This window comes from Helianthus annuus, chromosome 9, assembly GCF_002127325.2.
Source record: "Helianthus annuus cultivar XRQ/B chromosome 9, HanXRQr2.0-SUNRISE, whole genome shotgun sequence".
NCBI classification, from domain to species: Eukaryota; Viridiplantae; Streptophyta; class Magnoliopsida; order Asterales; family Asteraceae; genus Helianthus; species Helianthus annuus.
Window position 1 is genome coordinate 95,579,241 of NC_035441.2, and position 72,089 is coordinate 95,651,329.

Genomic DNA, 72,089 nt, shown 5'->3' on the forward strand with positions numbered 1-72,089 from the left:
GTTTAGGCTTTCCGTATTAGTGCACATGTGCAGTACAACCAAAAAAAAATTTTTTTTTTTGAAAATTTTTTTCCATATATAAAAAGTAGCGATTTTTCTAAAAAAAATTGTAAAAAAAAAATTGTATGTTTTTTAGGTTTTTTTAGGCTTTTTTAGTTAGTTTTCGAGTTTTCACGATAAAAGTGGTTTTCATTTGAACCATCCCCTATATATATATATATATATATATATATATATATATATATATATATATATATATATATATATATATATATATATATATATATATATATATATATATATATATATATATATATATAGGTTTTCGAGTTTTCACAATAAAGGTGGTTTTCATTTGAACCATCCCCTATATATATATATATATATATATATATATATATATATATATATATAGGGGATGGTTCAAATGAAAACCACCTTTATTGTGAAAACTTGAAAACTAACTAAAAAAAGCCTAAAAAACACACAAATTTTTTTTTTCAGTTTTTTTTTATAAAAATCGCTAGTTTTTATATATAAAAAAAACTTTAAAAAATAAAAAAAAAATTGTGTATTGCACATGTGTAATAATACACATGTGTAGTATACATACACATGTGCAGTATTACACATGTGCATTACACAAATTTTTTTTTTTTTTTTTTGAAAATTTTTTTATATATTAAAAAAGCTGCGAAATTTGGTTTGCAAAAAAAATTAAAAAAAAAAAATTTTGTATGTTTTTTTGGCTTTTTTTAATTAGTTTTCGAGTTTTCACAATAACTAGTGGTTTTCATTTGAACCTTCCCCTATATATATATATATATATATATATATATATATATATATATATATATATATATATATATATATATATATATTAACCGCGAGAACCACACTATTCGGGTCGCCGTTTACCGTGATTTTTTTTACAACTAGATGTGTGTATTATAAACACATCCGTAAAAAAAAATTTAAACGCCGCGCCCGAGGGGGTAGTTTTTTACACCACAAGTTTGGTGTTTTTATTTATTTTTTCTTTTTTCTTTTTTTTTTACACCAAACTTGTGGTGTAAAAAACTACCCCCTCGGGCGCGGCGTGTAAATTTTTTTTTGTTACGGATGTGTTTATAATACACACATCTACTTGTAAAAAAAATCGTGGTAAACGGCGACCCGGATGGTGTGGTTCTCGTGGTTCTCATTCTAGCGGTCCCCTATATATATATATATATATATATATATATATATATATATATATATATATATATATATATATATATATATATATATATATATATATATATATATATATATATACAGGGGATGGTTCAAATGAAAACCACTTTTATTGTGAAAACTCGAAAACTGACTAAAAAAAGCCTAAAAAACACACCAAATTTTTTTTCAATTTTTTTATAAAAAATCACAGGTTTTTGTATATAAAAAAAAATTTAAAAAAAAAATTTTGTATTACACATGTGTATGTGTACTACACATGTGCACTAAAAAAACTTTTTTTTTTTTTTTGAAAATTTTTTTATATACTAAAAGTAGCGAAAATTATTATGCAAAAAAAAATAATTGGTATGTTTTTTGGGCTTTTTTAATTAGTTTTCGAGTTTTCACAATAACTAGTGGTTTTCATTTGAACATATATACATATATATATATATATATATATATATATATATATATATATATATATATATATATATAGTGGAAGGTTCAAATGAGAATAACTTTTTTTGTAAGAAGAGAAAAGAAGAAGTTTCAACCAATAAGAATGTTTTATTTTACTTCATTTAATATTTGCATTTAATTTTAATATAAGGGTATATTAGTAAAACTTACATAAATCATTAATTTGTATTCTTCCCCTTTAATAACTAACTAATTTAAATTTGTAACCCCTTTTCAAAATATATAATTTTTCCAAATAAAAAAAAACAACTTAATTTAAAGTGTAGAATAAATTACTAGTTGTGTAGGATAAATTACGAGTTGTGTAGGGTATATATTTCGAGGTGTGTAGGATAAATTTCGACTGTGTAGGATAAAATTGTATAAGGTGTAGGGTATATGTAGGAAAATTTTGATATGTGTAGGTTTTGTAGATTATATGTAGAATAATTAATGATTAGTTGACTAATTAATTAAAGAGAAAACAATTAATGATATGAGTTATAAATGAAATAGTATTTTACTAATATGCACATTCTTCTTTTTCTTCTCATATTAAATTTTTCTAAAATGAACCTTCCCCTATATATATATGTATATGTTAAATAGGGAAATCGTACAACTTTATCATATTTACTTTGGAACTTGTAGATGTTAAATATTTACTTTGGAGAAAAATATATATAACATATTTTTAAGGGAAATCGTACAACTTTATCATATTTTTGCTATCATATTTAAATACGATTTGTTGATATTTGTATTATATATTTTAGACATTCAAAACATTTTTATCATTCAAACAAAAAATTCTCCGAAGTCGTAAGAGTCTATAAGTCATCATTCCATCATATTCATTTTTATTTGTTTATTCATACTTGTTTCATATGTTATGTTAGGATAACTTTTGCAATATGTTTCCAAAATGTTACAACTTGTCTTAAGTTGATTTTTGGCTATCTTCGCAACATATGAGTATTCATAGCCCCCTTTTCATATTTTTGCTATCATATTTAAATATGATTTTTTGATATTTGTATTCATATATTTTAGACATTCAAAACATTTTTATCTTTCAAACTAAAAATCCTCTACGTCGTAAGAATCTAGAATGCATCATTCCATCGTATTCATTTTATTTATTTATTCATACTTGTTTTATATAATATGTTAGGATAACTTTTGGAATATGTTTCCAAAACGCTACAACTTGTCTTAAGTTGTATTATGGCTATCTTCACAACATGTGAGTATTGATAGCCCCTATCTCATTTTATGTTTTGGGGTGCATCATATGTTTAGTTTAAATTTCGAATTCTTTTTATTTAACAAGGCGAATTCATTCATGCCTATGTGTTAGTTATGCTATGTTTTAAACTTATTCTACCATTGTGATATTCTGCCATTTGTGATATTCTACCATTTGAAATTCTACCATTGTTTCACACTTGATTATTAATAACACCAAGCCTGAGTAAGTAGATAATGCTCCAATTGGATTGACTACCCGCCAAAGGCATTTGGATATCGACACCGATTTATTTAATTAATAGGTTAGATCAACGCAAAATTTGTTTATTCATATATACTTTAACTTATATCATGGACTTATGATTTTCTATTTTATTATTCATGTGTGTTAAAACCTATGTTTACTCACAACTTTTTAGTTGACCATTTATTTTATACATGATACAGGAAATGATACATTAGACATTATCAAGTTTGAGGATTCACATAGGAAGTATGGACTTAGAATTTAAATCAAGGAAACATTATTATTTCATGTTTTGTTGAGGCAATTTGTTATATGTATTGAATCTTTAAATTTAGTATGATTAAATAAATATCACATTTTAAATAGTATTATGAGTTATGAACAATCTATACGCCTCTACATATTCCACCGTCGGTTGGGGTGTTACAATGCTGACCCCCGAACTTCCTTCACCACCATTTTACAAATAATCGTCATCTTTTCGTCGGAATTCCCCTTCTCCATAATCCTCCTTCCCACCATTCATCGATTCCATTGACGTTTCTAGTGAACTACCATTGAATGATGTAAAGTCATAAATATCTGACAACACCCAGGCATAACTATTCTCGTTAACCCAAAGACAAACTGAGTAGTTACCATTTTTTCTAGATCACTTCTATTTCTTATTCAATACGCTTACCCAAATCTGTAAGAACATAACAAAGCTCTCCGAACATATCCGGTGAAGATCAGGAAAACTTCGGCTTCCCTTTGCTTATCTCAAATAACTCCCCTACTTTTAAGTAAACTCATCATCATGGAGATTGTAAGAAACTCTGATCACTTTCAAGCAAGCTAAACAATCAAAAGGAACCTTTTAACCTTGCCTACAGATTTATAGATGATAACAACACCTCCCAAACAGAAGCCTTATTTTCAACGTAATCCCGTGCTACATTTTGGTCTTTTAAGGTAATCATAAAACTCAAACCTCCCATGTAATAAATTGACACATCTGAGCACCCACTGTTGTTTAGAATTGACTTGATGTCATGTACAACATGCATGTTCCTTGATTCCACAAGAACCTTTTTAGTTTTATCTAATTGACGTGAAGTACCTTCTATAGCATCTTTGTACGTGTATCCAGTTGACACATTCACAGGTTTGTAGACCAAAGGAGGCATGACTGATTGCTTCCCTCTTTGTGGGGCAAAACTTCCAAATCTATCCTGGTGGTAAATGTTGTTGTGGTTCTTATCATATCAGTCTGAAGACACATTAAGTTTTGCTTCAAGTATTCTAACTGTGTTCATCTCCGACAACCCTTAGTTAACATTTTTGACTCTCTCATACCTGGCAAACATGAAAAAAATTCCCCCTTGGATCCTGTTTTATTTTTTTTTTGCTCGATGATGTTTTGAAAAATAGATTTGTTTCCATTGTATAGTTTGTATAATTTACGATTAGTTTTGTGTCATTTTATTGGTGCTTTAGTATATTACTTAATCGTTTGTGTTTTCAGTGAAACGGAAGAAAAATGTTGAAAATACACCCAGTCGCGTCGCCTGACAGGGATTTGATGGGAGTCTCACGTGACGTGAGGGTGTTAAAGGACCCCCTGCTTTTTGATGTTATAACGTTGCGCGAGAATACAAGGTTATACTTGTCGCGTTGCGCAACAGGCCCATATTCGCTGAAAAAAAGTTACGAACCAATTGTGATAAGTTATAACCTATTCGATTTTTAAACATTGTAACTATTGATGAAGATAGAGATGCTATGGGGAGATTTTGGGAGATGAAGAGGTAAAAGTTGAAGACTTGGAGCTACGGGATCGTGAATCATCGAGTTTTCGTTATTCAGTTTCTCTGTTCCTTGTTTCTCTTGTTTCCAGATATGTTTGTTGAACTTATCATGACTTGTGTTTCTATTTTCAAGATGATTTTAGGCTAAACTCTTGTTACAACCTAGGTTTATGATGTATATTCGTTTATGATTGGTTTTTGAACGGGTTTAGTAACGAATTTGATGGATTAATACCATAATAAATTTTTAAGAAAGATGCTGATTAATGTTCCACGATTACCATCTTGGGAACTCCGGCAAGTCACGTTTTTCAATGAAAGAAAATGTCTACCCAAGCCTAACCAGCCTTGGGTGATACTAACTCATCTGCAGTTGGGGTGTAAGTTGCTTTCTTTGTAGCATAAAAATCTTTTACCCCTTTGGCCTTTCCCTCGACCATCTTTCCAAAAATCTTCTTCACATTTCCATTAAACGCTTTATCAACATCAAATATGATTTGATATTTCAACTTTTCCAACCTTTGATGTTAAATTCTCAGCCCGCAATGGTGGAAAATTAACATCATCCAAAGACGGAACTGAGTTTTCACCAGTTTTACCAACTTGTGGCTCCTCTGATTTTATGGAATCAGATTCATCGCCAAGTTTTACATTTGATTTCTTAACAACCCAAGCTTGATTGTCAAGATTCCCCCTTTTCTTGTAAAACCTTTTCGAACACTCACCAACTTCATAAGTTGAATTTTATAACACTTTAAACCTTTCAGTTGGTGGTTCGGTTTTATCAACAACTATTTCTTTCAGTTTTTCTGAGACTCCCTGTTTTGTGTTGGTTGCTTTAGGACAGTTCCAGGCAATATGACCAACTTCCTGACACCTGTAACAAGTTCTTGTCTCTTTTCTCTGATGAGCTTCATTTTTCTTCTTTTCGGCAAGAAATTCTTGATTTGACTGTCTCCAAAATGAGCTCTTCTTTTCATCTTCAGCAGATGTACCTGACACAAATTTTGTATTTTTAGAGATTTTCTCATTTCTATAATTTTCTGGTGGAATAAAGCCCAATCCTTTCTTTTTGAAATTACCATTATGGTTTGGTTTCTTTCGAAAATTTAAACCATAATTGTAACCCATTTTCCTGTTTATCCTTTGTTGAACTCTTGAGGTGTAAGGTCTTGGTTTTTCTGTAAGATTTAAATCTTTTATTTCAGAAATATTAATTTCTGTTAGTTTGAAAACCTTTTTAATCATTTTAGTTTTAACACCTCTTATTGGAAACTCTTTATCAAAATATAATTTGTCAGAATCATTCAAAGTATATGCGACTTCAAATGTTTCATCATTCAAATTAGATTTTGACAATAAAAATTCTTTACTATACACCCGTTTTCCCAACGATTTTGAACTCTTTTCAGACGAACTCAAACTCCTGACTGACAAACACGAACTTTCGGACTCGGACTTTGACTCTGACTCCTCATCCTTATCCAACACCTGATCGACCACCTTTTTTTATTAATTCGGACTCATGATCTGTGTCGGACGCTGTGAATGTAATATCAATATTGTCTGGCAACTCATCGGTTATCTCGGACTCTAACTTTATATTGACTGCCTTTTTTACTTGTTCCTCATTTGATTTTCTAGGCGAATACCCTTCCCAAATCGGAAGCGGACACTTGTTATAACAGACACTCTGTTTCTTACCAGTATCCTTTTTCTTCAGCTTCTTGTCATCAAACACTTCTAAACCTGCAACAGTTGGATAAATTTTGTCAATTAAATAATCAGAACTCGAATAACTTCTCAGTAATCGTCTGATTCTTTCATTTTCAGCTTTCTCAGTTTCCAACTCTTGCTTCTGTTTCGCACATTCTTCGATGTAAAAATTTATCTCTTTCTGCTTAGACATCATTGTTGCATTCATCATTTTCAAAGCATCTTCTCTTTCCGAGTTTGTCTTCTGCAAACTATTCACAGTTCTATTCAATACATCGTACGACTCTTTCACATTCTTCACATCAAACAGCAACTTTTCTTTCAACTTTTCTGATTCACTAAACCTTTCGTCTTTTTCTTTTCATAGTTTGTAGGATTTCAAACATGTAAGACGCGGTTTTGTGATTTCAACAATCTTTTCAATCTCCACAATTTTCTCGACTTCAACTATCTTTTCCACTTCAACTATCTTCTCAACAATCTTAACTTCCTTCATTTCTCTTGCAGCTTTTCTCTTTTTCAGTTTCTTCAATTTATCTGCAAAATAAAAATCAAAACTGTCAGAAGATAAATGAGTTTTTGCAATGTTTATCTGTTCAGTTTCTTCCTCATCATCACTGCTTTCTGTTGAACTGTTTTCTGAAGAAACAGATTCTTCATCTTGACTCTTCTCTTCATCAGACAACACTGCTATCCATTTCTTTATCAATTCTGGCTTTTGAACAATTTGAGCAATGAAAGCTTTAAACTCCCTATTCTCATCCACATATTTATCCCAGCTAAAACCTGGAGCCATTTTCTCATCATCTTGATCAATGATACCATAATAAGCTTTCTTATTTGCATCTTCGATCATTTTCCCATGTGCAGTTTGTGAATCCTTTTGTTGATGTGGTTGATGAGTGATTTGCTGATATATGGCTTTTCGATAATAATCATCTTTTCCAAAAGGATTCTCTGCTCCACTAGGTTTCTGATTTTTGCACTCTCTTTTGAAATGACCTTTCTCCCTGCATCGAAAACAGATAACTTTAGATTTATCAAAACCTAAATTAGAGAGATTTGCATCTAAGAAATCATTTCTTCCTGTAATCATTTTAAACTTTTCTGCTCTCCTCAAGACACTAGCTAGACACCATTTGATATCCATGAGCTCCAATTCTTCTGCATCGATCTCATCATAATCTTCCTTTGTTAGCATTGGATTCCCAATTCTTCCAGCAATCAATCCTTCGTAAGATTCCAAAGCAGTAACCAGTAATGCCATATGATTTTTTACAACGTCTTCAGAAAAGTTCTGTCGATTTTGAAGATGTAATGCCACATTGCACTGAATCATATGTCCATTACCAACATTTTCACTTTGAACACTTGGATGTGATTTCAAAAGCATCCTTCATGTTTTCAAAAACCTTATACATAATTTCAAAATTCATCTCGTATGATTTTAAAAACATTTTATAAATATACCTATCTAATACACCTACTTTATGATTTCAAAAGTATTATGTAAGGTTTCAAAAACACTAAACACATTTCAAAAAGAACCCCATGCATAGTTTTCAAAAGCATTTTCTCATACATTGACTTAACCTTCAAATTCTGCTTCATATGTCACCTTGGCGTATTTAGCACCTCAACTTCATAAGCATTCTACCTCATATATCGACTTAAGCACGTCTAGTGCAAGGTTTTGAAACGCCTCCCGCTTTTCAAATCCCAAAATCCATATGGGATCTTCTTACCTTCACAATTAGATCCTTGTGGATAATTATCGTTCAAATCAGAGTCCTTCATTGATTCCTTGTATGCCTTAATTCGAACATTACGATTCCTTATAATCGAAATCGAATTTTCTTTTTTAGATCTTCCTATCTTTATAGTTAGATTCTTGAGAATGTTTAAAGTGCCAAACAGAATTCACGGATTGGATTCCTGGTGTGCTTTGAATACTCGTGTGCTCAATTAACAAGAAAATTAACAAAATGAAGATCAAGTTAACCAATTATGTGATTATGTGCTTATGTGTTTTCTTACATGTTTTGTGTTTTTGTGTGATCCGAATATTCATTATCCAAATCCTCGTAGAATCTTCCATATCTCCATATGAGGGATTCATAGTAGGATATCCAAAGGTACTACCTTAAATTCTGAATGGACTTCTACGTTACAGTTAAGTCCCTTGGATTATGAAGTACTATTCTATAATTGGACTCCTTGAGTGGTCTAGTTAAACAGATTGATTCAAAAATCTGGATAGGAATATCATGTGATGATATAGCTGAAAAGATCCCTTAAGCGGTCTATTTAAGGAGATCGTACGATGGTCTAGTTAAGGAGATCCTTTGGTGGTCTAGTCAAGTCACTTCATGTTTATTCAATTAATTTTTCCCCTACACATTATGAAATGAACTGCACAGACTGTGCAAGGAATTACGTAATTATGGATGCATACAGAATTATGAAATTCAGTGCACAAAAACCACAACAAGTTTTGTCATGTGTTAAGACTTATAGTGATGAGAATAACGAAACGGGAACAATGTAAAAAGGGGCATGGTGGATACGCCGCTGGTACTTCCTATATAGAAGTGTTCCTTATTACATTGCGAACGTAGCGTTATTTAAGTTACTAGAAGTCCTGGACCTTGACCAGTGTTATCTTATCTTACACTCTCCGACTCCGATTTCGAGCACACACAAGTTTCCTATGATAGTCTTCATAAGAAACGTTCCTCTGTCCGTAGTTCGAAACTCCATGTTTTGTTACTACAAGGACTTCACTTTGACAGTTGACAATTTCGCTAAGAATCCAAACATGACCCAGAGTTTACTTAGGGTTCGAGGGATTCATTCGAAAGCGAACCAATCACAGTTGTCTTCACAAGTTTCCTCTAAAATTAAATTTCGGGACGAAATTTCCTAAAGTAAGGGAGACTGTGACACCTGTGTCACTTCAACCATCAAACAGATACCAAACAAATGAAATATTGTACGTATTTCATACTTGGGATTTGTATAAATATGTGCATCGTTTGCACATATCAATTCTTGTTCGATTTCGAGCTTTAAATCGCTTTCTGGAAGATTACACGCGAACTGATGCGTAAATATAACCAGTTTAATGCAACAAACACTTCGGAACAGTGACATAGGCTTAACATACCTTAAATAACCTTTACATAATTTAGAAATAAGTTTTGGATGGTTTGGTATGTTGAAATCAAGTTTATTCGATCGCAGGGACTATTTGTGTCAAACTGCGAAAGGATGCCGATTCGTGAACGAACATTTCGGAACTTGATCATAAGTTAAAAATACCATAAATATCCATTACATAGCTTAGAAATAGGCTTTGAGGGGTTCGGTATGCTAAAACAAACTTTATTGATCAATAGGGACTAAAAGCGTCAAAAAGTGCATAAGTTTGCATTTTTGTGCATATCTTACGTTCTAAATATATCCGGACATCCAAAAATTTATGTAATCATTAGGCATGATGAAATTCCATTCGTCGCGTAATTTGGATCGTTTTTGCGTTCGTTACGATTTCCGTCGTAATTAACCGAACAACACGACGGTACGACCAAACGAACCGACATCCGAGATATTTTTTAGCACATTTCAAGTTTCCTATACTTTAACTTTATTTTAGAGCCTTGAAATGGGGTTAACGGGGCTTAAAAGTGCCAAAAAAATCAAGTTTTTCAAGTGCAGGGACCATTTTTGAAATTTCTGGCAGATACATTGAACTTGGTCCATTTTTTGAGGTTTTGATGGTTTTAACCCAAGGTTTTGCACTCTATGGGCTGGAATTTAATGGTTTTAAGTATTCCCATGGTTTTGAAAACCATGTGCCCACTTGTAAGGTCAAGATCAAAGCACGATTTGCGAGAAACGATCCTAACGGTTCTCCGAAATCTATATATACCCCTTCCATTTCATTTGCAAACTCACCTTTGATCTGATTTTGTTCTCTAAGTTGAAGTTATACACTTCATACCTGAGAATAATTAGATCAAACCTTCATTTCTTGGACCCGTTGTAAGTATTCTTTCGTTCTTTTACGCATTTTAAGCGTGAAAGTCAAACAAGTGTTTGACTTTCAGCTTTGACCAGTCAATGGTCAACACGAAGTTCATTGAACTTCGCAACGTGAGCATAATCACGATTGTTTTAGTCCCGTGTGACTAAACCTACTGATTACTACGTTGACTAGGCGTAGTGACGAGTCGTAGTTTCGGCCAAAATGCGTATTCATGCGTATTTTGTAACCAAACTACTCTTGGGTATCAAAACACTTTGTTTTGATATCAAAACCTATTTTCTAACTTAACTAAACATGTTTTAACATGTTTAGCTCATCACTTTTATTTTAGTGCTTGTGTAGAGTCGTAAGTCAAGCGGTCTAAACCACCGCTTAGACTTTCGAACCCGACCCGTTTGGTCATCGACCAAACATATTTTGTGACCATAGTTGGAATAACCTTCCGAGGTTATACCTTTTGGTCACTTCGTTTAAGTAGTTGTATGATAGGTAATTTATATGCCTTAGGTAAATGACCAAAATGCCAATTTTACGCATAAATTCATTTTAAGCATATGTAACATAAATTTTGACATCTAAACTGATTAGGCAACATTATTAGACATGATAAGGCATATATTACCTATCATAGGACTAGTTAGGCGGTCCGAATGCGTTTTACGCGAACGACACGTTAAAGTAGCATAAGCTAAACCTTCTGGGGTAGCCCAGTTGGCCAGCCTCACCCAGACCCTTCTTGAGGTCACCGGTTCGATTCCCGGCAATGCCCTTATGGGGTGTTGGGGCTCTTCACTGTGGGTAATCACCGCCAGGCAGCTATGGGGCTAAGCTAGCTTGCGGAGTTGCAATACTCCGGCGGATGGGAGGTCCGTGCAACTACCCCCCCCCCCAAGTAGCATAAGCTACGTAAACGGGTTGTAATGGGTCGTAAGCACTTAGGTTAGGTTTCGATTTAGGATGTAGGCTTTGTTAAACCATATTACATGAGTTCCTACACTCATTTGGTTTACGAAACCTCGTTCTATCCGATCTTCCAATTTAGGTCCGATTTATTTACTTAGTTACCTATATTAGGTGTCGTTTGATTCCGTGATCCCTCTAGCTTTGCTTGGTTGTTATTCAAGACTTCTAAGCATCCTCAAGTGACTACATAGTCCCCTCTTTTACTGTTTTCAATGTTTTGGGGTGATACATGTGTACCTATTTGTTATGTTCATGATTTCAAAGTATAATTGATTATACATGTTAGTACTTATCTTTTGACAAACTGAATGATTATTTATGGCTTAAACACTGATTTTTCAAAGATTATAAAATTAATTGTTGGATTGTACTTATTTTATTTGTTCACCAGACCGATTGGTAGTATGATATAGCGCTATAGGATTTGACACCCCATTCCTGTTGTTTATGGAATGTCAGAAACCGATATTTTATCCAAATAGGGATTGCCTTTATGGTATTTCTATAGTCTCAAAGGTGTATTTTGATACACTAAGGTTTGGTTGAATTCTTAAATCACATTTTTATTGTATATTTTGTTATACTCCCAAAAGTATAGTTTGATATACTCTCATGTGTGATATTGTACAAACAACATATATTTTGTTAATTACTAAAACATAGTTTGATATGTTATTTATAAAACCAAAGCATAGTTTAATATGTTATTTATAAAATCAAAGTATACTTTTGATATACTACTGAAAACGATTATTTTGACGACTAAAGTATATTTAATATACTATCTGTTTAACCATTTTGGAACTGAAATATATTTTGATATATTACTTATTCGACTTTCTTAAAACCAAAGTATATTTTCATGTATACTACAAACCTTTTTATCAAAACATATTTTATACAAACTCATTTTACTTAACTATTTATTTATGCATCTTTCTTTTATATCATCTGTTTTATTATCACTTGTTATATGATTTATAAAAGAAAACATTTTTAAAGTTCATGACTATTTTTGTTAAAACATTCTTTTAAACTTACAAGTCATGAATCCTATTTTCAATAAAACCTATGTAACTCACAGACATTTTTATGCTGATGTACCTATTCTTACACATGTTTCAGGTGCTGCTATGTGATGATTGTTGATACATGCTATACATAGGATGGACTCGTGCCTTAGCGACTTTAAACTTTGAAAGACAATATTTGTATTCATTTAATTTGTAATAAAACAATGAGTTCAATAATTCAATAAAACGAAATTATTTAATCCATGGTTGTGAAACAATGATTCTGTTATAACACTCCCCAACGTTTCCGCCACGTTTTGTTGTTTTACGTGGTCGGGGTGTGACACAAAAAGACAAAATAGAGTAATTTTACTAAACTAACCTTTTGGATTTTGGCGTTTTATATAGCAACAACGTGTTTGGCCAGTATCCGTTCTCACAGTTTTCATACTATTAGGCGTTTGGTGTTTGTAGTATTTTGGCATTTTATAAACATTTTTTTACAGATAGTGGAGAATTAGATAACAAACAACAGAAAGTGATCCCCCAAAAATTAAAAAAAATAGAAAATGAAAAAAGTTAAAAATGCTAATCTAATTTCTCATCCTAATCTTCACTGTCATCAGTCTCTTCTTCTAGAAGTTTTTGTGCCTTGAACCTTTGAATACCTTAGCTAGATGCCGATTTTCCTACATAACGTCCGTCCTAATCTTCGCTGTCATCGGTCTCTTCTTCTTGAAGTTTTTGTGCCTTGAACCTTTGAATACCTTAGCTAGATGCCGATTTTCCTACATAACGCCCGTCCTAATCTTCACTGTTTAGACGAAGCTGATCAGTGGCATCATGTATTTTGGTGTGATCTATTGTTGTTTGGTGACATGTTGTTGTAGATCAAAGCCTGTGCGGATGCTATTATGGTCATGGAATCCAAAATAGCATTTACACTGGGATCGATCCCTTCATGCCATCCATATATTCATCAAGAACAAAACACACAAAATGACATATCATTGTCATCAGTCTCTTTTTCTTCAGTATTTGTCCATCTCATTTAGCAAAAACTTATAGAGATACCCACCCCAGGTAAGAATCCATTCAGTGAAACTTCATGCACAACAATACTAAATATCCACGAAATGAGGTTTGCCATCTGTGGTTTTTCTAACTATTTGTTGGCATTTTAAAGTGAGTGGTTTGTAGGAAACATGGCATTGTTTTTGGGTGTGATCAATGGATTGTGCAGACGTTTCTCTTTATAGGATGTTTTTGGCGCGTAGTTTAGGCGGGATTTTATTATAATAAATGCTAGTAATAAAGTAACCGTCCTTTCATTTATTGTCTGTATTTACTGTTTTGTTCAGCTTTATATGTTAAGGCTATAAGATTTCCCATCTTCCAAGTTTGGCGTTTTTATATTTAATGGCGCTTTGTAGACCAAGATGATAAAATAAACTAACATAGAAAAATTACACAGGAAAAATAGTTTTTTGTATTTGGCGTTTTGTATTCAATGGCTTTTGTGGTATTTTTTGACGTTTTGTAACTAATGAGAGAAATATAGTATTTTATTATTTGAAAAAAAAATACACAAAAGAAAACAAAAAAATTAAAACTCCTCGTCAGAAGGGACTTTTTCTGAGAAGTATCCATCACTTCCTTCGTCTTCTTGTCTTCTTCTTTGGAGTCTTCCTCCAGTCTCTCATCCAAGTCATCACTTTCACTTTCATTGGCTTCTTGTTCTTGAAGATTTTGAAGCCTCCATTTGAACATGTCATGCATCAACGCCATTTTTATGTTCATGTCTGTGTTCAAACATGTGGCATTGTGTAACTCCTCCATGAACCCAACCCCCTGCTTGGTCATGATGTCTTCAAGCATGTAGTCTTCTTGCACTTCGTTGTCACATATAACAGTGACCATGTCGGTATCTTCATCAAAACGCTATGATGTGATGACTGGGTCCATTTTTGCATTTGCTTTGCTTGGTCCAAATTTTCTGGTTAATCTTCTCAGAACCTTATGTGTTTCATCACATTCGTTATCAAGAGGGATGCCAAGCCATAGGATACCCCTTTGTACCTCTTCTTCCATTTTCAAAATTGCTTTGATTGTTTTAACAAACACTCTTCTTCTGTTATCAAAACGTATGACGAATCTTCTGATTCTTAGGGTGTATCTCCATGAAACGATGGTTGCCATTTTGGCGTTTTGGTTAAACATGGCGTTTTGGTAAAAGATGGTGTTATTAGTATGATCAATGGAAGTGATTATGGAAGCAATGTTAATAATGATGTTTTTGGCGCGTAGTTTAGGAGGGAAATTCTTCTAATAAATGTTGATAATTGACTTTCAGTTACTGTTTATTTCTTCTACCTGTAAGTGCAACGCGTTTTATCATTAAATTTTGGCATTTTTGTATTAATGGTGTTTTATTCGTTTTGAATGGCGTGTTTCTCATTTTTAGTTTGGCGTTTTGAATTTGAGCAATAAAAGACCTTTTTACCCTTAATGAAGCGCGTCCACGTAATAAAATTGACGTTATTTACGAAAACGCCACCGCGCCAATCTAGTCCATAAATTGTTTTGATCGAACGATCCATAAGCGTTCTCACTGTTCTCACAATTTTCACCGTTTTCCCTAAATATATTGATAGGAGCGTGTTAGTCGTCCCGAATGTCGTACGTGTACGTAACGAATATCTATACGAAAATAATATGTTGTAAACTCGTATAATGTAAATTTATATATGTAACCGTTGTGTAGCCGAAATAGAAATCTCGCGTCTCGTGGATAATTGTCAAAATACATACATGTCGTTTAGGTGTTTGAAATAAATATAAAAAGTTATATTTATTTTATAGAGTTTTCGAGTTGTGGGAGTTTAAAATAAATATAAATAATAATTATATTTATTTTATAAAAGATTGTCGAGTTTTTGACGTTTGAAATAAATATAAGTAATTATATTTATTTTATAAAAGATTTCCGAGTTTTTGACGTTTGAAATAAATATAAGTAATTATATTTATTTTATAAAAGATTTCCGAGTTTTTGACGTTTGAGATAAATATAAATAATTATATTTATTTTATAAAAGGGTTCGTGTTATTGTCTTTCGAAACAAATATAAACAATTATATTTATTTTATAAAATGATTCGCGTTATCGGTGTTTTTGTGAGTTATAAAGTGTTGCCAAAATAAATATACATTTATATTTATTTTTATAAAAATTGCTTGCATTTGATAGGTTTCGTTTGTATAATAAATCATGTTTCCTGTTATGGATTTTTACGAAAAACGGGCATAGTTTCCTCTGTTTTTGGACGGACCCGACAATGCAAGTTGTCGATATAATTTTCAAAGCACAACATTCAATGTAACAATATATATGTGATATTCTATAGTAACTTTAAAAAATTTTTTTGTCAAGTTCAAGTCAACAAATAAATAAAATTTTGTAATGAAACGTCGGTTCGTTTTCAACTAACATACACAATTTATATACAAAATCCATTGCACAAGTTCAAGTAGTATTTATAATTTACTCGAAAATATTTATCGTTTACTAGTCGAGTCGGTTCGAGCTCGGTTCGCGTTAAAATAATATTTATTTAAACAATGTATTATAAACTGCGTCGTTAAATTTTTACCAAATCTCGCGTCGACCGTAGCTAACCATGTTGACCGGGTTTGACCCGAGTGGACTAAGTTGATTGGATTTAACCCGAGTTGACTGAGTTGACTAGGTTTGACCCGAACCTTCTCATATCCCGAACCGAGTATGATGTTGACCACTTTTAACCGGACCGAACCCGAATCTAAAACCGAATATGAACCAAACAAAAGAAACCCAAACTGAAACTGAACCAACACTGCCGTTACACTGCCGCTGGTGCCACCGTCGCCGGCTGCCATCGCGTGGTGGCTCGGTTCGTCTGCCGTAAACACCCCAAGCGGAAAACTCGTGAAACCCTCGCATCACCAGTCTCTAGCAGCCGAAAAAACGACTTTGCCGCCTACGCCATAACTACCTTGCCGGAAATCACCACCTCTATTACCTGTAACATCTTGCACGAGCCGGAGAAGGGTGGATCTAAACAGATCTGGAAGATGAAGGAGACAGAGGAGAGTTAATGGCACTTACCGGAGAGAAACCTCGAACAAAGGCTATCGTAGCTCGTAAACATGGCCAAAACTGCTAAAAAATGGAGGTCACCATCGCGTCGGGGAGGTTCGAGATAGTGGGGGTAGGGTGTTTATTCAAAGAAAAACGTCGCAGGAGACACCACTGCCGCCATCTTCACCGTCGGAGTCGTGCCGGCCACCTGGGCTTTGCCGTACCACCGCTGGCTCCTCCGGCCTCGCCGGCCAGAGTTCGGTCATGTATTGCCGAGAGAGGGAGAGGGTGTTAGGTGTGTGTGTGGTTGTTGGATTGAAGATAATGAGAAAGTGGATAAGATTTTCCTCTATATAGCTAGGGTTAAGAAGTGGGTTTGGGCCCAAGGCCCACAAGCCCTCTTCTTGTGTTTCGAGCGGCCCAAACGCTCTTACGAGACCCGTTTTCAAACCCGAACTCAATGGATAATAATTGTTAGTTTTATTTTGTTTTGAGTTCACTTAGTTCAGCTAATATGGATATGGAAAGAGAAGAATTTATGCGTTGTGATAGTTCTAATATACAAACACATGTTGATAGTAATCAACATATTCAAGAAGATCAACAAACAAAGACAAATCAATCTCAAAATCAAGATAAACAAACTCATGAAGATGCTGAAGAACCTAGAGTAAAAAATGGAAGTTAACTTCAGTGGCATGGGAGCATTTTACAAAGATGTTTTTAAACGTCTTAAGCAACGAGATGCACAGTATAACAGTTTGCTATCAGAGAAAGATTGGGAGTTGGCCTCTAATATTTGTCAAAAGTTTTAGGTATTTTATGATGTAACTGAGTTGGTTTCTGAAACAAAATATCCCACAGCAAATATATTTTTTAAATCTGTGTATGAAATAAAATTTTCTTTGGACATGTGAAGTCAAGATGATGAGAAAGTGATAAAGGATATGGCCAATAAGATGATTTCGAAGTATGGTAAGTATTGGTCAGTTGTTCATGGGTTTATGGGAGTAGCGGCAATTCTAGATCCCCGTTACAAGTTGAAAATTATGAAGTCTTCTTTTCCGAACTTTTATGGTTCTAAAGAATGAGCAAAGGCTGAAGTTGAGAAGCATAGAAAATTCATTTATGACTTGTTTGAAAGCTACAAAACAAAAGGTTATGAGAATGTAAGGAACCATGAATCTAGTAGGCCAACTTCAAATAATGATAAGAGTGAAAGTGGATTGTTTGATAACTACTCATCATATGTCGCTGAGGAGAATACATCAGGTATGTTTTTATTAACCACATCTAGTTATCATACTTGTTTCCATTTAATATAGTTGCACATAAAACTTATATTTGAATGTCATAGGGTATCTTATTAGAGCTTGAGCATTATCTTGTAGAGAAAGTATGGATCTTGATATACTAGCTTGGTGGAAAATAAACGGTTTGAAATACCCGATGCTCCAAAGAATAGCCTGAGATGTATTAGCAATCCCTATAACAACTGTTGCCTCTGAGTTTTCCTTTAGTACAAGTGGTAGATTGGTAAGTCCTCATCGTAGTCGTCTTCATCCAAGCACATTGGAAGCGTTAATGTGTGCTCAAAGTTGGTTGTTAAATGAGATAAGAGGTAACCACATTTGCTTACTTTTATAAGATTATTTTATATATTAATCGTGTTTTATTTTTTCATATACATAGCAAAACCGAAGCATATTGTTAAACAATTGAGCATGACTATGACGATAGTGACGAGGTAAGTATACATTTTATGTTCCAAATTTATTGGGTTTTGTTATATTATTTTAGCTATGATTTATTTGATGGTGTATTCTTTTATTTGTTTAACTACAGGAAAACAATTTGAAGGAATGTGGGTGCAAACACGACTACATGTCTACATGGTCTTCACGAACGGGCGAATGGCACACACTTTCTTTTTTGTAATCATTTGGTGCAACTTTTTTGAAACATCAACATTGTCCTCTTGTACTAACAATCGTGAAACATCGACTTTGCACTATTTTGTCATCTATGAATTTGAACTTTTTTATTTACATTGAGGTATTTTATTTTATATACTTTGCCATTATTTGATATATTTTCATAATGATAATGCTTTAGTAGTTACCCGATAGGTACCCGTCGGGTTTGGGTCGTGTATACCCAACGGGTAATTTTTTTAGATTAATGGGTTTACCTGATACCCGACGAGTATTTACCCGATAGAAACCCGAAGGTTTTGGGACGAGTTTGGGATAGGTTAATCTAATCGGGTTTGGGTTTGGGATTATCTAAAACCAATAGCTCGTGCACCTTATCGCTTAGCCCCATCTGAACTAGAAGAACTGTCCGCACAACTACAAGAGCTCTTGGACAAGGGTTTCATACGTCCTATCTCTTCGCCCTGGGGAGCTCCAGTTTTGTTTGTGAAGAAGAAAGACGGTACCTTTTGAATGTGCATAGACTATCGCGAACTCAACAAGGTGACCGTGAAGAATCGCTATCCTCTTCCGCGTATTGATGATTTGTTCGACCAGTTGCAAGGGTCGAGCTTCTACTCTAAGATTGATCTGAGATCGGGCTATCATCAGCTAAGAGTCCGAGACGAGGACATCTCCAAGACGACGTTCAGGACTCGTTACGGACATTACGAGTTCCTGGTTATGCCTTTCGGATTGACAAACGCACCTGCAGTTTTCTTGGATCTCATGAACCGAGTGTGCAAACCTTATTTGGATAAGTTTGTTATTGTATTCATCGACGACATCCTAATCTACTCCAAGAATCAGGAGGAACACGAGCGTCATCTGCAACTCATTCTGGAACTTCTTCGAGCAGAACAGCTTTATGCTAAATTTTCGAAATGTGACTTCTGGCTTCGTGAAGTCCATTTCCTAGGTTACATGGTTAATGAGGATGGGATTCACGTTGATCCATCTAAGGTTGACTCGATCAAGAACTGGCCTGCACCTCGAACGCCAACTGAAATCCGTCAATTCTTGGGTCTGGCGGGTTACTACAGAAGGTTTGTTAAAGATTTCTTGAAGATTGCGCAGCCTCTTACTATTATTACTCAGAAGGGTGTCACCTACCGTTGGGGTGATGCTCAGGAATCCGCGTTTCAGCAGCTGAAGACGAGGCTGTGTAGTGCACCTATTCTCTCGTTACCTGATGGCACAAATGATTTTGTGGTTTATTGTGACGCGTCAATCCAAGGACTTGGTTGTGTATTGATGCAACGTGAGAAAGTTATTGCTTACGCATCACGCCAACTTAAGATTCATGAAAAGAACTACACTACTCACGACTTGGATTTGGGAGCGGTGGTGTTTACTCTTAAGATATGGAGGCATTACTTGTACGGTACCAAGTGCACCATTTACACCGATCACAAGAGCCTCCAGCATATCTTCGATCAGAAGTAGTTGAACATGCGACAGCGTTGATGGGTCGAACTCCTCAACGACTACGAATGCGCAATCAAGTACCATTCAGGCAAAGCCAATGTTGTGGCCGACGCCCTCAGTCGTAAGGAAACCAAACCTAAGCGTGTACGAGTGTTACAGCTTACCATTCACTCCAGTCTTCCCGCCCAAATTCGTGATGCTCAGGTCGAAGCATTGAAGGAAGAGAACTTCAAAGCGGAGTCCTTGCGGGGCATGGAAAAGAAACTCGAGCGTAAGGAAGACGGCACCTACTACTTCATGGAACGTGTCTGGGTTCCACTCTTTGGAAACTTACGAGAACTTGTGATAGACGAAGCATACAAATCTCGCTACTCGGTGCATCCTGGTTCTGACAAGATGTACCATGACCTCAAAACTCTCTACTGGTGGCCCCACATGAAAGCTAACATAGCGACCTATGTTAGTAAATGTTTGATCTGTGCTAGGGTCAAGGTCGAATACCAAAAGCCATAAGGCCTACTTCAACAACCAGAGATACCGACATGGAAATGGGAGCAAATTTCCATGGACTTTGTTATTGGTTTACCTAGATCTCAACGAGGAAACGATACCATTTGGGTAATAGTGGACTGATTGACCAAGTCTGCACACTTTTTGGCTATTAAGGAAACGGATAAGTTCTCTACTCTAGCAGACATCTACCTAAAGGAAATAGTCGCGAGGCACGGGGTGCCAACTTCCATCATTTCTGATCGTTACCCACGTTTTGTATCTGATTTGTGGGAGGCGATGCACAAATCCTTTGGCTCACGTCTAGACATGAGCACAGCATACCACCCACAGACGGATGGGCAGATTGAACGCACCATCCAAACTCTTGAAGACATGCTTCGAGCATGTGTAATCGACTTTGGTAACGGCTAGGAAAGGCATCTACCCTTGGTGGAGTTTTCATATAACAACAGTTACCACACCAGCATCCAGGCTGCTCCGTTCGAGGATTTATACGGACGGAAATGCCGATCACCCTTATGTTGGGCAGAAGTTGGCGATAGCCAAATTACTGTCCCAGAACTCGTCGTCGACACAACGGAAAAGATTGCCCAAATACGACAACGAATGGCGGCAGCGCGTGACCGTCAGAAAAGTTACGCTGATAAGCGCAGGAAACCGCTCGAGTTCCAGGTTGGGAATTGAGTGCTACTTAAAGTCTCACCTTGGAAAGGTGTGGTCCGCTTTGGTAAGCGGGGCAAGCTAAATCCACGGTATGTTGGACCCTTCGAAATCACTGAGAAAAACGACAAAGTGGCGTACAGACTGAATCTGCCCGAAGAACTCAGTGGTGTTCACAACGTATTCCATGTGTCAAATCTGAAGAAGTGTCTGTTGGATGAGACCCTTATAGTTCCTCTCAAGGAACTCACTATCGACGATCGGTTGCAATTCGTCGAGGAATCGGTGGAAATTACGGACCGGGAAGTTAAGACTCTCAAGCGTACCGAGATACCCATTGTTCGAGTTCGTTGGAACTCTTGTCGTGACCCAGAGTTCACCTGGGAACGAGAAGAACAAATGAAACGCAAGTATCCCCAGCTGTTTAAGAAAGATGAGTCCACTGCTGAGGCTGAAGCTACTGCGGAATTTCGGGACGAAATTCCAAACCAACGGGGGGATGATGTGATACCCCAGGAAAACCAGAAAACCACGCAACCTAACTAGCTACCTCAGTGACTACGTGCTAAATTTCGGGACGAAATTTCTTTCAACTTGGGGATGATGTGACAACTCGTATTTTAGAACCTTTCTTTGCGTTTGATGTAACCTGTATGAACATTATGTGATTATCTAATGTGATTGCAATGGAATGTTATGTTTTATTAGGTTATGTGTTACATGTGAAATGTGAATATATATCATTGGTCGCACAACACTTGTCCGATCGCACAAGCCCTTTTGGGCCGTGCACCTTGTCTTTTGTCACACACCACTCTCGGCCCACATTCCTTGTACGCGAGATCAAAGGGCAGCCCATGCAAGGGTTCGGCCCACTTCCTTATACGCATAACTTTAGGGGGGAGTGTGTATACTTCTCATAACTTACAAAACAAGAACACACAAAACCCTAAGCTCTCTTCTCATCTCTCTTGTTCGACGGCAGCCCCATCCCGATAGCTCGAAGCCTTACTTTCTTTGCAACGTGATCTTCTTTGCCTAGTATCACATCGCACACTTCCGGTTAGTGTTTTTGTTATTGTTTGATTGTATGATCTTTAATGTGTTGTTATCATATGTTAGACTAGGGTTTCATGTTAGAAGATATGTTAATCAATTGTGATCATAAAGTTGTTTTCGATGCACATGAAACTGTCTTGGTGTAATGATTAGAATCATGTATTAGAAGGAATGAAATTAGGGGATATAATAATCGCATGACTTAGTTTTGATATACTTTGTATGTTAAGATCGAGTATAGGCTACTGGAATTATGATTCAAGAATATATATGTTGCATTGTGTTATCGGTTTGAATTGCATGTTAATGTTCGAATTCATTAAGATGATGGTTGATCGAATGTGTTGAATGATGAGTTGATGGTGATTGTTCTTGATTAGAATAATTAGGGATCATAAAAGCTAGCTAATGGGTGAATCTTTGATTTAATCGGTTTAATGCAAAGATGGAAACTGTTAGAATGATTTGTAACTGATTACCATGATTTGAGGCAATAACATAACTAATCGCACAAGAGTTGATCGCATAAGGGGCAATCGCACAAGTCAGTCGCACAAGCTAGGATATCATAGGGTACAACTGTTAAAGCACATAGTACTGTCCGTTATGCATGACCGCACAATATATTGTGGATCGCACAAGACTGTGCCGATCGCACAATATATTGGGTCGCACAAGAAGCTTCTTTGTTTAATATTGTTGGGCCGCTTGATTGTTGGGCTGCATGTTTTAATTGGGCCGGGGTATGTTTTGGATCCCACAACATGTTGTGGATCGCACAAGTTTGTGTTGATCGCACAACATGATGGGTCGGGCCATTATTGGGCTTCACCTATTGAGTCGCGCAAGATGTTTGGGCTCGCACTACCACAACGGCCCAATCACATCAATCGCACAAATTGGGTTTATGTGTAAACTTGATCGACATTGTTAACATGTTCCTATGTGTATGCCATGATCGTTATGTGTACGTAACTTGCTACGTTATGTGTAAACATACGTGCATTACCTGAACCTAGACTTGACTTGTATGGTAACCATGTTAAGACGTGGTTGACCCCAAATAGCTCAAGTGACCTTTTGTTTATCTGCCGAGCTAATATAAGGTGAGTTCACACTTTCTACAAGGCATGGGATTCCCGGTGGTTAGGGAATGGGTTAACGTTTAATAAAGAAACCTGCGTATTCTCCTTGGGTAGAATACGTACTCCCACCCTCTTTGTTGAAGGGTGGCAACATTGAAACATGCGTGTTCTTTTTGACACGTACTCCCACCCTCTTAACTGAAGGGTGACAACATTGACACTAGACAAAACTCTATCATTAAGTCCCTCATTTTATATCGACTTAATCGTCGGGCCAATGGCGAACGGGTCATTAGTTAAATAGCGCTATTAGGTTTGACAAGCCTCACACCGTGCCGCAGAGGACAGGCGTGGACTAATGGACTTGGCCACTAGAATGATGATAGACATTGACGCAGGCACATAAACATAACTACAGTCAGTAGTCGATATGGTAACGGGTCTAGTGGATTACATGGGGAAGCCCCCACTGGTTATGGTTTGGGAAACAAGGAACTGGTTAACCTCGTGGTTTTCAAAACAACATATGGTTTTTGGAATAACACTAAAATGGACAACCAACTGTGAACTCGCTCAACTTTGTTGTTGATTCGTTACTATATGCCTTGCAGGTCGTTAGGTGCTTAGATGGAGCTTGCACATGAGGAAGAGGTCGTTGTGAGACATGGACTGTTGAGTTCCATGCTAAACTTATGAACTTATAAACTTATAATTTGGGTTTTGAACTTTATGCTTCCGCTGGTAACTTAAACTTAGTTGAATTGTTTTGACACCAATTTTATTGTTTGGTTTGGACTTTTATCTATTTAATTTATATTGTTCAATATGATTGGTGGCTGGTTTTGGTTTGCACAGGAGGAAGAGGTCATTGTGAGACATGGACTGTTGAGTTCCATGCTAAACTTACGAACTTATAAACTTATAATTTGGGTTTTGAACTTTATGCTTCCGCTGGTAACTTAAACTTAGTTGAATTGTTTTGACACCAATTATATTGTTTGGTTTGGACTTTTATCTATTTAATTTATATTGTTCAATATAATCAGTGGCTGGATCCTGGTCAGTCACGCTCCCTGCGGTGATATTCCGCTTGTGGATTTTGGGGGTGTGACATGCTCTTAGAGAAAGGAGAAAACGGATAATTTAAATAAATTAGGGTAAAAAGACATAAATGCCCTCACGTGTAAAACACTAAAAACTTTAATTAGGCTAGTGCTAAAGGACGTAGGGTGTAATGAGTTTTACAAATAAAGAACTGTGACTGTAATTATTGAAAATAAAGGACATATGTTGTAATCCGATACAAACAACGAAAAATGCCATTTACCCTATAGTTTTGGAACTTTTTTGTTTCAATAATTACCAAATAGTGCTAACAAAAAAAAAAAATTGTTGTTAAAAGGTTAATACAGGTTTTGTTCTTGTTAGTATAGTTATTTACCAATTACATAACAATTTCATAAATTATACATCAAAGTAAATATGAAGAATGTTTCTTAACATAAGAAATACATAGGTCTTATATAACAATAATCATAGCAACAAAGTATATAAGCAGATTGTTGAGCCACATATAGGGATAACTATCAATATTTTACACCAAACTACTGTATTTTTCTTCAGCCCGTTATGACCCGTGAGAAATACATACGACTTAATCTGAACTAAAATAGACAAAAAGGTACATCTAGATGTTCAAACTAACCCAATTTTTATCGTTCCAGAATGTTCACAGATTCATAAAGGGATAATTATCAATATTTTACACCAAACTTACTACTACTATTAACTAAGAACAATTATTCCAGACATTTTAAAAAGCATCTTGTATAAAGAATAAATATTTTGATTATGCATTTGCCAAGGTAAAGAATGATAAACTTAGTCAAAATGACCATTACCAAATAATCATGCTGCCGCAGATCTTTTATCTTCATGATCATCAAGATTTAGAAGTTGAAGCAGTTTTGTCCATGATTCGGGTATTCCTCCTGGAAGATCAAACTCTAGTAACTTTCCACGCTTGCGATAGAACTCTTCTACTGGCCGGCTCTGTAGATATCGAATTAATTACTACTAGTTAAATACTATATTCTCTAGTAACTACCCACAAACACTAACCCACTAATAAAAACCCGCGAACATGCAGAAACTAACATCATGCATGAACTAACAACAACAGTTATGCTACTATCTACTGCAAATACAAACAACCCTATATTTTGTTGAGTAAAATGTCACTTTCGTCCCTGAGGTTTAGCCAGTTTTGCGACTTTCGTCCAAAGGTTTGTTTTTTCGCATCTGGATCCAAAAGGTTTGAAATCTTGCCATTTTCATCCGGCTCGATAACTCCATCCATTTTTCTCCGTTAAGTCAGGGGTATTTTCGTTTTCTTTGTTAACTTAAAAGGGCAATCCGGCCTAACGGATTCGGTCAGTGGTATTTTAAATGCTTGTACATAAAGTGAAAAAGACCGAATTGCCCTTTAAGTTAACAAAAAAAAAACGAAAAAACCACCCATGACTTAACGGGGAAAAATGGATGGAGTTAACGAGCCGGATGAAAATGGCAAGATTTCAAACCTTTTGGATCCAGTTGCGGAAAAACAAACCTTTGGACGAAAGTCACAAAGCTGACCAAACCTTAGGGACGAAAAGGGCATTTTACTCTATAATTTTTAATGTGACAATCACTCGATAGATATGTGGATTCAGAGACCGAAGAAGAAAAATACTTTGAAGTGAGAAAAAACTTAAATAAAAGAATACACGAAGATGAAACATACCTTCTCATTATATATACGGAGGCGTTCTTTTACAACTTCTTCAGTGTCATCAGATCGTGTAATGAGTTTTGATGCACAATGTGAAGGTGGAAGAAGCGGAGGCATGTACATTGCAGGCTTTTCGTTATCTGCTTTAATGTCAATGCAAGCTACATTGTAATTCCCGCCACATTGGCTGCAAGTTCTTCTTCCCAAACATTTTGCAAGCAATGCTTCTTCCCTAAGTTTCAGGTTAATTACTAAGTCGATGTTTGTTACTCCCTCCAGAATTTCCTGAAATTAATTCAAGTGAATGAGCAAATTGAAAAGATTATAAAACATTTAGCATGTGTAATAAGTAGACAAACAATATACATAGTAGTACATAGTACATCTATATACACACACCATAGTTGTTAATAGCGAATAGCAGATGATAGCGACAAGCTACCTATACGCTACGTAGCGATAGCGATGAAATAGCGGGTGCTATTTTATGTTTAGTGACACACTAGAAGAAAATTTGAGAAATATTTTATATGTATATTATATCCAACTAGCTGTTATATATGTATATTTAAGGGAAAAAACCTAAAATCCCGCTATTTTATACCTATACAATCCCGCTATTTATATTAAAGCACAACAAACAAAAAAAAAACCTATAATCCCGCTATGGAGGCGCAAAAATCAGATAGCGACACATGAGTGCTTCGCTACGCTATTCGCTATAACCCCCACTATTAACAACTATGACATACACGCATATATATGTAGCGGTCACATAGTTGTCAAAAGCGCAAAAGGCGCGCGCCTAGGCGCTCGCTCGGGCGCAGCGAGGCGAGCCTATAGCGCCTGATGGTAGCTTAGGCGCAAAAATGGGTTTTCTTTTGTAAAAACGGTGCTCAGGCGCAAAAAGCGCGCGCCTAGGCGCAGTGAGGCAAGGCGAACCACCATGTCTTTCATGTCTTTTTTTACTGATCTATTGACCATTAAAAACGAAAAAAAACAAAAGGCAGCAGTAAAAACCGCCTGCCGCCGCCCGTTTTTCCGGAGCTGCATTCGTGTCCGCCGGACGTGCGGGCACGCACGAGTTCAACCAAATTCCAGTTCAGAAACTCATTTTTTGCACCCCCCCCCCTCCTACGCGCGGCTAGGACTTGTGGTAAAACATGTCATAAAGCTACAATGGAGTACCTTATAAACAACCACTCACTTAGTTCCCACGCCAATGTGGGACAAAGTATTTACCACCTTTTAAGACTTCATTCACACACCCAAAACTTCCAACATATAAGTCCTAAACTTTTGCTACTAATTATTAGCTACATGATCTTAAATGGCATATATAATAGTTTTTTTTTATTTTATATGTGGAATCTTATTTATTTTCAAAGCATAACATATTTTTTATATTTTTTTCTCTATGTGCGCTTTTCTTAAAAAAGCCCACGCTTTTTTTGCGCCTTGCACCTAGGCTCCGGGCGAGGCCGATGCGCCTCGCATGCGCCTTGCGTCTTTGACAACATATGGTTGTTGTTGTTGTTGTTGTATAATATTTTATTAGCTCTACAAAGTGCAGTGAATAAAATGCTCCCTAATTGTTCTCAAATATTTATTGATTCTCGTTTGAACCCAACCCTATATCATAGTTGCTAATGGCGAATAGCGACAAATAGCGATAAGGTACCTATATGCTACATAGCGAATAGAGATAAATAGCGGGCAACTATTTTATAAATAGCAATACACTAGGAAAAAAATAATTTTATATGTAGATTATATCAAAATACCCAGGTATATATATGCTATTTTATATAAATTAACAAAAGCCTAAAATCCAACTATTTTATAGCTATATTTAATTGCTATTTATATTAAATAAAAACAAAAAAAAGGTGAAGTGTCGCTATTCTCGCAACCCTAATAGACCTATACGCTACGTAGCGCGCTATAGTCATCGCTACGATTGTCATTGACAACTACGCCCTGTATGTATGTGTAATGATACATTCAATCCTTTTGTTGATCAATATAGTGAATTTATAACACCATTAAGAAGCACACCTATGAGTTACATGTTTCTTGTTATTGTTGGATGTGTATTTCAAAGAACATCTCATTTTGAACTTGATCGCACTACTTCAAGAAAACTAACAATTTCAGGAAATAATTCCCAGATTCTCTATCTTTTATTTGTTAGTAAAAGTGACAAAATAAGTAATTACAGATTAATAGAAACTGAAAATGCTCACAGCTTGTCTTATGGTTCGAGGGAAACCATCAAGAATGAAACCTGATTCGCCCTTGGCATCCCCAGCTTCAAGACGTTTGGACAATAAATTGATTATCAAATTATCTGAAACTAGCTTCCCTTGGTTAACAATCTCTGAAAGCTGTAAAAGAAACTTAAACAGTTACAGAATACAACTTCGGAATCTGAATGTATAAAAGAAATCTCTGAAGTTCAGCTAACTATAACAATCATCATGTAAACAAATACACTAGAGCATTATTGGATATCAAAACTAACTATCATGATATACAATAGGCATGATTAACCATTGATGTCGAATGGTAAAGTGGCTTGCAGAGCACGAACACATGTCGTTCATCAAAACTAATATTTATAAAGAAGTAGATATTATCAGGGTATGAAAAAGTATTAACTGATTTCAATCTCATTACATGTTGTCTAGACAGGCATGTATGCCTTTGTTCTGAGATCATCACATGTTCTCATTAACAGCCATCTTTGTAGTTAACCAGTTGATCAACAACAAATAAAAAAAGTAACACCTAGTTTCCCTTTCTCACCTTCTGTATTAATCACGCCCTGCTTGCGGTATGCACATATAATGTATATATGTGCGGGCGCTCGGGGGGCAAAAGTGAAAGTGCACTAATTTTAACGTTATTTTACTAATTTCGTGAAAATAATGTTAAAAGAGGGGGATGGCTAGTCATGCATCATGTGGTGGCATTGATACTAATCGGCCTTTGTCTTAATTGCTGAGTGTTATGTGCCTTATGTCCAAGGCTTGATGCAAAACTACTATCGAGCCGGGGGTCTCATTGAAAGCAGTCTCTCTGTTCCTACGGGGTGACCTCTACATCTTACCTTCTCACCCTGCCTTAGCTGTGCTATTGGTTGGATTTACTGAGTACGATGATAATGACCTTCTGTATTAATCAAACTCTTAATATAACCAATCAACAATATTAATAATTAACCTTAATAATTCAACAAACACAGATCTAAACTCACCACCCAACACAAACCCTAACTCCTCCTAACCCTAACTAGCAGTCTAGCGCATCAACCAAACACCACCTAAATCAGCAACTAACAATCACAGAAAATCATCCTAAAATTCTCCAACAAACAACAACATCTCACCTGTTCCGATAAGGGACCTTTTGAATTAAGCTCGTCACGAACGAGATCACCGGTGGCGATATGAGGAACACCGAGCAGTTTCGACAGTCGGCTAGCGTAGGTACCTTTTCCGACGCCAGGACAGCCGAGAAACACCCACTGGACGTTTCTTCCGTCGGTAGGGGTTTTAATGACGTCATTTTCGGGTGAGGAAGGGGGTGGTGATGTGGAATAGGATGATGAGAAGGTGCGGATTGTGTAGGAAGTCGTTGTTCTGGCTCTGAGAAGACGGGAGAGTACCGCCATTAATGGAGGTGAAGGTGGAGAAGAAAACACGCAGCAAGTGTGTGTGAATATAATCAGGGTTTGGTGTTTGTTAGACAAAACACGTGGTTTAATTACTTTAGTAAGAAAATCAGGGGGTGCACTTTACATGAGGATGAGCAAGTGTCGTTAAAAGTTAGGTAGGCTGACGGTCGTACAATGTATATCGCCTGTTAAGGATTTATTAGGATTTTTGTTTTTCTTTTTTTTTTTTTTTTTAACGGTAAATTAGGATCACTGACGGACCACTGGAGTATCATCGTGCCACCAGCAGAACCACCCGATCTTATTCATCTCCACTAGACAATAATGCATATACACCAATTCAGAAGGAAACCCAATAAATTTGGGAAAAAACCCCTTTGTGGTATTCGAACCCATGACCTAATGGTCATAAGCCTTTTCCCACCACCAAAATACCGCTAAGCTATAATACCATAGGTTTTTGTTTTTCTTTTAACAGCTAAATATTACATTCTTTCTTTAAAGATCTAGAAGGTTTTTTCTCTGTTACTAGACCAATTTCATAAAGGTTCTTATTAATACTTCCAAACCGAGTGGATTTCTGGAACCCAATTTTTAAATATTGGATTCGCCCTTGTATGTTATTTATGTGCCGAACTCTAGAACATTGTTTACGGACCGAGCTCGAGTGAAATTGAGTCTATGAGAGTACGACTTGGTTTATAGCTTGCTTTTTTTTAATGGCAATTGTTACTACTACTCTATTTTATAATAATTATTTTATGGTTACAGATAGAGGGGCCAAAACATGTGTGTTGTGTAACGGGTTAAAAGGGGTTAAAAATTTATGTACAAGTTGAAAGTTTGACCATTTCTAAGAACTTTTCTAAATAATTAATGTGATATGAATACTAAAATTCATAGTAAAAAATCATTTCTTTTAAAATAGAACTATTATAGGAGGTTGTGAGCGTATAAATACATGTTAGGCGACGTTTGACAATTTTAACCTGCTATCAATTAAGAAAAAAATAACCCCCCTTACCAACATACCGGTATGACATCAGCTTGTAAAGCATGATCAAGAAACATGATGCAATCACAACAGAAGGGCAGATGTTATGAACTGGCGTGCGGAAACGACGGTGGTTACTGCATCTAGTGATTCTCGGTCGTCTAAATCACCACCATCTCTACTCTCTCTTCCGCAACTAAAAGCATAATCTTTGGACTCGTTATATGTAAGCAGACTTAAGCTTCCTAGTACAAATTGAATAGACGCAAATTGATCCATAACCAAATTCTTTTTACTCAAATCAACAAGTAACCAACTTCTTGAAGAATTAAATAAATATGTTGATCAAGATTTAATAAACATGTTTTCAAGATTGAATTTTGGTTCAAATGATCAAATGAACTCAGAAGAGAAAAAAACTGACTTCTAACATGTTTTAACTGGTTTTTATAGATATGCTTCATACGCATTGTCCACTGGAAAGTCGGATGAAACCTTCAACATAAAATGTGGAATGGTCTGAAATCACGCCGCTTATGAATATCCTCTCGCAGCAACAATTATCGAATGATGAAGACTTATGGAGATGAAGGATAGTCAAAACGTCAGATTTGAAGTGAAGGCAGTTCGCTTCAAGCTGGAAAAATCTAAAGGCACTTCTTGGTAGAGGAACCACTGGGTTCCTCCTAAAGTAAACCTTTTCATTTGACGTGCTATAAACGACAGAATCCCAACTAAAAAGGCCCTTCTTCGCAGAGGAATGCATTTGGTTGATTATTCTTGCCCAACGTGTGACTTTGAAGCCGACGATTTGGATCATGTTTTAGCTAGATGCCCTTTCATTGCCACAATTTGCAGGGAAGTTTACAAATGGATTAAAATCGCCAACCCGAATACTTCCAATGGTGTCAAATCTATAATCCAACGTAGCAAAGAGTGGAGCTTGAACAAAACCATGAGACAACTGATCGTGTCGGTCTCCTACGCTACCATCTGGAATCTATGGATCTTACACAACGAAAAGATTTCTTATTGGAAAGACTATCTCAATTACCAAAGCCCTTGGAAAACATTAATATAAACATTGCAGTTCACCAAAAAATTATTACAGTTCTGATCCTAAAAGCCAATTTCCAAAATCTTGAAACTCAGAATTTTAGTCCAAATTAACATTTAACAATATGAATCTTGGCCTATAAAGTATAATAAAAAGTCAAAATTTATCCAATAGTAAATAAAAGTCAACTTTGATCAGAAGTCAAACCATAAGTAGCAGCTAAATATGACATTTGCAAGTTGCAACAAACATCAAGAGAATATTAATATCCCAGTTTCAAAATTATTATTTAGGAAGACTGGTTTACACTTCATATTACAAACACAAGACGTCGAAAAAGTTGAATTTCTATCTAGATTAAGTGATCAATCAATATAAACACCACAAAAGTACCAAAAGGTCAAAGTTTGATCCAAAATTATTGTTTTCATATCAGAAGACTGGTTTGTCAACTAATGATACAAGGCACACAAATAGTGAAATAAAGATCTAAATTCATGATAAAAAATACGCGTTCAATACAAAGCCAGTTTTAAGTAGAAAAATGCGAGAACAACATTAAGCACTTCCACGTAGTGCTGATCAGAGGTAGCCAGAGAGAATGATAGATTGTTGATATAACCACCTTATGTATTATTTAGAATAAGTGACCAACAGTATGTTGAAATCCTATTTTATCATACTACCAGTATAAGCTAACAACAACCACCACCAAAATGCTACATAGTCAATGGTGCCAAAGGCACTCACCAGGCGCAGCCCAATGCCTTGCATCCATCCAGGTGCACAAGTGCAAATACTTGGAAAATCTGCTTAAAAAAACTGTTCCAACCGGCCAAAACTCGGCTAAAATATGTCTAGATCAGCTAAAATGGTATCTTATTATTGTGAGCCATGCACACTTTTTACTCCTTTCAGGGTCACTCTTTGCGCCTTGAGTGCACCTTCGACTGCTTAACTAGCTTGCCAATTGTTCATCTAAAATAAATCATCAACAATATAACCATATACCTAAGCAGACAATAGTGGTGCTATAGCGGTTAGCGGACCTCAGGGTGTGTAGCGGTCCAAATAGCGGTGGCCTATAACAGTTCCGCTATTAACGGCCCTAAATACCGCTATTTGGAAACCTATATAGCGGTTATAGCAGTAACGCAGTAGAATGAGGCAACACAGTAACGCAGGTAGGTGTTTGATTGTGTTAATTCTTAACTATGTTATATTACTATGAATTTTGATATTACTATTAATATTTTTCAAAGATATATTTATATATATATAAAAATACATAAATTATGCATGGTATAAAACTTACCGCTATATCACCGCTATACCACCGCTATAACCTATATATCATATAGCGGACCTTGACCGCTATTCGATTTTGGACCGCTATAACTGCATAGCCATATACCCAATTCTTATAACACAAATCACCCAAAATGTCAAAACTCATGATCATGGCTAAAATCAACTATCTATGCTTACACCACCCAACTTGTAGCAACAAATCAACATTTTCATTTCATAAACAATAGTTGAATGTAATTTTACAAAATTCTACACAACAACCTGCAAAACACTTACATTCCTCATTGCCCTGCACCACCCTCTTCTTCCAACTTGTTCACATAGGCCTTCAAAGTCATAACCAAATTCCTGGCGGGCGCCTGCAACGTCCCGACAACGGACGTCGCGGGCCCCTTCAACGACCCTAATAGCTTGGCATAAACCTCGGCTCTTGTCGGTAAATTCTCCAAAACCTTAAACTCCTCAGGGGGATAATATTTCCCTTCAAAAACCGCCCCACTAAAATCATTCTCCTCCAACTTCTTCTCCTTCTGAAAGGTCCTGTACGGCTTAATAGCAGCTGGTATCTCCTCACTATGGACAAAAAGCCACGCATTCATCCCTTTCATACATGGTTTCAACGGCTCCCATGGAGTGCCTTCAATAGCCTTGATGACGAGTGTGTTTTTGGCGACAATGAGCTTGGTGGAGTCTGGGAACGTTGTACGGAGTTGTTGGAATTGTTGGACCGTGAAGCCTTTGTAGTTGATTCCGGCGATGAGGTGGCAGCCTTCGAGCTGTTGTTTGACGGTTTCGACGGTTTCTTCTTTCTTTGTGCGGCTGATTGCGGAGCGGATTGTGAGGGGTGTTCGGGTGGGTTTGCGGTGGTGGAGGGTGGTGGGGTGGAGGAGTAACGGGTTGTGGAAGTGGGATTTGAGGGAGATTGTGGTGGATGAGGGTGGTGGGAGGGTGGTGAAGAGGGTGGCTTCCATTGTTGTTTGGGGAAGAAATGGCGGTGTGGGTTTAGGATTGGGTATGGTATGCTGCTACTACCTTATCTCTTGCAGATCTGGTGTCAAACGACGACGTGTTAAGTTACTTCTTTTTTTTTTTTTTTTTTTTGACAAAAATTAAATGGAGTTAAATTTAGAGTTAATTACTGTTTTCGTCTTTGTGGTTTGTCAAAAATCATTATTTCAGTTCATTAGTTTAAAAATTGTGATTTCAGTCCCTGTGGTTTCACTTTTGTAACCATTTCAGTCCCTGTGATTTCACTTTCGTAACCATTTCAATCCATTTATTATGTTAGTAGATGGACTGATATGGTTACGAGGTGGACTGAAATGGTTACGAAAGTGAAACCACAGGGACTGAAATCGCAATTTTTAAACTAATGGACTGAAATAGTGATTTTTGACAAACCATAGGGACGAAAACAGTAATTAACTCTTAAATTTAAGAATGAATTGCAAGTTTTCTCTATCTTTATGGCAAGATTGAATTGGTGTTATTTGTCTTTAAAATTAACGAGTTTATACTTAATGTTTTAAAATCTTACACGTTATATTCTTTAGCTTTAACACAGTTAAATTAGACCTGGCAATTTTTACCCAAAAGCTAGAATATGGGCTGATTTGGACTTTAAAAGTAAAGCAATGGGCTGTTTTGGGTTAAGATTTTTAGTGGAATGGGTTAGAATGGACATATCAAAAATTAATTAAAAACATGAATGGGTCAGGATGGGCCAACTTAAAAAGAACCGTGGGTCAAGATGGGTAACCCTAAAATAACATAACAACTTAACAGGTCTTCCAAAGTCGTCTTCCAAAGTCCAAACGAAGTAACTCAAATTGGCAATCGCTGCATCCTGACTGACAACGACCCTAATCGACTAATCGGTCTTCCCTCTTCAGTTCCGTTTGAATTTGATCGATCTTCAGAGTTCAATCAAGTAGTGAACAGACAGTTTTCGCTGTCTCCATCTGTAAGTCTAATTTTTAACAAAATTGACAGCTTATTTGACCTTTTTATCAGAATTTGAGATTTTATGTTTATTGTTATCAACTAGGAATGATAATTTGCACGATGATTATTGTTATAACATGTGTTTTGGGGATAAATTGATAAGAAAATGACGTTACTACATTGGATTTAATTTGTGCATACCAATTGTTCGATGAAATGCCTCTGTGAGTATTTGAGGTGATTTTGGTACTTGTAGTTGTGATCCTCCGTTACTCTTACATGTTGATAAATAATACAACATTTGTAGTTGTAATACCCATGTCAAGTATCTATCTTTCGTGGGCTTTCGTGGGCGGTTTAATTTATTATTATTGATGGTTAATTGATTATGTCATAATACCCGTGTTTTGCTTTATTGCAGATTAAATTAAATATGTCGGGTAACGATGAACACGAAGATGAAGTTAGTTCATTTAGTTCGGGCAAACATTCTTCCGTGGTTTGGAGCTATTTTGATAAATTACCAGTTGGACCCGGGGGAATTCAGAAGGCCAGTTGTACGGGTTGTGGAAAAGTGTTTAGTGCCAATTCGGGAACATCTAATATGAAACGACATCTTCCCAAGTGTTTTGATCTTAATGAACCCGGTCCACCAAAAAAGCGTGCCCCGTTAGATCAAGCAATGTATAGGGAGAAATTAGCATACTCTATCATCAAGCACAACTACCCTTTCAGCTATGTTGAACATGAGGGAACAAGAGATTTGCACAAGTTTTTACACCGCGATGTGAAGCCCATAACAAGAAACACTGCGAAGGCAGATGTCCTCAAAATATATGATAGAGAGAAGACAATTCTTAAAGAAAAATTACAAAAAGTAAATGGTAGAGTATGTTTGACTACTGATTTATGGAGTTCTATCACGACAGATGGGTATATGGCTCTAACGGCTCACTACATTGATGAGAATTGGGTTCTAAGAAAAAAGGTCTTGAACTTTAAAGTTATACCACCTCCGCATAGTGGTAAAATTTTAGCAGAGTACATGATTAACTTTTTAGCAGATTGGGGCATTCAGAAAAAAGTTTTTACGATCACATTAGACAATGCTAAATATAATGATGTTTTGGTAAATTGTTTAAGCAGTCACTTGCGTTTGAATAATGTGTTAGTTTGTGATGGGGATTTTACTCATGTACGTTGTTTTGCACATGTGTTAAACCTTATTGTTCAAGAGGGCTTGAAGGTAATTGAAGGAGCTATTGAGAAGGTGCGAGAGTCGGTGAAGTTTGTTAGAGGAAGTAGTGCAAGAAAGTATAAGTTTGCAGAATGTATACACCAACTTTCATTACAATGCGGGAAATATGTGCGTCAAGACATTGTAACTAGATGGAATTCTACATATCTTATGCTCGATAGTGCGTTGGCTTATCGTAAAGCTTATGCTCGGTTAGCACTAGTTGATTCTAGTTATAAGAGTTTTCCAACAGAAAAAGAATGGGCAAGGGTGGAAACAATCACAGAATTACTGAAGCCTTTTTATAACATCACAACTTTGTTTTCTGGTAGCTCTTATCCTACTTCCAACCTATATTTTCATAACGTGTGGAGAATTCAGATGCGTATTGAAGACGCTATCAACAACGCTGATAATGTGATAAGTGGCATGGCAAAAGAAATGAAAAAGAAGTTTGATAAATATTGGGAAAATTATAGCATGGTGTTATCTTTTGCAGTTGTTCTAGATCCGCGATATAAGTTTAAGGTTGTTGAGTTTTGTTTTAAAAAACTTAATATGGAGGACAAAGTGCGCAAAGAGAAATTGGACATTATTTTCAATGGTATGCATAAGCTATATGATAAGGAGTATGGTATCTTTTCAACGACAAGTTCTTCAACTGTCAAGAGTTCAAATACTAGTGTCAGCACAAGAGACGACTTGGATGGACTGGAGTCATTTACAAGCGAATTTAAAAAGGTTGAGAACGAAAAATCACAATTAGACATGTATTTGGAGGAGCCTGAACTTAATAGGAGAGAAGAACTTGACGTCTTCCAATATTGGAAGGATAATCAAGGTAGATATCCTCAATTGTCTCTCATGGCTCGTGATATATTGAGCATCCCAATCACTACTGTTGCTTCAGAGTCATCTTTTAGTATCGGGGGACGGGTTCTAAGTAAGTACCGAACTTCACTGCTTTCATCAAGTGTCGAGGCTTTGTTATGTGCTCGTGATTGGTTATTCGATTTAGAAGGTATCAAATTCTTCTCTTTGTGACTTAACTTTATATAGGATCATAATCATAATTTATCGTTTACTTTTTTGGCATATCCAGAGGAAGATGAGGATGATACGGAGGATGGACTTGCAGAAGATATTGAAGCATTGTATCCAACGTATCAAAGTAGCCAAGTTTAGGTAATATTCACTTTATTTCTAAAACTCGAGCTCAATTCTAAATTTTTTACCTATTGCCAATTCTAAAGTTGTTGTAATTTATAGGGGTCGTGGGACTACGTAGCTTGATGGTGAGGTTGAATGGACCGACTTATGTTGTGATGATTTTGGAGATTTGTGTTTATGTTTTGGTTATATTGTATGTTCGTGGTTCCTTATGTTTTGTATGCGATGATTTTAGAGATATTAACGCTTGGTTAAGATTAACGAACATAGTGATTGTGTCGGAAACTTGAGCGAGAAAGATTTGGGATTGCCTTTGAATCTAAATCTTTGACATATGATTTTAGTGCTTTCTTGGCTGTTTTTTCGTATGATTTTATTGTTTTCATGGCTGTTTTTTCTTATGTTGTTGCACATCTTCACTTCCTTCGGGTGATGGTGAAATGCCAAACGGTATTCGGCCAATGAAAATTCAGAGACCTCGTACTCCTCTCATTGATGCAGTTGCTGCTCATGACAAAAAGAAGGTAATGTTATTTTTATATAAAAAATAAAGCTTATTTATGTTTTAGATAAATAATAGCCTAAAAGGTGTTTTTTTATTTTTTATTTTTGCTGGTGCAGTTGAAAAAGACACTGTTCCCTAAGGAAGAGGAAAAGGGCCAAGGTATAAAGTTATTTTGTTTGGATTTGTTTTTGCCTTTTATCTTTTTACATAATTTGACAGTTTTATTAAAAATTTAGATTATTATAAATACAGTATACAAAATTTCTGACAAAAAGTGTTTCGGGTCAATCCAGACCCGACTTTCATCTCATACAGAAGTTACCCGTTTTGACTAGGGGTGTGCACGGTTCGGTTTTATGGTAAAACCGAAACCATAACCCAAATTTTCGGTATTCTGTTATTGAAAACCAGATTATATCGGACTGATTCTGCAGTGCGGCTAAATAATAAACAGATCCGTAAAATGGAACGAATCTGATTTGCAGATCCGTAAAACAGATTCTGCAGTGCGGCTAAATATCGGACTGATTCTGCAGTGCGGCTAAATAATAAACAAATGAAACGAATCTGATTTGCAGATCCGTAAACATATTATATCGGCTAAAACAGATCCGATTCTGCAGTGCACGGACCTGTTCTGCACGTTTGTTTAATTTTTTTTAAAACAGATCCGTAAAACAGATTATGTCGACTGATTTGCAGATCCGTAAAACATATTATATCGGCTAAAACAGATCCGATTCTGCAGTGCACGGACCTGTTCTGCATGTTTTTTTAAATTTTTTAAATTTTTTTCGTTTTTTATAATTTTTTAAATTTTTTTCGTTTTTTTAATTTTTTTAAAATTTTTTTGATTTTTTTCGTTTTTTTAATTTTTTTATAATTTTTTTTCAGTTTTTATTATTATTGATTTATTCTCAACCCATCCTGACCCAAACCCATCCTGACCCGAACTCATCCTGACCCAAACCCATCCTGACCTTCTTCTTTCTTTTACCCATCTTAACCCAAACTCATTCTAACCCAAACCCATCCTGACCCAACAACCAATCCAATCCAACCCATCCATTTTGCCACCTCTAAGTTAAATTTTTCTATTAAATCTGGTTATATGAGTTGCACATGAGAGTATATTTGTCATTTTATCTTTAAGAACTAATTATATAAATAACTTAAATAGCTATCCATTATCTATATATTAATAAACCAAGCTAATGAATAGTGCTTGACAACTTATTAATGGACCAAACACTATTCATTGGCTGCCACGTGATAACATTTTTTTTTCCGGTACGGTTATGTTCGGCAACGGTACATGAAGGTAAAAACTAACACCTGCTTTGTACAGAAATTATCTATATATTAATAAACCAAGCTAATGAATAGTGCTTGACAACTTATCAATGGACCATTTTATTAAAAAAAAAAACTTTAACACCAAAGATTAAAAAAAAAAACTAATTTTCTTTATCTACTCCATCTTTCTCCTTCTGTACATTCACCACACCACCATCAGAACCTCCTTGCACCACTACTACCATCTCTTTCCAACATAACCACCATCGCCATCAAAACCTTCTTCCCCCACCATAACTTCCTTTCACCACTGCCACCTATTTCCACAATAACCACCACCATTGCAACTAGAGGTGTACAAATAAAACCGGTTTTAAAACCGAAACCGGGAAAAAACTGAAACCGGTTTTTTATAACCAGTTTTAGAACCGAACCGAACCATCGATTAGTATCTGGTTAGGGATATTTATGTTCGAAACCGGTTTTAAAACCGAAACTGGTTATAAAAACCGGTTTAAACCGGTTAAAAACCGACCCTAAGCGGTTGGACCGGTTATTGTTTTGAGTTAAAAAAAACCGGTTAGTAACCGAAACCGATTATAAAAAAAAACGGTTTTTGTTCTTGATGAAAAAAACCGGTTCGTTTAATAACCGGAACCGGTTTTTGAAAAAGAAAACGATTTGTACACCTCCAATTGCAACTACCACATCATGTGCAAGTCACATGACCATATTTAATAGAAAATTTTAACTGAGTTAGGGCTAAAGGACATAATGTGCAAGATTTGGAAACATTAAGTACAAAACTCTTTAATTTTAAAGACAATGGACACGTCTTGAAATTGGATATAAACATAAAGGATAAAACTTGTAATTCACTCTAAATTTAAAGGGTGACGTGATAGAGAAAAATCTTTGAACAACTTCAGATTACCACATGATGGTCTTGACAAACAAGTTTGAACAAACATATTATGCGACCCTTTTAATTATAACTAATTCGGAGAAGCGGAGAACAAGAAAAGCACATAAAAAGTGGTTTCTAGATGGGTTTATTTACACCTTTTCAAACTAAATGAGTTTAGGGTGAAAGTAGCACCTAAAGGTATTGCTTTAACCTGGTTCAATCATATTCACTTTTATGTCAACTAGTTGATTTTCCGTTCGCGTGTTGCGGCGGGGATCCAATGACTGTATAACGCGTGCCGGCAACCGCAAGCAGATACCAAATATCAAAACATAGATAAAATGACGTAGTAACGATAGTCACTCTGTTTAAAAAAACGATTTTAAATAATCTAATATATAAGAGTAGGACCCACACGTCCTACACGTTGGAAATTCGGTTGTTTTCAGTTCAGTTATTACGGTACTAACATGTTAAAATATGGATGAGCTCGGTACCAGTAATGGCACCGAAAGTACCGATCCCGTAAATCATTGAAATTAGGTGCCGACACCGAAAATGCTCGGTACGATACGGTATGGTATTTGAAGGAAAAATCAGTAAATACAGGTATGGTGCCAGACCGGTGTCGAACCGAAAGTAACGATTCTGAAAACGCCAAAAGATGGGTACCAAATTGGTACCGAAATGATTTGGTATAGTGAATTTGGTACCGATACGATACCGGTTTGATTACAGGATTTGATACCATTTGCTCATCAATAATCTAAATATCCAAGTTAATTTACATGATACAATTCATTCATTACTAAAAAGATAAAAAAGAAAGCAAAAGAAGTTGTATATATAAAACCTCATTCAAACGAAATACAATTTACTTACCACATGTAAGAAAGCAATCTAAGCGGTGCAATTACTTGTGTTGCTACATGACATGAGCTCAAAGGTGATGTTAGGGATGAGTTCGGTACCAACCAGTACCAAAAATACCGGTACTGAAAATCCCCAAAAGTGGGTACCCGTACCGAATATACCCGGTACAGTATGGTTCAGTACCTGTACCGGTATTTGAGGGTAAAAACCGGTAAATACCAGTATCCTACCAGACCTGTATGAAACCGATACCGAAAATGTCAAAAGTCGGTTCAAAATCGGTAGCGAAAATGTACCCAGTTTGGTGAATTCGGTACCGATACCATTTACTCATCCTTTGGTGATGTTACCATTTACCATTTACTATTCATTATGTTTTAATTTTAATATATAGGTAACTCTACTTTAGAACAAGAGAAAAATGCTCGGATAGTCTCTGTGGTTGCCCATTTTTTACCTTTAGTCCCTAGCTTTCTAAAATTACACCCATAGTCCCCAAGTTTTTGAATTTCATACGAAGTGAGCACAATTCGCGTGAAACTTACAGCCAGTTCGTTTGAACCTTGTCATTTCGTTTGAAAAGGTTCGATTTCGTTTGAAAAGGTTCTATTTCGTTTGAAAAGGTTCCACTTCGTTTGAACCCATTTCGCATCAAGATAGATCGTTTGGAAATAGACCAAATCGTTTCAAAAAGTCCAGTTCGCACGGATTGAAACCCCACTTTCGTCAGTTCGCACCAAAGGTCCAATTCGCATTAAGTTCAATTCGCACTAAAGTTCAGTTCGCATCAAGCTCAATCCACATCAAGATCGTTTGAAACTTTGATCAGTCTGTTTGAACAATCAGTATTTGTGAATTTTCTACACCAAAACATGGAAGACGAGTTTTACAACGCGTTTGCTACCGCTCCAGCTGTTCCAGTTAAAGTTGCCGAAACTGTTGAAATTGAAAATGAAACAGGAACTTTTCAAAAACCTCCGAAGCTTATGTACATTGAGGATTTTAAAGGATGGCAGAATCGTTTTGAAAACTGGGTGCAAGGAAATAAGTTTGATGCATGGGTTTCGATAGAGAAAGAATATGTTAGACCGAAAGATACTCTTGGAAATGAAAAATCATTAAGTGAATTTTCAGCGAATGAAAAATTAAGATACACCAGTAAAAAGATGATGATTTGTCTTCTCCAACAAGCGATAAAAGAAGATATTTTCCTTTTTCTTCAACACGAGGGAACTGCTAGATCAATTTGGTTAGCGTTGATTCAAAAGTTTAAGGGAAGTGCTGATATGATAAAAAATAAACGTGCATTACTAAAGAAATCATTTGACTTGTTTACAACTTTTGAAGATGAGACGACTAGGAATACTATTGAGAGATATTGTCATCTTGTCCAGGAGATGAAAAGATTGGACATCCAGAAAGAAGATGATGAATGGGTTGATAAGCTAGCCGATGCGCTACCACTATATAAATGGGGAACATATCTGTTTCTTTCAAAACATATGCGAAAATCTAAAAGTATAAATTTGTGTAAGTTCATTCAGAAGCTTGAAGAACATGAATTAGATGTTCAGAAAACTGCTATCATGAAGAATCCGGGTCCTCAACAAGATGTTAGTTTATACTATAGAGGAAGCAGAGTTGAGACTACTCCAAGTCCGAAGATTCAGACTGCGTTCAGTGCTGATGGTACTTCCTGTCACACCCCGGCCGCGTATAACGTGCAACCGCGGCGGAAACGCCGGGGAGTGTTGTGGACAGAATTAATAGTTTCATAACCATGGCATACAAAGTTGTATTTTATTTATAAACAAGAGTGTTATATTGTCTTAAACAGGAAAACAAAGAGTTCAAAACATAAATAAACTAGTCTATCTTCATTTTTATTCTCTAAGGCACAGGTCCGCCCTAGTGTCATGATCATCACCCTATGGAACAGCTCCTGAAAACACATGTGAAAGTAGGTACGTCAGCATAAAAATGCCTGTGAGATACATAGGTTTTGTGAAAATGGGATTCATGACTTGAGTTTAAAGAAAACGTTTAATAACAGTCAGTCATGAACCTTGAAATTTGTTTTGCTTTGTAAACCATTTGAAAAACGATAATATCAGATGATATGTATAGATAAGTGTAAGGTTAAACGAGTAACCAAGTAAAATGAGTTGAATAAGATAAGTTGTTTGTAAAAATAATGTCTTGTGAAGAGTATGTTATTCGTGTAAAATGTAATGTGTCTAAACTGAAATGACTTAGATAACGCTACGGTATGTAATATTATACAAGCATTTATATATAGGAAGTACCAGCGGTGTATCCACCATGTTTGTATCATATTACATACGCCACGTTACTCCAACCATTTACCCAAACCAACCACCATGTAAATTCTTCATGTATAAATCAATTGTCAAGTGTTATTGTGTAAACCATATCGAAATGTCTATGTTCAATGTAAACCACCATGTATGTATATCAATGTCAAAATGTTTATGTTTAATGTAGATCATGTAATGTGTACCCAAAATATATCTTGTATGGTAAGTGAGATGTATCAACTAAACCATATGTAAAATGCACAAAACAAGGTGTTGAAGTAAAACATGGTTTAAATCAACGTTATGTTTTGTGGAACAATGCATGCTCTACTGATATAAATATTTATGCGGTATTGTGAAATATGCATACATCCAAGCCTTGAGACTGTGGCGATAAACCCTTAAATAAATTAAAGGTTTATCTTAGTTATGTATATCGAATTCGGTCATTCCTTCCAATCCAAACAAACCCAGGATTTCAGGAATGGGAGTTGTCAATTCCTATGGTACCACTACCTACTAACGAACGGCGTAGCTAATGTTAATGAATGTATTGTTCCATGTTAAACAAACCAAATGTTGTACCAAAATGAAGGCATGTGATGTAAACAATTGTACTAAGTATGCACACAATGGGCATAAATAGCATGAAATGCAATGTGAAACAATGTACTAAGTACGCACACAATGGGCATACATAGCATGAAATGTAATGTAAAGCAATGTACTAAGTACGCACACAATGGGCATACATAGCATGAAATGTAATGTAAAACAATGTACTAAGTATGCACACAATGGGCATACATAGCATGAAATGTAATGTAAAACAATGTACTAAGTATGCACACAATGGGCATACATAGCATGAAATGCAATGTGAAACAATGTACTAAGTACGCACACAATGGGCATACATAGCATGAAATGTAATGTAAAGCAATGTACTAAGTACGCACACAATGGGCATACATAACATGAAATGTAATGTAAAACAATGTACTAAGTATGCACACAATGGGCATACATAGCATGAAATGTAATGTAAAACAATGTACTAAGTATGCACACAATGGGCATACATAGCATGAAATGTAATGAAATCATGTACTATAATGTACTAACGAATCATAGTAGGTATATGATGTGAAAACATGGAAAGCATGAAAGTAACAAGTAGGCACATGTGTTTCACCCCAAAACAGTTTGGAAAACAGTAAAAGAGGGGTTCAACGTACTCACCTGAGGTTGCTTTGAATTCCTTGTGTAATAATCACACAATGCTAGTGATCACGGAATATCAAACGACACCTAATAGGTAGCTATATTAATATACCGGACCAAAATCTGAAGGATCGGATAGTATGCGGGTTCGTAAACCAAACGAGTATGGAGACTCGTGTAATATGGTTTAACAAAGCCTACATACTAAAATGAAACCTAACCTAAGTGCTTGCGACCCATTACGACCCGTTTAGGTAGCTTATGCTACCTTAACGCGTCGTTCGCGTAGAACGCGTTTGGAACGCCTAACATCGTGACCACAAGGTATAACCTCGGAAGGTTATAGCTATGGTCACCTAATGTGTTTGGTCGGATCCTAATGATCGACCAAATGGGTCGGGTTCGAAAGTATAAGTGATTGTTTAGATCACTTACCTTACGACCCTATATATGCACTAAACTAAAAGTGACGAGCTAAGCATGTTAGGACATGCTTAACTAAGTTTAGAAAATAGGTTTGGCATTAAAACAAACGGCTTTGATGCTCACGAGTAGTTTGGTTACAAAATACGCAAGAATGCGCATTTTGGCCGAAACTACGACTCGTCACTGAGCCTAGATAACGTGGTAATCAGTAGGTATAGTCGCCATGGACTATAACCATCGTGATCACGCTCACGTTATGAAGTTCCAAGAACTTCGTGTTGACCATAGGCTGGTCACACAGAGAGTCAAACAAAACTGTGACTTTCGGACTCGAAAAGCGAATAAAAGAACGAAAGAACACTTACGAAGGGTCCCCGAATGCTAATCTAGATCAAAATGGCTCAGGTATGAAACAAAGGTTCCAACTTAGAGCTTTTGATCAGATTTTTGTGGGTTTTAACCAAAAGGGGGGGGGGGTATTTATAGGAAAAGTAAAGCCATTAGGATCGTTTCTTGAATATCGTGCCACGATCTTAAGCGGGCACTTGTCAAGATGTTGTGGTGGCTTAATGTGACCCTAACTCTACATATTGTGAAAGGGCATTGCCCTTTGGGATGTTTGAAAGGCCAATCTTAGCAAGAAAACAAAGTTTCTGCTGCTGAAAAGGCCATGCGGCCCGCATCAGGATCAGACAAAACTAAGGCGGGCCGCCTGGCTATGTCTGATCTGCACCAACTTTCAGAATTGGCAGTTTTGGTCCCTGTTGCATGTTTAAGCCATTTCCGACACTTCTAAGGCCCGTAAAGCCAACTTTAAGGCCCTAAAATGATGCCTAAACATCGTGGACATGAAACGTGCTCAAAAATGTGTCGGATGTTGGTTCGTTTGGCCGTACGATCGCGATGTTCGGTTAATTACGACGGAATGCGCATAAGCGCGAAAAATGATCCAAATGACGCGACGAATGGATTTTTCTCATGCCAAACACTAAGGCATAATATTATAATGCTTACATAAATTTTTGGATGTCCGGATGTATTCAGAACGTAAGTTATGCGCGAAAGTGCAAACTTGTGCACTTTTTGACACTTTTAGCCCCTGAATGATCCAAAAGTTTGTTTTAGCATACCAAACCCCTCAAAGCCTATTTCTAAGCTATGTAAAGGATATTTATGGTATGTTTAACTTATGGACATGTTCCGGAATGTTCATTACAGTTCGAATTGGCATACTTTTGCAGTTTGTCAAGTTTAGTCCCTGTAAGCGAATTAACTTGTTTTTGCCATACCAAGGCCTTCAAAACTTATTTCTAAGTTATGTAAAGGTTATTTAAGGTATGTTGAGTATATGTTGATGTTCCGGAGTATTTGTCGCATTAAACTGAGTACGTTTACGCACCAGTTTGCGTATAATTCTCCAGAAAGCGATGTAGAGTTTGAAATTGAACAAAAGTCAAAACATGAAAAATGTAACACACAACCAAACAAACATTGGGATCAAATAACATTGTTTTATTGATAATTGAACTGTTCACAATGATTACAAGCACAAATGTTACAGTCTCCCCTACTTGTGGAAATTTCGTCCCGAAATTTATTTAGAGGAAACTCGTGGAAAAAGATGCGGATACTTTGCCTTCATTTGATCTTCGCGTTCCCAAGTAAACTCGGGTCCACGTTTAGATTCCCACCGAACCTTGACCAAAGGAATGCGTTTGCGTTTAAGCCACTTGACTTCACGTTCCATGATTTCTACCGGTTTCTCAACAAATTTCAATGTTTTATCAACACGAATTTCGTCAAGCGGTATGTGGAGGTTCTCATCCGCTAAACACCTCTTGAGATTGGACACGTGAAAGGTTGGATGAACATTTCCAAGTTCAGGAGGTAACTCAAGTCTGTAGGCTACCTTACCGATTCTTTCGACGATCTTGAATGGTCCAACGTATCTAGGTGCAAGTTTTCATTTCTTTCCAAATCTGATCACACCTTTCCAAGGTGAGACCTTAAGTAATACATGATCACCGACTTGAAAATCCAAGGGCTTGTGTTTTAGGTCCGCATAACTCTTTTGATGGCTTCTAGCTGTCTGGAGGTTATCACGAACTTTCTTAACCTTATCTGTTGTCTCTAAAATGAGGGCAGGTCCAGTAAGCTGAGCCTCGCCGATCTCATTCCAGCAGACTGGTGAATGACATTTTCGACCATAGAGAGCCTCGAAAGGAGCCATGTTGATGCTGGAGTGATAACTGTTGTTGTAGGAGAATTCAATCAATGGAAGATGTGAATCCCAACTACCAGCAAAATCGATCACACAAGCTCTAAGCATATCCTCCAGTGTCTGGATTGTTCTTTCAGATTGACCATCCGTTTGCGGATGATAAGCTGTGCTTAGATTAAGTTGGGACCCCATAGCAGATTGCATGGTTCTCCAAAAATGAGAAGTGAAACGAGCATCTCTGTCAGAAATGATGTTCAAAGGAACACCATGTCGAGCTACAATTTCATCCACGTAGATTTGAGCAAGTTTGTCAGCCGAAAAATCCTCACGGATTGGCAAGAAATGCGCTGACTTGGTAAGACGATCAACAACTACCCAGATGGCATCGTGACCTTTCTTTGTGCGCGGGAGTTTAGTAATGAGATCCATAGTAATGTTTTCCCATTTCCAAACTGGGATCTCTGGTTGCTCCAATAAACCGGAAGGACGCTGATGTTCAGCCTTAACCTTAAGACAAGTAAGGCATTTTGATACATATAAGGCAATGTCTTTCTTCATACCAGGCCACCAATACTGAATACGAAGATCCTTATACATCTTATCTGAGCCAGGATGAATAGAATAACGACACTTATGGGCTTCATCCATAAGCAGGGTACGAAGATTATCTTGGCTCGGGACCCACAAACGGTCCATGAAGTAATACGATCCATTGTCCTTCAGTTCAAGAGCAGGAGTTATGTGATAAGGAAATTCCTTATCCATCAAACCTTGTGAAACATAAGATTGTTGAGCTTGAGAAATACGTGCTTGGATATCGGATTGAGCTTGAATGACAGATTGGACACGAACACAATGAAGCTTAGTACGTTCCTTGCGACTTAAAGCATCGGCTATGACATTCACCTTACCAGGATGGTAGCGAATTTCGCAGTCATAGTCATTTAGAAGTTCAACCCAACGTCGCTGCCTCCAAAAATGTTGAGTTCTTTCTGATTGAAGATGTGTTGAAGACTTTTGTGGTCAGTGAAAACCACACATTTTGTACCGTACAAGTAGTGTCTCCAGATTTTGAGAGCGAAGACAACTGCACCCAACTCAAGATCATGAGTGGTGTAGTTCTTCTCATGTATCTTCAACTGTCTTGATGCGTATGCTATGACTTTGTTTCTTTGCATCAGGACGCAGCCAAGACCTAGTTTAGATGCGTCGCAATAAACGACGAAATCATCATTGCCCTCGGGCAAAGTTAGGACAGGCGCGTCGCAAAGCCTTTGTTTCAAGGTCAGAAACGCTTCCTCTTGTTTGACTCCCCAATCAAATGGCTTGTTCTTCTGAGTTAGAGTAGTTAGAGGAACTGCAATCTTTGAGAAGTTTTCTATGAAGTGACGATAATAACCCGCTAGACCAAGAAAAGAACGAACTTCAGTAGGAGTAGTAGGCGTATCCCAATCCTTGATCGCACTGATCTTGGAGGGATCCACATGAATACCTTGTTCCTTGACAATGTGTCCTAAGAATTGAACTTCTTTAAGCCATAATTCACACTTGGAGAATTTGGCGAAAAGTTGCTCTTTCTTTAGGAGTTCCAATGTAAGATGAAGATGTTGTTCATGATCAGCTCGCATCTTAGAATATATCAAAATGTCATCAATGAAAACGATGATGAACTTATCCAAATAGGGTTTGCAGACCCTATTCATCAAGTCCATGAAAACAACAGGAGCATTAGTCAAACCGAATGGCATGACTGTGAACTCATAATGCCCATAACGAGTACGGAACGTTGTCTTGGGAATGTCTTCTGCATGCACACGAAGCTGATGATATCCAGATCGTAGATCAATCTTTGAAAAATAAGAAGCGCCTTGCAATTGATCAAAGAGATCATCAATGCGGGGTAGGGGATATCGATTCTTGATGGTGAGCTTGTTAAGCTCACGATAATCGATACACATACTAAAAGATCCATCCTTCTTCTTTACAAAGAGAACGGGAGCACCCCAAGGTGAAAAGCTAGGACGGATAAAACCTTTGTCAGAGAGCTCCTGAAGCTGCTTAGATAATTCTTGCATCTCAGACGGTGCAAGACGGTATGGAGCTCTGGCAATGGGATTTGCACCAGGTACGAGATCAATACGGAACTCGACTTGGCGTGCTGGAGGTAGACCAGGTAACTCTTCAGGAAAAACTTCAGAATAATCCCGAACGACAGGAATATCTGAAATAGACTTACCCTTTCCTTTATCTGCTGTAACATGTGCTAAGAAAGCCACATAGTTCTTCCGTAGATACTTCCGTGCTTTAAAACAAGACATGAGTTTGAGACCACCGGCAGGCTTCTCACCATGAACCTGTAGGATCTCGCCTGTCGACAGCGGCACACGAACAATCTTCTCAGAACAAACTATCTCTGCGCGATGCTTAGATAACCAATCCATACCTACTATAACGTCGAAGCTTCCAAGTTGCATAGGCGTGAGGTCAATAGGAAAAATATGGTCGTTAAGGTTCAACTGGCAGTTGCGGAGAACAGAATCAAGAACAATGGGTTCACCATTAGCAACCTCTACTGTGAAAGGTTTACCAAGTTTCGTTCTAGACACGCGAAGCATTGGCTCAAAAGACAATGACACAAAACTCTTGTCGGCACCCGAATCAAAAAGAACATATGCAGGCCGATTATTAATAAAGAACGTACCGTTCACCACTTCATTGTCTGCTTGAGCCTCTTGAGCATTCATGTTGAAGACTCGCCCTCGAGCCTGAGCCTGATTCTGGTTTGCATTCTGGTTCTGGTTGGCTAGTCTTGGACACCGGTTTCTGTAGTGGGTCAGATCCCCATAGTTATAACAAGCACCTGGTGGGTATCGTGGTCGTGCAGCTTGACCCTATTGCTGAGCAACTTGTTGAGCAAGGTTCTGAACTGCGTGATTTTGAGCAAACCGACAAACATAGGCAAGATGACCTGACTTCCCACAGTTAGTATAGAAATGGCACTGATGTTGCGGCTGATGGTGACTGTTGCATCTATTGCACAAAGGTGCACTTCCTGAATAGGGCTTCTTTGCTGGAGGCTGTGCGGGTTGGTTGGGAGCTGCCTGGTTAGCCTGAGCAGTGACTGCAAAATTTTGGGAAGCCTTACGCTTCCTTGACCCCCTTGAGGAACCAGAATCCTTTCCCTTCTTGTTTTGACCTTTCTTGCTATCTTCCTTGTCAGCCGACTGTTTCTTGCCCTTGTCACCCTTCCTGTGTAATTTATTCTTTCGAATCTGCGACTCAGTCAATGTCGCCGATAACTCGATCGCCTGACGGAGTGTGGTAGGGTTGCTACCAGTGATAATGTCTTGTACCGAGTCAGGAAGGCCGTCGATGTACCTTTCGATGGCCTTGTCGAGTGGGGCGACCATAGTCGGGCAAAGTAGACTCAGCTCCTCAAACCTATCAGTATATGCCCTGTGCTCGCCACTATCTTGCTTCAAATCATCAAACTCTTTCTCCAATGCTCGTTGCTCATGACGAGGACAAAACTCCCTCATCATAAGAGCTCTCAGTTCAGCCCATGTCTATGCTAGAGCAACGTCTGCACCACGGTCTCTCATTACCCCATTCCACCATGTAAGAGCCCTCTTCTGAAACACGCTCGAAGAAAACTCGACCTTGCGATTATCCGGACACTGCACGTGGCGAAAAGTATTCTCGATGCTCTCGAACCATTGAAGAAGCCCAGTTGCTCCCTCAGAACCGCTAAACTTGAGTGGTTTAGCCGAGTTAAAGTTCTTGAAATTGCATGTACCATTGTTGTTGTTGTTGGCTTGGTTCCATTGAGCGAATAGATTTGGGAATTGAGCAGCCATCTGCTGCGCAATAATTTCTGCCAGCTCGGCAGTTGCTATCTGGTGTTCGCGTCGAGGAGGCATTCTAAAAGAGGAAAACATGAAAGGAAACGAGTGAGATGATTGGATGAAGAGAATGAGATGAAACAAAATCAACAAAAGCAAATATGGTGGTTACGCATCGCAAAGCAAACAAGCGACACGAAATGTCTAGTCAAAGTAAGTGGGTCAAAAATAATGTATCGCGAAGACATGTTCGCCTATAAGTGAACACTCACCCCAAGAGTTCCCAGGTAAGAGTGACTGGTCCGATTATGTGGATTTGTACGAACACTCTAGCCTTAGACAGAAAACTCAAGGTACAGGCATTCACTCTTCCAGTTCGCACGTGTTCACACTATTAAAACCCGAAAACCTTGACGAGACTTTTGAAAATCCAAAGGGGTTCAAAACCTTATAACAGAGGGTTCAAAACCTAGTAATCAATCATCCTAGAACAGATGATTAATTTTCAAAGCAGATTCGGAATCGAAATTCCCGTTGTGGTTATCACCCAAGGATAGGTGATGTACATGTTTTAAAATCTAAACACAAGCTAACTTGTGTTAGGGTCCTAGAAAGTTATAGTTTAGGTTAAACCATTACTAATAACCTAATTCCCTATAACCATTGCTCTGATACCAACTCTTCTGTCACACCCCGGCCGCGTATAACATGCAACCGTGGCGGAAACGCCGGGGAGTGTTGTGGACAGAATTAATTGTTTCATAACCATGGCATACAAAGTTGTATTTTATTTATAAACAAGAGTGTTATATTGTCTTAAACAGAAAAACAAAGAGTTCAAAACATAAATAAACTAGTCTATCTTCATTTTTATTCTCTAAGGCACAGGTCCGCCCTAGTGTCATGATCATCACCCTATGGAACAACTCCTGAAAACACATGTGAAAGTAGGTACGTCAGCATAAAAATGCCTGTGAGATACATAGGTTTTGTGAAAATGGGATTCATGACTTGAGTTTAAAGAAAACGTTTAATAACAGTCAGTCATGAACCTTGAAATTTGTTTTGCTTTGTAAACCATTTGAAAAACGATAATATCAGATGATATGTATAGATAAGTGTAAGGTTAAACGAGTAACCAAGTAAAATGAGTTGAATAAGATAAGTTGTTTGTAAAAATAATGTCTTGTGAAGAGTATGTTATTCGTGTAAAATGTAATGTGTCTAAACTGAAATGACTTAGATAACGCTACGATATGTAATATTATACAAGCATTTATATATAGGAAGTACCAGCGGTGTAGCCACCATGTTTGTATCATATTACATACGCCACGTTACTCCAACCATTTACCCAAACCAACCACCATGTAAATTGTTCATGTATAAATCAATTGTCAAGTGTTATTGTGTAAACCATATCGAAATGTCTATGTTCAATGTAAACCACCAAGTATGTATATCAATGTCAAAATGTTTATGTTAAATGTAGATCATGTAATGTGTACCCAAAATATACCTTGTATGGTAAGTGAGATGTATCAACTAAACCATATGTAAAATGCACAAAACAAGGTGTTGAAGTAAAACATGGTTTAAATCAACGTTATGTTTTGTGGAATAATGCATGCTCTACTGATATAAATATTTATGCGGTATTGTGAAATATGCATACATCCAAGCCTTGAGACTGTGGCGATAAACCCTTAAACAAATTAAAGGTTTATCTTAGTTATGTATATCGAATTCGGTCATTCCTTCCAATCCAAACAAACCCAGGATTTCAGGAATGGGAGTTGTCAATTCCTATGGTACCACTACCTACTAACGAATGGCGTAGCTAATGTTAATGAATGTATTGTTCCATGTTAAACAAACCAAACGTTGTACCAAAATGAAGGCATGTGATGTAAACAATTGTACTAAGTATGCACACAATGGGCATAAATAGCATGAAATACAATGTGAAACAATGTACTAAATACGCACACAATGGGTATACATAGCATGAAATGTAATGTAAAGCAATGTACTAAGTACGCACACAATGGGCACACATAGCATGAAATGTAATGTAAAACAATGTACTAAGTATGCACACAATGGGCATACATAGCATGAAATGTAATGTGAAACAATGTACTAAGTACGCACACAATAGGCATACATAGCATGAAATGTAATGTAAAGCAATGTACTAAGTACGCACACAATGGGCATACATAGCATGAAATGTAATGTAAAACAATGTACTAAGTATGCACACAATGGGCATACATAGCATGAAATGTAATGTAATGTAAAACAATGTACTAAGTATGCACACAATGGGCATACATAGCATGAAATGTAATGAAATCATGTACTATAATGTACTAACGAATCATAGCAGGTATATGATGTGAAAACATGGAAAGCATGAAAGTAACAAGTAGGCACATGTGTTTCACCCCAAAACAGTTTGGAAAACAGTAAAAGAGGGGTTTAATGTACTCACCTGAGGTTGCTTTGAATTCCTTGTGTAATAATCACACAATGCTAGTGATCACGGAATATCAAACGGCACCTAATAGGTAGCTATATTAATATACCGGACCAATATCGGAAGGATCGGATAGTATGCGGGTTCGTAAACCAAACGAGTATGGAGACTCCTGTAATATGGTTTAACAAAGCCTACATACTAAAATGAAACCTAACCTAAGTGCTTGCGACCCATTACGACCCGTTTAGGTAGCTTATGCTACCTTAACGCGTCGTTCGCGTAGAACGCGTTTGGAACGCCTCACATCGTGACCACAAGGTATAACCTCAGAAGGTTATAGCTATGGTCATCTAATGTGTTTGGTCGGATCCTAATGATCGACCAAATGGGTCGGGTTCGAAAGTATAAGCGATTGTTTAGATCACTTACCTTACGACCCTATATATGCACTAAACTAAAAGTGACGAGCTAAGCATGTTAGGACATGCTTAACTAAGTTTAGAAAATAGGTTTGGCATTAAAACAAACGGCTTTGATGCTCACGAGTAGTTTGGTTACAAAATACGCAAGAATGCGCATTTTGGCCGAAACTACGACTCGTCACTGAGCCTAGATAACGTGGTAATCAGTAGGTATAGTCGCCATGGACTATAACCATCGTGATCACGCTCACGTTATGAAGTTCCAAGAACTTCGTGTTGACCATAGGCTGGTCACACAGAGAGTCAAACAAAACTGTGACTTTCGGACTCGAAAAGCGAATAAAAGAACGAAAGAACACTTACGAAGGGTCCCCGAATGCTAATCTAGATCAAAATGGCTCAGGTATGAAACAAAGGTTCCAACTTAGAGCTTTTGATCAGATTTTTGTGGGTTTTAACCAAAAGGGGGGGGTATTTATAGGAAAAGTAAAGCCGTTAGGATCGTTTCTTGAATATCGTGCCACGATCTTAAGCGTACACTTGTCAAGATGTTGTGGTGGCTTAATTTGACCCTAACTCTACTGATTGTGAAAGGGCATTGCCCTTTGGGATGTTTGAAAGGCCAATCTTAGCAAGAAAACAAAGTTTCTGCTGCTGAAAAGGCCATGCGGCCCGCATCAGGATCAGACAAAACTCAGGCGGGCCGCCTGGCTATGTCTGATCTGCACCAACTTTCAGAATTGGCAGTTTTGGTCCCTTTTGCATGTTTAAGCCATTTCCGACACTTCTAAGGCCCGTAAAGCCAACTTTAAGGCCCTAAAATGATGCCTAAACATTGTGGACATGAAACGTGCTCAAAAATGTTTCGGATGTTGGTTCGTTTGGCCGTACGATCGCGATGTTCGGTTAATTACGACGGAATGCGCATAAGCGCGAAAAATGATCCAAATGACGCGACGAATGGATTTTTCTCATGCCAAACACTAAGGCATAATATTATAATGCTTACATAAATTTTTGGATGTCCGGATGTATTCAGAATGTAAGTTATGCGCGAAAGTGCAAACTTGTGCACTTTTTGACACTTTTAGCCCCTGAATGATCCAAAAGTTTGTTTTAGCATACCAAACCCCTCAAAGCCTATTTCTAAGCTATGTAAAGGATATTTATGGTATGTTTAACTTATGGACATGTTCCGGAATGTTCGGTACAGTTCGAATTGGCATACTTTCGCAGTTTGTCAAGTTTAGTCCCTGTAAGCGAATTAACTTGTTTTTGCCATACCAAGGCCTTCAAAACTTATTTCTAAGTTATGTAAAGGTTATTTAAGGTATGTTGAGTATGTGTTGATGTTCCGGAGTATTTGTCGCATTAAACTGAGTACGTTTACGCACCAGTTTGCGTATAATTCTCCAGAAAGCGATGTAGAGTTTGAAATTGAACAAAAGTCAAAACATGAAAAATGTAACACACAACCAAACAAACATTGGGATCAAATAACATTGTTTTATTGATAATTGAACTGTTCACAATGATTACAAGCACAAATGTTACACTTCCGGAACAAATGTTAGCACTACAACTCAGAGTGGTGGATATTCTTCATCTTATTCAAGTTTTGACCCAAATTTCTCAACACCAATTTCTCAACGACAGAGTTCAACACATTTGCAATGCAATGTTACATTAAACATTCAAAATGGTCAAAATTTCTCTCCAGATATTGCTAAGCAACACATGGCATCTCTTGTTACTGTATTAGAGTCGTATGAAAGCTTAGTTGCTGGAAGAATCGGAAATCCGATGCTCACCCAAGAAGATTATGACCAGATTGATTCTAAGGAACTTGAGTTGATGGATATCAAGTGGTGTTTAGCTAGTGTATTGAGAAGAGCAGAGAAATTCAAACAAATCACTGGTAGAGATGATCTTCGTGATGTTGCTACATCTCAGCTAGGTTTTTACAAATCAAAGGTTACTTGTTTTCGTTGCCGAGAAAAGGGGCATTTTAAACGAGAGTGCACAAACAGAGAAGCAACCGGAAGACAAGATCCATTTGGAAACAACGATTATCATCGAAAAGCAATTTATCATCAGATTGCTCAACAACCATATCAACAGCAATCCTCAAGCTCAAATACTATTAAAATTGAAGATGGAAAGAAGAGAGCTTGTTATGGTATAATAGACCAAGATAATGAAAGGCTTCCAGAAGGATTCAGTTGGGATAAGTATGATCCTAACAGAACTTCAGAAAAACAGCATTTGTAGCTCGAATCTTTGAAGACTCAACCTCAGGAGAAGAATCAGTCAAATCTAAGAAGAATCGTCCAAAAAGAATACCGATTTTTAAGTCTTCAGGAAGTGATGAAGATACTGATGATGAGGAAGAGTATATTAGTAATGCTAGAAAAAATTTGGATTCTTACAGTTTTAATTTGTTTTTTGCAGATAAAATCAAGATTTTGAAAGCAAAAAAGGCTGCTTGATTGAAGAGAGAATTGGAAGCAAGAAGGATTGTTGAAGAAGAAATTGAAGCAAGAAGGATTGCTGGAGAAAAGGCAAAAGCTGAAGAAGAACCGACACAGAATGTCGAGATTGAAAAAAATGAAGTAAAGGTAGAAGTTGAAAAATAACCGATGGTGAATGAAAAGGTGGTGGAGAAAATAGTCGAAGTTGAAAAAATTGTTGAAGTGGAAAAAATAGTTGAAAAAGTTGTCGAAGTTGAAAAGATTGTAGAGGTTGAAAAATCTTGTCTGAAATGTTTGGAATCATGCAAACATTGTGAAGAGAAAGATAAGAAGTATATGGAGCTAGACAAGATGAAAGAAAAATTGTTGTTTGATGTTAAGTACGTGAAAGAATCTTATGATGTGCTGAACAGAACAGTTAACCAATTGGAAAAGACAAACTTAGAAGTAGAAGATGCTTTGACAATGTCGAATTCAACGGTGATGTCTAAACAGAAAGCCATCACTTATTATATTGAAGAGTGTGCAAAGCTGAAGCAGGAATTAGAGACTGAAAAGATTGAGAAAGAATCAGAAGATTGTTGCAGAGTTATTCAAGTTCTGATTACTTGATTGATAGAATTTATCCAACTGTTGCAGGTTTTGAAGCTTTTCAAGAAAAGAAGACGGAAGATACGTATACTGGTAAGAAACAAAGTGCAAATTATAAAAGGTGTCCGCCTCCGATCTGGGAAGGTTATTCTCTTAGAAAGTCTATTACGGATGAAGTCAAAAAGGCAGTCAATATAAAGTTAAAGTCTAAAACAACTGATGAGTTACCAGACAACATTGATATTACATTCACATCGTCTGACACTGATCATGAGTCTGGGTTATTAAAGAAAGTGGTCGATCAGGTGTTGGATACAGATGAAGAGTCAAAGTCAGAGTCTAAGTCCGAAAGTTCGAGTCCGTTAGACAAAAGCTCGAGTTCACCGGTCAAACGGGTTTACAATAAAGAGTTTCTGATGTCGAAAAATAATTTGAATGACGAAACATTCAAAGTAGCATATACTTTGAATGATTCTGACAAATTATTTTCTGATGAAGAATTTCCAATAAGAAGTGTTAAAACTGAAATGATCAACAAGGTTTTCAAATTAACAGAAATTAATATTTCTAAAATAAAAGATGTAAATCTTACTGAAAAACCTAAAAAATACACTTCAAGAGTTCAACAAAGATTGAACAAGAAAAAAGGTTACAGTTCTGGTTCTGGTTTTCAAAAGAAATCAAACCATAACAGTAATTTCAAAAAGAAAGGTTTAGGTTTTATTCTCCCAGAAAATCATAAAAATGAGAAAAATTATAAACGAAAAACTAAATTTGTTTCAGGAGGAAGTTCGGAAGAAGAGAATGAGAAACCATTCTGGAGACAATCAAACAAAGAGTTTCTCGCTGAAAGGAAAAAGAATATGATGATGAAATCTGAACAAAGAGTTGAAAGAAGAACCTGTTTCAAATGTCAAGAAGTTGGACACGTCGCTTGGAATTGCCCAAAGCCAACCAACACAAAGTAGGGAGTTTCTTCTAACTCAAAGATGAAAGAAAAATGTGTTGATTAAACAGAACAACCAGCAAAAAAATTTAAAGAGTTCAAAAATTCGACTTTCGAAGTTGATGAAAATTCGAAACATTTTTACAAAAGAAGAGCAAAGTTAAACAAACAAAAATGGGTTGTTAAATCAGAGGTTAGTTCTGGCGATGAATCTGACTCATCAAAATCAGAGGAGCCACAAGTTGATCTAAAAGGAGAAAATTCAGTTCCGCCAATGGTTGATGTCAACTTTCCACCATTGCGGACTGCAAATTTTAAAAAAAAGTTGAAAAGGTTGAAATTTCGAATCAATTCTATGCTGAAAAGAAAGAATTTGATGTCGAAAAAGCTTTCAATGGCAAAGTGAAACATATTTTGGCAGGATGGTCGAGGGAAAAGAAAAAGGGGTTAAAGAATTTTATGAATCAAAGAGGTGGAGTTACCCACAAAGTGAAAAGAACTCGGATGCACCCAAGGCTGGTCAGGCTTGGGTGACAGCGTTCTCTGCTTAAAATCCTGACTTGCCAGATGTTGGTGCACTACGTCTATCGACTTCGTCTTGTATCGAGTCTTGTACTAGATTGTTACATCAGGGCACGTTGTACGAGAAAATAGGGTTTAGAAGTGTTTGAAGCTGATTTCGCTTGAAAGGGGTTGATTCCGCTTGAAATGACAAGTGTCTGGTTCAAGCGAAATCACATTAGTTAATTCCGCTTGAAATGTAACCTGTCACGTTCAAGCGGAATCCCATGTCTATAAATAGTACTTTAAGCGGAATCATTTGTAACTTCTGAGAATTCCGGTACCGAAGTGCTGCCGACGTGCCGTCTGATTGTAAACAGTTTCTAATCAATATACTAGGCAAATTAAAGTGAATTAAGCTGTTTTTCACACCTGTTTCTTTGTTTCCGCCTCTGAAACAGATTAGAACTCTTCTGATTGACTCGTTTGGGTCACAAACCGATCCTACAAGTGGTATCAGAGCTCAGGAGGAGGAGTTCTTACCGATTCAGCTTAAAATTTCTGTTTTCTACACCTTTTTTTGGGTAAAGGGGTTACCCCGGTGATTCTATATATTCACAAAACAAAAGAACAAGTAGTGTAGTGCATCTACACTAGTTAAATCATAGGACATGCCCCATGACTGTGAACAAAACAAAACCCAGAAAATAAAACAACCATGATAATAACCCAACTAGACTACAATCTAGAATCAAAAAAACCAAAAACCAAACACTAGTCACTCGCCATCGCCATTTATGTCAGCATCCGAGATCCCCCAATCAACTAGAAGCCGTCGCACTCTTTCAGTCCGCTTCATCTTCATTCCCGTCGCACTGTTTTCTACACCTTCTTTTCAAAATTAACTACTTTTCATGGTTAAAATCGGCTAATTTTCTCACATATTGTGTAAAACATTGTTTTAACAAACCCTTGAGAGTTTCAGAACAAAATTCGGATTAAAAGTGGTAAAAATGGACTAAAAAGTTAATCCGCTTGAACGAACACTTTCTGATTTCGCTTCAAAGTCATTATTCCGCTTGAGATTTTCAAGCGAAATCAGTGATTTCGCTTGAAATAGTCTGATTCCATTTCAAAGTTGCTATTCCGCTTGAAAGTTCAAGTGAAATCAGTGATTCCGCTCCAAATTGTACTGATTCCGTTTCAAATTGGTGATTTCTCTTCAAGAGGGTATTCGCTTGAAAAGGAATTTTGTTTGAAAGTTTGATTCCGCTTGAATAGGGTATTCCGCTTGAGTTGTATTTTAGTTTGAAAGTGTTTGTTTGTGAAATTTGTTACCGAATCATGGAAGAAGATTTCTGTAACGCGTTTGCTACATCTTCAACTACTCCGGCTGCCATTGCTCAAAACATGAACTAGGAAAACGAAACTGGAACTTTACAAAAACCCCCGAAGCTTATGGGAATTGAAGAGTATCATGGCTGGAAAAATCGTTTTGAGAACTGGGTTCAGGCAAACCATTTGAGAGCTTGGGAAAGCATTGAAACAAAGTATGTTAGACCTCAGACTGCTTTGAGAGTTTATAAAATCATCTCAGAATTTACAGATCAAGAGAGAGATAGTTATAAAGGAGAGAAAATGATGATTAGTCTTTTACAACAAGCTGTCAAAGAAGACATTTTCATTTTGCTTCAGCATGATGGTAGTGCATTTTCGATTTGGGAGGCACTTGAGAAGAAGTTTGAAGGAAGCACAGAAATGCTCAAGAGTAAAGCATCATTGCTGAAAAAGGAGTTTGAGTTGTTTATAAGTATGCCAGGGGAGACTACAAAGACTTTAATTGAGAGATACTGTCATCTTGTGCGTACCATGTCTCAGTTGAAAATTACTAAAACTCCAGCAGAATGGGTTGAAAAACTAGCTGACGCATTACCACAGAAAGAATGGGGTACTTATCTCATGATTTTGAAGTTGTCGATTGGACAGTTTATTGAAAAGCTTGAGGCACAGGATCTTGAACAGCAAAAGATTGCCAGAATGAACAACTCGAGCAATCAACAAGATATCAAACTGTACTATAAAGGAAATGATCAAACTGTTGAAGCAAGTCCAAAGATCCAAACTGCGTTTAGTGCAGGAAATTCATCTGGATCAGTCAGTCAAAGTTCAGTCAACACTAGTGGTTTTTCAAATGTTAATCCTCAAAGTATTCAAAGTGCAAATGTTGGTAATGGGCATATGATTCAGTGCAATGTGGCATTGCATCTTCAAAATGGACAGAATTTTTCTGAGGAAGTTGTTAAAAATCATATGGCATTACTAGTTACTGCTTTGGAATCTTATGAAGGATTGATTGCTAGAAAAATTGGTAATCCTATGCTAACCAAGGAAGATTATGATCAGATCGATGCAGAGGAATTGGAACTCATGGATATAAAGTGGTGTTTAGCTAGTGTCTTGAGAAGAGCTGAAAAGTTCAAAATGATTACAGGAAGAAATGATTTTTTGGATGCTCGTCTTTCAGCTTTAGGTTTTGATAAATCTAAAGTTACTTGTTTTAAATGCAGGGAGAAGGGTCATTTCAAAAGAGAGTGCAAAAATCAGGAGACTAGTGGAGCAAAGAATCCTTTTGGAAAAGATGATTACCATAGAAAGGCTATATATCAACAAATCACTAATCAACCGCATCAACAAAAGGATTCACAAACTGCACATTGAAAAATGATCGAAGATGCAAATAAGAAAGCTTATTATGGCATTATTGATCAAGATGATGAGAAAGTGGTTGAAGGTTTTAGCTGGGACAAGTACATTCCAGCTGATACCAATCTTAAAGCTTTTATTGCTCAAATTGTTCAAAAACCAGATTTGATGAAAGAATGGATAGCAGTGTTATCTGATGAAGAGAAAAGAGAAGATGAAGAATCTGTTTCTTCAGAAAACAGTCAACAGAAAGCAGTGATGATGATGAAGAAATTGAACAGATAAATGTTGGAAAAACTCATTTATCTTCTGACAGTTTTGAATTTTATTTTGCAGATAAACCGAAGAAACTCAAAGAGAGAAAAGTTGCAAAAGAAATGAAAGAAATCAAGATTGTTGAGAAGATAGTTGAAGTAGAGAAGATTGCAAAGATTGTTGAAGTCACAAAACCGTGTCTTACACGTTTGGAATCCTGCAAACAATGTGAAGAAAAAGATGAGAGGTTTAGTGAATCAGAAAAGTTAAAGGAAAAGTTGTTGTTTGATGTTAAGAATGTGAAAGAGTCGTACAATGTTTGAACAGAACTGTGAATAGTTTGCAGAAGACAAACTCTGAGAGAGAAGATGCTTCGAAAATGATGAATGCAACAATGATGTCGAAGCAGAAATAGATAATTTTTTATATTGAAGAATGTGCGAAATGGAAGCAAGAGTTGGAAATCGAGAAAGCTGAAAATGAAAGAATCAGACGATTACTGAGAAGTTATTCGAGTTCTGTTTACTTAATTGACCGAATTTATCCAACTGTTGCAGGTTTTGAAGCGTTTGAAGACAAACAGCCGAAGAATGAGGATACTGGTAAGAAACAGAATATTAATTACAATAAGTGTCCGCCTCCGATTTGGGAAGGGTATTCGCCTAGAAAACCGAATAAGGAACAAGTAAAAAAGGCAGTCAACATAAAGTTAGAGTCCGAGATAACTGATGAATTACCAGACAATATTGACATCACATTTACAGCGTCCGACACAGATCATGAGTCCGAATTAATAAAAAGAATGGTTGATCAAGTGTTGGATAAGGATGAAGAGTCAGAGTCAAAGTCCGAGTCCGAAAGTTCGTGTTTGTCAGTCGGGAGTTCGAGTTCGTCCAAAAAGAATTCAAAATCGTCGAGAAAACGGGTTTATAGTAAAGAATTTTTGTTGTCAAAATCTAATTTGAATGACGAAACATTTGAAGTCGCATATACTTTGAATGATTCTGACAAATTATATTTTGATAAAGAGTTTCCAATAAGAGGTGTTAAAACCAAAATGATAAAAAAGGTTTTCAAACTAACAGAAATTAGTATTTCTGAAATAAAAGATGAAATTCTTTCTGCAAAACCTAAATCTTACACCTCAAGAGTAAAACAAAGGATAAACAAGAAAATAGGTTACAATTATGGTTTAGAGTTTCGAAAGAAACCCAACCATAATGGTAATTTCAAAAAGAAAGGATTGGGTTTTATTCCTCCAGAAAACTATAAAAATGAGAAAATTTCTAAAAAATACAAAATTTGTTTCAGGACCATCTGCTGAGGAAGAAAAGAAGAGCTCATTTTGGAGACAGTCAAATCAAGAATTTCTTGCTAAAAAGAAGAAAAATGAAGTTCATCAGAGAAAAGAGACAAGAACTTGTTTTAGATGCAATGAAATTGGTCACATTGCATGGAATTGTCCATTGGCAACAAAGATAAAGCAGGGAGTCTCAGAAAAACTGAAAGATATTGTTATTGATAACACCGAACCACCAACTGAAAGGTTTAAAGTGTTTAAAAACTCAACATATGAAGTTGGTGAGTGTTCGAAAAGGTTTTATAGGAGAAGTGTGAAACTTGACAACCAAAAGTGGGTTGTTAAGAAATTTGAGGCAAAATCTGGCAATGAATCTGATTCCACAAAATCAGAGGAGCCACATGTTGTTAAAAAGAGTGAAAACTCAGTTCCTCCAATGGATGATGAGAATTTTCCATCATTGAGGACTGAAAATTTTAAACAAAAGATTGGGAAAGTTGATATCTCGAATCAATTTTATTCTGAAAAGAATGAATTTGATGTTGAGAAAACTTTTAATGGAAATGTGAAGAAAATTTTTGGAAAGATAATCGATGGGAAGGTTAAAGGGGTAAAAGACTTTTATGCTACAAAGAAAGCAACATACACCCCAACTAAAGAGGAGTTGGTATCACCCAAGGCTGGTATGGCTTCGGTGGACATTTTCTTTCATTAAAAAACCTGACTTGCCAGAGCTTCCAGGTTGGTAAGAGTGGAGCAGGAATCGGCATCTTTCTTTGTATCAGGTTTTGATTATGCATACATACAAGTGGTAAAGAGGTTTGTTCTTACAAAGTGATTAATCAAGGTCATTAATTTGAACTTGATGTAATCTCATTATTAGTGGATGAAAAACAAAATGATGAACCCCGAAACTACAAGTGGTTTTAACAAAACTAATTTTCCGGAAAAACCATTTTGATTAAAACAAACTTAAGTGTTTTGAAATCTTAATGGGAAAATAGTTTGTTGTAAGGGGGAGTTCTGATTGTTTATGCCAAGTGGATGGCGAATTGAAGTGATTCACACAGTTGTCATTTTACTTGTACAGTTTGTTTTCAAATTTTCTTTAAATGTGTTTGCATTTTAGGGGGAGTAAATTTTCAGAAAATCCAAAAACATTAGAAAATTTGAAAAGTCAAAAAAAATGATAAAATGAAAAATGAGTTTTGTTGTGAACAAGAGGAAATGATAGTATATCAGTGGACTGTCACAGCATGCTAAAGAAATGGAAAGTAAAAAATGTGATAAACAATCTCACTGCGGATGTGCCAGTAGGTTTTTACACATTCAGTAGACTGTATTCGAGATATAAACCTAAATTTCAAACTTGCTTATTTCATGGGGAACATTTCTTGGATATATGGGTAACCCCGGAAATCTTGTTTGAAAGGTCCCTCTTTCTGAGATACTAGGTCTTTATACTCAGTGATATCTGGGGTATTATCCCGGGACTTCTGATTTTGCGGAAGCAATGGCCTAGTCCCCGTATAATAGTTTCTGCAAATGCTTGAAATATAGCGCCGCCCTTAGCATAAAAAATGATGAAACATTGAAAAATGCTAATCATGTGCTGTTGAAGAAAAGATCCTCTAAAGGGGACACACCTTAAGTCGAACCGTCATCTCTCTGCTGAACGGAAGTTCTGACCTGAGCTCTCACGGTTTCGCATTTAACCCTTTTACAGATATCATCTAGGTATACTCACCTGTAAGACTGAATATTGGGATCTGGATACAGGAGTATAAGTGGGATACATGAATAAGTTTAAGTGCTTAAAACATTAATTTCGTATCTCGAAACAGTTGAACTTTGTGTGAAAATTTAAGTGGACCAGAATACTGGCAATCTAAGTGAATTGTTTAGAATTTAAAATGTTTAAAGCTTTTAACGGTGTTGGGGATTTGTCTTATAACTGATATGATCCTCTTACACAAAACTCACAAAAATATTGTTTGTAAATTTTTGTTTACTGCATTTCGTTTTATTCAAAAACTCCAAAAAGATTTTGAGTGTGTTTTAGCATAAATTTTTGGAAAATTCAAAAAGATTTTCGACAACTGGTGTTGAAGAGCTGATTTTCAAAATTCCAAGTGCTAAACATGATGATCTCTTCATGAGATGGAGTTGGTTTATTTTGAGTAAAAGTTTAGGATTATATTCAACTGGTTCATCAGATTCTTTAATTGTATAATTTTTCTGATTGATTTTGAGGGAGAGTCTTGGTAGATAAATTTTGTTAAATTGTTAAATTTGTGAAATTTATTGTGTGGTAGAGGATGTGCAGAATAGTCTGGTTTCTGAAGCTGAGTGTTGGAGAGCCAGGTTCCGATACCCGAGGACTCTGAATCTGAGAATAGAGCCAGAGTATGATCCTGATCCTGTGAAAGCCAGGCTACAGGGGGAGTCTGAAGACATTCAAGTAGAAGTTTTTGTTCGAAGGGAGTGTGTTGATGCTGATAAAAGAATAGAGGATTTGAAAGAAGGCCAAAGACTGATAAAGACTGAAGATTGTGAAGACTCGACACCGAAGACTTCGTCAATATCCGAGGGGGAGTTTGTTGGTGCACTACGTCTATCGACTTCGTCTTGTATCGAGTCTTGTACTAGATTGTTACATCAGGGCACGTTGTACGAGAAAATAGGGTTTAGAAGTGTTTGAAGCTGATTTCGCTTGAAAGGGGTTGATTCCGCTTGAAATGACAAGTGTCTGGTTCAAGCGAAATCACATTAGTTAATTCCGCTTGAAATGTAACCTGTCACGTTCAAGCGGAATCCCATGTCTATAAATAGTACTTTAAGCGGAATCATTTGTAACTTCTAAGAATTCCGGTACCGAAGTGCTACCAACGTGCCGTCTGATTGTAAACAGTTTCTAATCAATATACTAGGCAAATTAAAGTGAATTAAGCTGTTTTTCACATCTGTTTCTTTGTTTCCGCCTCTGAAACAGATTAGAACTCTTCTGATTGACTCGTTTGGGTCACGAACCGATCCTACACCGGAGCTCCCAAGTTGGTAATCGTGGAGCATGAATCGACATCTTTCTCAAATTCAAAATTGTCATATTTCAATTTACAAATGGCATTGTTGATAAGAGAACCTACAAGTGGTTAATCATGGTCATTAAGTTGAACTTGATTTAACTTTCATACAGTGGTAATTGGAAAACAATGTGATGAATTAAACCCTGATCTTACAAGTGGTTTCAACAAAACTAATTTTCCGGAAAAACCATTTTGATTAAAACAAACTTAAGTGTTTTGAAATCATAATGGGAAAATAGTTTGTTGTCAGGGGGAGTTCTGATTGTTTATGCCAAGTGAATGGCGAATTGAAGCAATTGACATCAACTTGTCACTTTATTTGTACAGTTTATTGCGTTTATTTTCAAATTTTCCCAGAAAATCAAAAATTGAAACATATTTTTGATTTTAGGGGGAGTAAAAAATTAGAAATTTTGAAAATTTGAAAAATTCAAAAACATGATAAAATCTAAAAATCCAAAAACATCGAAAAATAAAAAAAATGAGTATTGTTGTGAAAAAGAGGAAATGATAGTACATCAGTGGACTATCACAACACGCTAAAGATTTGGAAAGTCAAATGTGATAAACGGTCTCACTGATGATGTGTCAGTAGGTTTTTACTCATTAAGGAGATTGTTTTCGAGATATAAACCTAAATACCAAATACTTACTTATTTCGTGGGGAACATCTCTCGGATATATGGGTAACCCCCGAAATCTTGTTTGAAAGACTTTCTATTTCTGTCATACTAGGTCTTTGTGCGTGATGATATCTGGGGTATTATACCAGGACTTCTGATTTTGCGGGAGCAATAGCCTAGTCCTCGTATAATATTCTGCACTACTTTATTCATAAAGCCAACCCTCAACATAAAAAATGATGAAACATTGAAAAATGCTAGTCATGTGCTGTTGAAGAAAAGATCCCCAAACGGGACACACCTAAAGACGAGCCATCATCTCTTTGTCTGAACGGAAGTTCTAACCTGAGCTCTCATGGTCTCGCATCACCCGTTTACAGATATCATTAGTGTACATTCACCTGTAAGACTGAATATAGGAATCTGGATACAGGAGTATATTCTGAGGTGGGACACACGAATAAGTTTAAGTGCTTAAAATACTAATCTCGTATCTCGAAACAGTTGAACTTTGTGTGAAAATTTAAGTGGATCAGTATACTGACAATCTAAGTGAATCGTTTAAAACTTAAAATGTTTTAAGCTTAACGGTGTTGGTGATTTGTCTCAAAAACTGATATGATCCTCTTACACAAACTCACAAAAATATTGTCTGTACATATTTCTTTACTGCTTTTCACTAAAAACAAAAACCAAAAAGAATGTGTTTTAGCATAAAATTTTGAAAAACCAAAAAGATTTTATTTCATCTTATTTTTGAAAACTGATGTTGAAAAGCTGATTTTCAAAATTCCGAGTGCTAAACATGATGAACAACAGGTTTGGGAGAGTTTGTTGAAATGAAAGATGATTTTGAAAAGATTAAATGGTTCATTAACTTGAAATCAAATTTGAATGTTTCACATATAAGTGATAAGCAGAGATTCTAAATTTGTTAAATCTTAAATATTGTGAATCTTATTGTTAGGTAGAAAATTGTGCAAGTTACAGAAAGCCAGGAGACGTTCTTGAGACTGTGAGCGTTACAAAACAAGGTCCCTGTGTCTAAGCCTGAGCAGAGTTTGAGCTAGGTCATGATCCCAGAACGAGAGCTAAGTCAGATTGCGATCCCGGAACAAATTAAGGGGGAGTCTGCTAGCAAAGGGGAGTTTGAAGACGTAAGAGCCAGTTTCTGATCCTGAAAGTTTGTTAAAGATAGAAGCTGATGGAAGAAGATAGAGATTGAAGGCTTACAGTGTCAGATACTTTGGAGAGAGCTGTCACACCCTGGCTTTTGCGGAAGCGTGGTTTATTTGGTGTGACTTCTTAATACCATAGCAACAATCATAACAATGCTATATGATAAAAACACGAGATGTTCATCCATTAATATAGTTTAGAAAATATCATAACATACTTGTCTTGAAACATCAACCCCAAAATAAGTTACACACCATGACTTGTTTAAAACGAGTTCACAAGGACTCAACAAAAGACTTTTAAATAAAACGAGGTTTGGAGACATGTGACCCGTCCAGGAAGGGGTTACACCTCCCAAACCCTACAACCCTGGATGACATCTTTATTTAGTACGCAGCTTAACATGCATCACTTGCCAGATCCGATCAATTCCCTGAAATACATGTAGTTTGAAAAATCAACAAAAGTTGAGCGAGTTCATGTGTATGTGAGTATGTATAAACCTTTAAAGTATGCATTGTATGTATGAAAGTCCCTGGTATGTAGCAATAAGGAAAAAGAGATCACCAATGGGTTGCAAAGCCACTGGTATGTGTGAAATGGTGCAGGAAGTACTCAAACCTAGCAAATTTGTACCAGGCTTCCAGCTGGAACACATAGTCACCTCTATGGGCCGCCCGGCCTCATGGGTGTGGGCTCGCTACACCCAAATAGATCTATCACTCATGTCCCTCGGTCCTACGACGAGGATTAATGGCCTTAAGTGTTGTACCCACCACTCACATGATCTAAGTAGTAAACCCTCCTTAAGCTAACCATACCATGTATAAAAATGTCTGTAAAAGTTGTAACATGTATTCCACCCCCGAAGTATAAAACTGAAAACAGTTAAGAGAAAAGGGGGGCATGAACTCACAGTGGTGCGTCTCCTGCACATAACTCAGGCTCTGTCAGCAATACGATGACCTACAACGTACTAATGCCTATTAGACGAACGGGCCGTGCCTTAGCTTAGTATGAGGGTTTTTGAGTTATGTTTTCTTGTGTCTCTTAGTATTATTCCAAGTATAATATTATTTGCTACAATAATAGTTATTTTAACTTTAAATTATATTTGGTTTTGGAATAATTATTTAACAGATATTTTTATATTAATACTTCTCAAGTATTTTAATTCCGTATTTCCTTCCCAATGATGGGGGTATTTTGTGATTAAAGTCTTGACATTATATATTCCTAAGTCCCACTTTAGAAAAATATATAATAACTTATTTATCGAAAATAACATATCCCAAAATATATATTTTTCTCAAACATAATATATTTTTATTTCTTTTACTCCCAATATAATACTTATAAAGGTATTTTCCGGAATTGTAAATGTAACGGTGCTTTGATAAGTTATATTATTTCACCCTAAAATAATATAACTAGTTCACAAATCAAACAAATATTCACATAAGCGTTTTAGTAAAAAATATACATTCTAAACATATATTTATCCATTTTTATTTACGAAAACCAACCTCCGACACTTTGTATTTTTGTAACAAAATGATGGCGAGTTTTATTTTGAAAAACAAAGTTTAAAACATAATTGTAACCACTTGTTGGAAAATAATTTCTAAGTCTTGGGATTTTTAGAAAATTTTGCCATAGTTTCCCCTAAAAACGGAGGTGTCCATGCTATTAAGCATATCATTTTCTTTTCAAAATCAATCAACAATCAATCCTTAAACAACTTTACATCACCAAGAGCGAAAAACTATATGCGTTTCATATTAATCATGAACTTGATATATCACAAAAAAGCGTAGTAACTTGGTAAAGCGTTTAGTGGCCTTAGTTACCTTCCAAAGTGTATTCACTTCTTTAAAAATCATTTTCTTAAAAGAGTTAGGTGTTTACAACTTGTAAACAATTTTTACAACATTAATCTTTTGAACTCTTCTTATAAATAAAGTGTTCTTACACTTATTTTACCACTAAAAATGGTGTAAGTGCAAGTAAAGGTCATAATCTTTTTAAAATCGACTCTTGAACTTGGTTTGTTTAGAAAAGTCCTTTGTAAACCTCGGATCTACATGATCATCAACTTACTTTGTTTACTTATATTTCAAGAAAATCATTTTCTTTCAAGTTCATGTTTAAACTTAGAAGATGATTATTCTATGTAACACATAACCACCTCCTAATCTTGTTAAATCATGGTTTTAATCATTATTTAACAAGTCTCATATGATGATTAACATCACATTACCAAGAATCAACAAGAAATCAACAATATAATCACAACAACATCCTATTAACAATATTTCATTATGTTTCATCTTTATGTAAGCTTTATGTTCATGTTTCTTGTTTAAACCTTTTAGTGTTCTTGTAAATTTCAACATACTATATATTTTAACTACTCAAAATAGAAGTAACAAGAGTAAATCAAGAACTTACTACTAGCTCAAAGGCTAGGGAAGATCTCTAGTGAAAAAGATGAAGAAAAATGGTGGATGAAAGCAATGTATGAAGTTCCTTCAAGCTTCCACCTTCACAAGGCACCCACTAATACTTGAATAAGCTTGAAAATGGATGAATATGTGTTGGTGCATGCGTCTGTCGACTTCGTCTTGTATTGAGTCTTGCATTTGTATAGATAGTTCAGGGTACGTTATTCGAGGAAATTGTCAAAAATAGGTTAGAGGGTAAATTCACACGAAATTACAGGATGTAATTTCGTACGAAATTAGCTGGTATTTTCGCATGAAATGGTAATTTTGTGTGAATGTAATTTCGCTTGAACATGTTCATGCGAAATCACCTTGCCTATATATAGGGGTCCTGTAATTTGGTTTGAGAAGGGTCTGAACTGGTGTTTTCGGAGCCGAAGTGCTGCCGAAGTGTCGTTTCTCTGTAAAACTTTGTCAAATCAATCAGAAAGACATTTAAATTGAATATCTAGCTGAATCAAACTCGATATGTCTGTTTCCGCCTTGCATATTGAATAGAACGCCTCTGAACGACTTGTTTTGGTCGGTAAAACGATCCTACAAGTGGTATCAGAGCTCAGGAGTAGGAGTTCTAACAAATTCAGCTTGCTTTCATCAGATTTTATATCTTCTACACCTTCTTTTCAAAATTGAACAAGTTTTAACGGTTAAAATGGTTTGAATTTCACACATTACATGCGAAACAGTGTTTTAACAAAGCCTTGAGAGAATTGGACCTAAAATCGAGCTAAAACCTGATCAATTTGACAAAAGTTTGACCGACATGATGACATCAGCATAATTTCGCACGGAATAGCTTCTTGATTTCGCACAAAATTATGTTGTGTGGTTAATTTCGTTTGAAATTGTTGCTAATTTCGCACGAAATTAGATTTCGTTTGAAAGATTTCATACGAAATTACTATTTCGTTCCAAAGAGATTATTTTCGTTTGAAATCAAGTTAATTTCACACGAAATTATATTTCGCTTGGTAATTTCGCACAAAATTACCATTTCGTGTGAAACTTCTGATTTCGTTTGTGTTGCTATTTCGTTTGAAATTTCTGATTTCGTTTGAGTTGGTATTCCGTTTGAAGTTTGCAGGTTATTTCGCTTGAAAAGGTAATTTCGCTTGAGGAATTTCGTTTAAAAGTATCTGATTTTGAAAAATCTAGTTACCGAATTATGGAAGAGGAATTTTATAACGCGTTCGCTACAACCCCGACTACTCCAGCTGCTATTGCTCAAAGCATGAATATGGAAAATAAGACTGGAACTTTACAAAAACCTCCGAAACTTATGGGAATTGAGGAGTATTATGGTTGGAAAGACCGATTCGAAAACTGGGTTTAAGCTAACCATTTGAGATCTTGGGAATGCATTGAGAAAAAGTATGTTAAGCCGCGTACGGATTTGCAAGTTATCAAAACTATTTCTGAACTGAATGACAAAGAGAGAGATATGTACAAAGCAGAAAAAATGATGATTACTTTACTTCAGCAGGCTATAAAAGAAGATATCTTTATACTACTTCAACATGATGGTACTTCACGATCGATCTGGGATGCACTTAAGGCTAAGTTTGAAGGTAGTGAGAAGATGATCAGGAGTAAGAAAGCATTGCTAAAGAAAGAATTCGATTTGTTTTCAAGTTTGTCGGGTGAATCGTCAAAGAAGCTGATTGAAAGATATTGTCACTTAGTGCGATCTATGTCTT

The 72,089-nt window shown here is 36.5% G+C and overlaps 3 protein-coding genes across 3 annotated transcripts; 1 reads left to right on the forward strand and 2 right to left on the reverse strand.

Annotated features, from left to right (window-relative positions):
- Positions 1 to 25,221: 25,221 nt before the first annotated feature.
- LOC110877716 (probable adenylate kinase 6, chloroplastic) lies at positions 25,222 to 30,108 on the reverse strand. The gene is made up of 4 exons (XM_022125908.2): positions 29,714 to 30,108; positions 28,569 to 28,709; positions 26,335 to 26,607; positions 25,222 to 25,601 (listed from the first exon to the last, which is right to left on the reverse strand). Exons 1-4 carry the CDS (start codon positions 29,996 to 29,998, stop codon positions 25,458 to 25,460), a joined length of 843 nt encoding a protein of 280 aa, XP_021981600.1. The 5' UTR covers positions 29,999 to 30,108; the 3' UTR covers positions 25,222 to 25,457.
- A 3,402-nt stretch (positions 30,109 to 33,510) lies between these two features.
- LOC110877717 (50S ribosomal protein L10, chloroplastic) lies at positions 33,511 to 34,405 on the reverse strand. The gene has a single exon (XM_022125910.2). The coding sequence runs from the start codon at positions 34,332 to 34,334 to the stop codon at positions 33,645 to 33,647; it is 690 nt and encodes a 229-aa protein (XP_021981602.1). The 5' UTR covers positions 34,335 to 34,405; the 3' UTR covers positions 33,511 to 33,644.
- Positions 34,406 to 35,026: 621 nt separating this feature from the next.
- LOC110874346 (zinc finger BED domain-containing protein RICESLEEPER 2-like) lies at positions 35,027 to 38,064 on the forward strand. The gene is made up of 4 exons (XM_022123074.2): positions 35,027 to 35,326; positions 35,729 to 37,565; positions 37,647 to 37,729; positions 37,814 to 38,064. The coding sequence occupies exons 2-3, from the start codon at positions 35,741 to 35,743 to the stop codon at positions 37,727 to 37,729; spliced, it is 1,908 nt and encodes a 635-aa protein (XP_021978766.2). The 5' UTR covers positions 35,027 to 35,326; positions 35,729 to 35,740; the 3' UTR covers positions 37,814 to 38,064.
- The last annotated feature ends 34,025 nt before the right edge of the window (positions 38,065 to 72,089 follow it).

What these genes read in the sequence shown, in the direction of transcription:
- LOC110877716 (XM_022125908.2), bottom strand. Translation starts at nt 29,998, where the DNA reads ATGGCGGTACTCTCCCGTCTTCTCAGAGCCAGAACAACGACTTCCTAC. An exon ending in AAGGTCCCTTATCGGAACAG is followed by an intron (nt 28,710 to 29,713) that starts GTGAGATGTTGT and finishes TTTCTTTTACAG; the next exon opens with CTTTCAGAGATTGTTAACCA. An exon ending in TCCGTATATATAATGAGAAG is followed by an intron (nt 25,602 to 26,334) that starts GTATGTTTCATC and finishes CGATATCTACAG; the next exon opens with AGCCGGCCAGTAGAAGAGTT.
- LOC110877717 (XM_022125910.2), bottom strand. Translation starts at nt 34,334, where the DNA reads ATGGAAGCCACCCTCTTCACCACCCTCCCACCACCCTCATCCACCACA.
- LOC110874346 (XM_022123074.2), top strand. Translation starts at nt 35,741, where the DNA reads ATGTCGGGTAACGATGAACACGAAGATGAAGTTAGTTCATTTAGTTCG. An exon ending in TTGGTTATTCGATTTAGAAG is followed by an intron (nt 37,566 to 37,646) that starts GTATCAAATTCT and finishes TGGCATATCCAG; the next exon opens with AGGAAGATGAGGATGATACG.